The 61,521-nt window shown below is 32.7% G+C and overlaps 1 protein-coding gene, 1 long non-coding RNA gene and 1 pseudogene across 2 annotated transcripts; all 3 read left to right on the top strand.

Annotated features, from left to right (window-relative positions):
• The first annotated feature begins 8,667 nt into the window (after positions 1 to 8,667).
• Positions 8,668 to 9,125, top strand: LOC122140267. Its single transcript, XR_006156940.1, has 3 exons — positions 8,668 to 8,731; positions 8,899 to 8,949; positions 9,057 to 9,125. It is a non-coding gene; the product is annotated as an uncharacterized LOC122140267 (long non-coding RNA).
• Positions 9,126 to 14,046: 4,921 nt separating this feature from the next.
• Positions 14,047 to 40,287, top strand: LOC109052479 (annotated as a pseudogene).
• A 9,732-nt stretch (positions 40,288 to 50,019) lies between these two features.
• LOC109045301 lies at positions 50,020 to 58,678 on the top strand. Its single transcript, XM_042743064.1, is given in 16 exon segments — positions 50,020 to 50,544; positions 50,776 to 50,894; positions 50,977 to 51,080; positions 51,152 to 51,329; positions 51,421 to 51,649; positions 51,651 to 51,700; positions 51,761 to 51,852; positions 51,917 to 51,985; positions 56,633 to 57,207; positions 57,439 to 57,557; positions 57,640 to 57,743; positions 57,815 to 57,992; positions 58,083 to 58,200; positions 58,279 to 58,361; positions 58,422 to 58,516; positions 58,581 to 58,678. Coding segments are annotated over 16 exon segments (2,703 nt in total). The 5' UTR covers positions 50,020 to 50,034; the 3' UTR covers positions 58,661 to 58,678.
• Positions 58,679 to 61,521: the final 2,843 nt, after the last annotated feature.

Here is a 61,521-nt window from a genome sequence, read left to right as displayed (position 1 = left end):
TTTTTTTTTTTTTTTTTTTTTTTTTTTTTTTTTTTTTTTTTTTTTTTTTTTTTTTTTTTTTTTTTTTTTTTTTTTTTTTTTTTTTTTTTTTTTTTTTTTTTTTTTTTTTTTTTTTTTTTTTTTTTTTTTTTTTTTTTTTTTTTTTTTTTTTTTTTTTTTTTTTTTTTTTTTTTTTTTTTTTTTTTTTTTTTTTTTTTTTTTTTTTTTTTTTTTTTTTTTTTTTTTTTTTTTTTTTTTTTTTTTTTTTTTTTTTTTTTTTTTTTTTTTTTTTTTTTTTTTTTTTTTTTTTTTTTTTTTTTTTTTTTTTTTTTTTTTTTTTTTTTTTTTTTTTTTTTTTTTTTTTTTTTTTTTTTTTTTTTTTTTTTTTTTTTTTTTTTTTTTTTTTTTTTTTTTTTTTTTTTTTTTTTTTTTTTTTTTTTTTTTTTTTTTTTTTTTTTTTTTTTTTTTTTTTTTTTTTTTTTTTTTTTTTTTTTTTTTTTTTTTTTTTTTTTTTTTTTTTTTTTTTTTTTTTTTTTTTTTTTTTTTTTTTTTTTTTTTTTTTTTTTTTTTTTTTTTTTTTTTTTTTTTTTTTTTTTTTTTTTTTTTTTTTTTTTTTTTTTTTTTTTTTTTTTTTTTTTTTTTTTTTTTTTTTTTTTTTTTTTTTTTTTTTTTTTTTTTTTTTTTTTTTTTTTTTTTTTTTTTTTTTTTTTTTTTTTTTTTTTTTTTTTTTTTTTTTTTTTTTTTTTTTTTTTTTTTTTTTTTTTTTTTTTTTTTTTTTTTTTTTTTTTTTTTTTTTTTTTTTTTTTTTTTTTTTTTTTTTTTTTTTTTTTTTTTTTTTTTTTTTTTTTTTTTTTTTTTTTTTTTTTTTTTTTTTTTTTTTTTTTTTTTTTTTTTTTTTTTTTTTTTTTTTTTTTTTTTTTTTTTTTTTTTTTTTTTTTTTTTTTTTTTTTTTTTTTTTTTTTTTTTTTTTTTTTTTTTTTTTTTTTTTTTTTTTTTTTTTTTTTTTTTTTTTTTTTTTTTTTTTTTTTTTTTTTTTTTTTTTTTTTTTTTTTTTTTTTTTTTTTTTTTTTTTTTTTTTTTTTTTTTTTTTTTTTTTTTTTTTTTTTTTTTTTTTTTTTTTTTTTTTTTTTTTTTTTTTTTTTTTTTTTTTTTTTTTTTTTTTTTTTTTTTTTTTTTTTTTTTTTTTTTTTTTTTTTTTTTTTTTTTTTTTTTTTTTTTTTTTTTTTTTTTTTTTTTTTTTTTTTTTTTTTTTTTTTTTTTTTTTTTTTTTTTTTTTTTTTTTTTTTTTTTTTTTTTTTTTTTTTTTTTTTTTTTTTTTTTTTTTTTTTTTTTTTTTTTTTTTTTTTTTTTTTTTTTTTTTTTTTTTTTTTTTTTTTTTTTTTTTTTTTTTTTTTTTTTTTTTTTTTTTTTTTTTTTTTTTTTTTTTTTTTTTTTTTTTTTTTTTTTTTTTTTTTTTTTTTTTTTTTTTTTTTTTTTTTTTTTTTTTTTTTTTTTTTTTTTTTTTTTTTTTTTTTTTTTTTTTTTTTTTTTTTTTTTTTTTTTTTTTTTTTTTTTTTTTTTTTTTTTTTTTTTTTTTTTTTTTTTTTTTTTTTTTTTTTTTTTTTTTTTTTTTTTTTTTTTTTTTTTTTTTTTTTTTTTTTTTTTTTTTTTTTTTTTTTTTTTTTTTTTTTTTTTTTTTTTTTTTTTTTTTTTTTTTTTTTTTTTTTTTTTTTTTTTTTTTTTTTTTTTTTTTTTTTTTTTTTTTTTTTTTTTTTTTTTTTTTTTTTTTTTTTTTTTTTTTTTTTTTTTTTTTTTTTTTTTTTTTTTTTTTTTTTTTTTTTTTTTTTTTTTTTTTTTTTTTTTTTTTTTTTTTTTTTTTTTTTTTTTTTTTTTTTTTTTTTTTTTTTTTTTTTTTTTTTTTTTTTTTTTTTTTTTTTTTTTTTTTTTTTTTTTTTTTTTTTTTTTTTTTTTTTTTTTTTTTTTTTTTTTTTTTTTTTTTTTTTTTTTTTTTTTTTTTTTTTTTTTTTTTTTTTTTTTTTTTTTTTTTTTTTTTTTTTTTTTTTTTTTTTTTTTTTTTTTTTTTTTTTTTTTTTTTTTTTTTTTTTTTTTTTTTTTTTTTTTTTTTTTTTTTTTTTTTTTTTTTTTTTTTTTTTTTTTTTTTTTTTTTTTTTTTTTTTTTTTTTTTTTTTTTTTTTTTTTTTTTTTTTTTTTTTTTTTTTTTTTTTTTTTTTTTTTTTTTTTTTTTTTTTTTTTTTTTTTTTTTTTTTTTTTTTTTTTTTTTTTTTTTTTTTTTTTTTTTTTTTTTTTTTTTTTTTTTTTTTTTTTTTTTTTTTTTTTTTTTTTTTTTTTTTTTTTTTTTTTTTTTTTTTTTTTTTTTTTTTTTTTTTTTTTTTTTTTTTTTTTTTTTTTTTTTTTTTTTTTTTTTTTTTTTTTTTTTTTTTTTTTTTTTTTTTTTTTTTTTTTTTTTTTTTTTTTTTTTTTTTTTTTTTTTTTTTTTTTTTTTTTTTTTTTTTTTTTTTTTTTTTTTTTTTTTTTTTTTTTTTTTTTTTTTTTTTTTTTTTTTTTTTTTTTTTTTTTTTTTTTTTTTTTTTTTTTTTTTTTTTTTTTTTTTTTTTTTTTTTTTTTTTTTTTTTTTTTTTTTTTTTTTTTTTTTTTTTTTTTTTTTTTTTTTTTTTTTTTTTTTTTTTTTTTTTTTTTTTTTTTTTTTTTTTTTTTTTTTTTTTTTTTTTTTTTTTTTTTTTTTTTTTTTTTTTTTTTTTTTTTTTTTTTTTTTTTTTTTTTTTTTTTTTTTTTTTTTTTTTTTTTTTTTTTTTTTTTTTTTTTTTTTTTTTTTTTTTTTTTTTTTTTTTTTTTTTTTTTTTTTTTTTTTTTTTTTTTTTTTTTTTTTTTTTTTTTTTTTTTTTTTTTTTTTTTTTTTTTTTTTTTTTTTTTTTTTTTTTTTTTTTTTTTTTTTTTTTTTTTTTTTTTTTTTTTTTTTTTTTTTTTTTTTTTTTTTTTTTTTTTTTTTTTTTTTTTTTTTTTTTTTTTTTTTTTTTTTTTTTTTTTTTTTTTTTTTTTTTTTTTTTTTTTTTTTTTTTTTTTTTTTTTTTTTTTTTTTTTTTTTTTTTTTTTTTTTTTTTTTTTTTTTTTTTTTTTTTTTTTTTTTTTTTTTTTTTTTTTTTTTTTTTTTTTTTTTTTTTTTTTTTTTTTTTTTTTTTTTTTTTTTTTTTTTTTTTTTTTTTTTTTTTTTTTTTTTTTTTTTTTTTTTTTTTTTTTTTTTTTTTTTTTTTTTTTTTTTTTTTTTTTTTTTTTTTTTTTTTTTTTTTTTTTTTTTTTTTTTTTTTTTTTTTTTTTTTTTTTTTTTTTTTTTTTTTTTTTTTTTTTTTTTTTTTTTTTTTTTTTTTTTTTTTTTTTTTTTTTTTTTTTTTTTTTTTTTTTTTTTTTTTTTTTTTTTTTTTTTTTTTTTTTTTTTTTTTTTTTTTTTTTTTTTTTTTTTTTTTTTTTTTTTTTTTTTTTTTTTTTTTTTTTTTTTTTTTTTTTTTTTTTTTTTTTTTTTTTTTTTTTTTTTTTTTTTTTTTTTTTTTTTTTTTTTTTTTTTTTTTTTTTTTTTTTTTTTTTTTTTTTTTTTTTTTTTTTTTTTTTTTTTTTTTTTTTTTTTTTTTTTTTTTTTTTTTTTTTTTTTTTTTTTTTTTTTTTTTTTTTTTTTTTTTTTTTTTTTTTTTTTTTTTTTTTTTTTTTTTTTTTTTTTTTTTTTTTTTTTTTTTTTTTTTTTTTTTTTTTTTTTTTTTTTTTTTTTTTTTTTTTTTTTTTTTTTTTTTTTTTTTTTTTTTTTTTTTTTTTTTTTTTTTTTTTTTTTTTTTTTTTTTTTTTTTTTTTTTTTTTTTTTTTTTTTTTTTTTTTTTTTTTTTTTTTTTTTTTTTTTTTTTTTTTTTTTTTTTTTTTTTTTTTTTTTTTTTTTTTTTTTTTTTTTTTTTTTTTTTTTTTTTTTTTTTTTTTTTTTTTTTTTTTTTTTTTTTTTTTTTTTTTTTTTTTTTTTTTTTTTTTTTTTTTTTTTTTTTTTTTTTTTTTTTTTTTTTTTTTTTTTTTTTTTTTTTTTTTTTTTTTTTTTTTTTTTTTTTTTTTTTTTTTTTTTTTTTTTTTTTTTTTTTTTTTTTTTTTTTTTTTTTTTTTTTTTTTTTTTTTTTTTTTTTTTTTTTTTTTTTTTTTTTTTTTTTTTTTTTTTTTTTTTTTTTTTTTTTTTTTTTTTTTTTTTTTTTTTTTTTTTTTTTTTTTTTTTTTTTTTTTTTTTTTTTTTTTTTTTTTTTTTTTTTTTTTTTTTTTTTTTTTTTTTTTTTTTTTTTTTTTTTTTTTTTTTTTTTTTTTTTTTTTTTTTTTTTTTTTTTTTTTTTTTTTTTTTTTTTTTTTTTTTTTTTTTTTTTTTTTTTTTTTTTTTTTTTTTTTTTTTTTTTTTTTTTTTTTTTTTTTTTTTTTTTTTTTTTTTTTTTTTTTTTTTTTTTTTTTTTTTTTTTTTTTTTTTTTTTTTTTTTTTTTTTTTTTTTTTTTTTTTTTTTTTTTTTTTTTTTTTTTTTTTTTTTTTTTTTTTTTTTTTTTTTTTTTTTTTTTTTTTTTTTTTTTTTTTTTTTTTTTTTTTTTTTTTTTTTTTTTTTTTTTTTTTTTTTTTTTTTTTTTTTTTTTTTTTTTTTTTTTTTTTTTTTTTTTTTTTTTTTTTTTTTTTTTTTTTTTTTTTTTTTTTTTTTTTTTTTTTTTTTTTTTTTTTTTTTTTTTTTTTTTTTTTTTTTTTTTTTTTTTTTTTTTTTTTTTTTTTTTTTTTTTTTTTTTTTTTTTTTTTTTTTTTTTTTTTTTTTTTTTTTTTTTTTTTTTTTTTTTTTTTTTTTTTTTTTTTTTTTTTTTTTTTTTTTTTTTTTTTTTTTTTTTTTTTTTTTTTTTTTTTTTTTTTTTTTTTTTTTTTTTTTTTTTTTTTTTTTTTTTTTTTTTTTTTTTTTTTTTTTTTTTTTTTTTTTTTTTTTTTTTTTTTTTTTTTTTTTTTTTTTTTTTTTTTTTTTTTTTTTTTTTTTTTTTTTTTTTTTTTTTTTTTTTTTTTTTTTTTTTTTTTTTTTTTTTTTTTTTTTTTTTTTTTTTTTAATTTTTTTTTAGCCTGTGCTTGATTGACCCTTGTGTTTGTGACACAATATTGCACGCATGCCGCGATGAGACGAATCCATGATACCAGAAAATGGAAAGGGGAAATGAGAATGCTACATTTGGCGCCCAACAATGGTTGATAAAACCCTCATCAACTACATGTAATACTGATTTTTTTTTTTTTACTTTACAATTTCTTTATTTTTTTTTTTTTACTTTACAATTTCTTTCAATTTACAGTCAAAAAATTTCAAAATCAAAGTTCAGGTCAGTATCTATCTATCTATCTATCTATCTATCTATCTATCTATCCTAATCTAGTATATATCTATCTATCTACTGCCTGTCTGTCTGTCAAGTGTTCCATATAATTATCTATCTATCTATCTGTCCGTCCGTCCGTCCGTCGTAGTCGAAAACGAGGGCGGGCGGCGCCGTCCGTCCGTCACTTCTGTATCATGTCTGTCCTTTCTGGTGTTACAGATAATTATCATCTATCTATCTATCTATCTATCTAGCTCTCTATCTAATCTATGCTAATCTATCTATCTATCTATCTATCTGTCTGGTCTATCCCGTCTATCTGTCTAATCTATCTACTATCCGTCTACTCCTATTCTATCGATCTATCTATCTATCTATCTATCTGTCTACTATCGATCTGTCTGCTGTCTATCCTATCGGCCTGTCTGTTCTGGTCTGTCTGTCGGTATGTCTGTCTGTTGACTTTCTATCTATCTAGTCCGATCTATCTGTCCCTTCTATCTATGTCTTTCTGTCTATCTATCTATCTATCTATCTGTCTGTCCTATCTATCTATCTATCTACGTATCTATCTGTCTGTCTGTCTGCTCTGCTGTCTTCTAATCTATCTGCTTGTTTTGTCTGGCCTGGTTATCTATCTATCTATCTATCTAATAATCATCTATCTATCTATCTATCTATCTATCTATCTATCTATCTATCTATCTACTCGATCTATCTGCTCTGTCCTGTCTGTCTGTCTGGTCGGTGTCTACCCTATCTTATCTAATGCTATCTACTATCCTATCTATCTATCTGTCTGTCCTGTCTGGTCTGTTGTCTGTCTGTTCTGTCTGTCTGTCTGTCCTGTCCTGTTCCTGGCTGTCTGTCTTCCGTTCCGTCTATACCATCCCGTCCATCATGTCATATCTATCTGTCTTGCTGGTCCATCCAATCCATCCGTCTGTATCTTTGTCCATCTGGGTCTGGTGTTCCTACCATTCCATCCATCCTCTATCTATCTGTATTATCTATCTATTCGTCTCCATCTGTCATGGTGTCTCCAATTGAATTATGCTAGCTCTATCTGTCGCCCAATGACCTGGGGTTCTGTGTAACTTTTTTAATGGTCTGTTTCTGGCCAGTTCCCATATGGGGTTAAATCGCATCTATTTCTTAATCTAAATCGAACTTACCTATCCTATCTAAAATTGAGTCCTGAATGTATCTTATGATCTATACTGGTATAGTGATTCTGAGAGTGTTTGGTTAAACGTGACGTGTGCGTGTCTGGTAAAATGCGGGTCTGGTTGGCCCATCTATATGCTGAGTATAAATATAAATAAACCCGCTTAGCTAGCTATCTATCTAATCTATGCATATTATATCTATCTTATCGAAATCTTAAGTCTAATCTATCTATCTATTTTCTATCTGTCTGTCTGTCTGTCTGTTCTGTCCTGTCTGTCTGTCTGTTGTCTGTCTGTCCTTTATGTCTATCTATCTATCTATCTATCTAGCCATCTATTCTATCTATCTATCTATGGTATGCTCCTCTATCTATCTGTCTTTCTGTCTGTCTTAATCTATTTTATCTATCTAAATGATCTATCGCTATCTATCTATGCCATCCTGTCTATCTAATCTAATCTATCTTCCTATCTGGGAGATTTCTATCATCTTTTATCTATCTATCTATCTATCTTATCTATCTATCTATCTATCTATCTATCTGATCCTCATCTGTCTGTCTGTCCTAGTCTGTCTGTCTGCTATCCATGCAATCATCTATCATCTCTCCTCCTCGCATCCGTCCATCCATCTATCTAATCTCTAGCTAATCTATCTAATCTGTCGATCTGTCTGTGTATGTATCTGTCTGGTCTGTATCTGTCTACTAGCTAAATTGGTCTCTCAATCCACATCCTTCTATCCATTCCATCCCTCTTCCTTTCTTCTTTCACTGTCTGTCTGTCCCTGTCTGTCTCTGTCTATCTGTCTGTCTGTTGTCCTGTCTGATCCTATTATCGATCTACATCTGTCTATCTATCTCTGTCTGTTCTGGTTCTAATCTGTCTGTCTGTCTATCCATCGGGATCCATGCCAGGCCATCCAGCATCCATCTCATCCTCCATCCATTCCATCTATCCATCTATCTATTTCTAGCTATCTATCTATCTATCTATCTATCTATCTATCTATCTTCGATCTAGCTGCGGTGCGCGCAAGCGTGGTGATCTGCGGGATGGGGCTCATGCGTTTTTGCGCGGCGTGTGTAGCTGTCGTGGGCCAGTGGTGTGGCGGCAGTGTCGAATGGCAAAGACGTGCACCCACCTGGGCGAACAGTTTGAGGGTTCCTGCTTTACACTGATTACCCTATCAAACAACCTACCAACCAATAATAAAAATTCTGAAAAAATCTACATATCTATACATTTAAAATGCTGAATACATCGGTCTATCTATTGCTGAGTATTAATATAATAAACACGCTTATCTATCTATCTATCTATCTATCTATCTATCTATCTATCTATCTATATATCTATCTATCTATCTATCTATCTATCTATCTATCTGTCTGTCTATCTGTCTGTCTCTGTCTGTCTGTCTTTCTATCATTCTGTCATCTGTCTGTCTAGTCTATCTGTATGTCTAATCTATCTATCTATCTATCTATCTAGCTATCTATCGTCTATCTCATCTGTCTGGGGGTCTTCTAGTGATCATCTCTGTCTGTCTATCTATCGATCTATCTATCTATCTATCATCTATCTATCTATCTATCTGTCTGTCTGTCTGTCTGTCCCTGTCTGTCTGTCTGTCGATCCATCTATCGGTCTATCTATCTATCTAGCTGTCTGTCTATCTATCTCTATCTATATTTATCTGTTATCTATATTATTAATATCTATCTATCTATCTATCTATCTATGCATTTATGGCCCGAGTTATACATTATTTATTTATGCATTTACCTATTTATTTATCTGTTATCTATATTATTAACTGACTGATTGATCAGTTCATTCATTTTTTAATGAATTGTTTTATGTAGTATTTATTTATGCTGATTTATGATTTTATTTTATTAATTTACCAATTCATTTATGCATTGTTTTTTTGCATTGGTTATTTATTTCTGCATTCATGCATGGACATCATGTATTTATTTATGCATTTGTTTGTTTGTGTTTTTTTAATGCATGTGTTAAAAGTGGATTCATTGGTTGGTTGGTGAATGTCCATATTGAGCAGAGCTGGCAATCTACAGACTCAAATATCAATGCACTGACATCTTGTTTGAATCTTTTTAGCAGCAATTTACTCTTGATCACGGAAGTGGTCGGATGAAGAAACAGATTACGTTTAGACATCACGGCAAGCAGAGCAGGTTTAGGGACAGTGATTTTCTTCTCTCGTCCTCCAGGTAAACAATGTCTCGCCAGATTTCTGGATTATCACACACAGATGTCTTATGGTTTATAATAGTTGTAGAAAGCATGCAGATCCAGAACGGTTCTATAAATGCACATCCTATAAAATGATTTTTATAGTGGCATATATAAAAGAAAAGGCTCTTTTCTTCTGTTTCAGGATTTCACCAGAAGGCATGAGGTCTCCCATAATGAGAAAGGTTTCAGCAGAGTGAGTGTCCTGCATATGATGTATGAATATAATCATGCATACAGTCATTTTGTATCTTCATTCATGTGACATTCTCTGGACCTTCTGAACTTGTTCTTTTCTACCAGGGAGGAAGAATTAATGTACCTGGAGTTCATTACAGGCGTAGCGAATGAGATCTTAATGCAAGGCCTTTACTCCTGACAGGTGTGTGAGAACTTTTATTTTGTAGGAAGAGAAGTTGCAATACACTTTTGGTTCGTTTGACTTATCTAATGAAGTATCTGTCTGTTCAGGGTACTGAAAGAGAGTATTTGAGCGTCACATTGATATGAACAGACATCGATTAGGCGAGGGTGAGCATTTCATTAATCTGATGCTTTCATACAATGTGATTTAATTGAGGGGAAAAACAAACAGTTCTTCATTCTCTTATTTTTATGCTCGCGCTTGTGTAACATGGGATATTTGTGCTTACACTCAATATTAGATTTGTTAAGTTGTGTAATTTTTGGATGTACAGTTGTTTTTAAAATAATCGTATTTTAGTGCATTTGATTTATTTATGTTTTGTTTTAAAGGAAATATTTTTTATTGAGCAAGGATGCATTAAATTGATCAAGAGTGCCAGTAAAGACATTTATAATGTTACAAAAGATTTCTATTTGAAATAAATGCTGTACTTTTTGAACTTTCTATTCATCTGTGAATCCTGAAAAATAAGATATATCACAGTTTACACAAAAATATCGTGCAGCACAACTGTTTTCAAGCATTGATAATAATCAGAGATGTTTCTTGAGCAGCAAATCATCATATTAGAATGATTTCTGAAGATCATATGACACTGAAGACTGGAGTAATGATAGCTGAAAATACAGCTGCACATCACAGAAAATAAATTACAGTTTAATATATATTCACATAGAAAACAGATGAAAACATAAAAAAAAATCTTAAAAATTTTTAAACTGCTATTTTTTAAAATACAAAAATCATTTAAAAAAAAATGATATTTCTTTCAGGAACATCTGAATGTCACGTTTAACCATTTTTTAAATTTAATTTACCTGTATTTTTTTTTTTTAACATTTTTTTGCAAGCAACAGACAAATCATAACATTTCATTATATGGCACTCAGTTCCAAGCATCCTTTGAGCATGTGACTTATCCCTCCGTGTATTAAAACTCCTTGGCTTCACTTCCTTTCTCGTTCACTCTCAGAGCGTCCATGTCTCTAATATTCCCAACAGAACAAAATGCGGCACCTTCTAGACAATCTGCAGGAGGATCTCACGAAGTCCCCCTGCTGCCGCCGTCCCGTCGTTCAGTCCTGTCATCTGTCAGGCGCTGCCGCCCGATGATGGTGATGATCTGTGCTTCGTCAAGTGTTCAGCGAGGACTCTCTCCTGCTGGGGGTGTAGGCGTCCACACCTGTAACCACAGTCGAGCCTGTCTGGAGCACTGTTAATGGAAGGCAGCCGAGACCTCCCTGAATGATAAAGGATATCTGCAATCCCAGAAACAACACCTGGACACTAATGAGGTGTCAGAACAGGTTGATGAACTGGGAAAACAGGGGCGGGAGTCTTAGTTGTGTCGAAAACTCCAGCAGCGAGAATGTCTGGACCAGGAGCAGACGAGAGGGACATCAGTGATGTGCAGGAGTTTACTCAGTGCGATTTGCAGAAGCACAATGATTTGCGCTGTGACACTGTTTGTTTGCAGGTGTTCTTGCAAAACGTAAGAATTTCTGTTTGTTTACTTTTTGATGTTATTTACTTTATACATGAACAGCCAGGTGTGTTTCCTGAAGTGATAGCTATATCAGTATTTCAGCGTGTTATGTGCAGTAGTCAACTCCTTCCTGAATTTTTTGTTTTGTATTATTTTTTTTGAAATACAAAACAGTTTGCCTAGTTGAGACTTAGTTGCACTACTTTTAATTGGTTTACTTTTTGACTCAACATGTACAAATGCAGTATTCATATTCAGTGATGCACTTGATGATAGTGGAAACTGATTTAAAGTTTGAAAGACTCACAGTTCATCAAAACCATGTGTCTCTGTCTCAATTTTATTTTTTTTAAGATAGATTGGTTTAGTGATCAGAAGAAAGCTGTTTGTAAAGGTAAACCACGTACTTTACACTGAAATATTAAATTTAATTTACAGTTCTCTTTTAGCAGCTGTTGATTTAATTCTCACTGAGTGTTTGGCTTTAATTACTGAGAAATGAAAACACTTCTTACTTTAGCTTGTGCTATGATACCTATTTTTTATATTTTCAAATGACTTGACTACTTATTTTGTGTTTACTATTTTTAATACTGGATGTAGATAATTAAAATGCTATTGCAATCACATTTGGTTTTATGTTTATTGTACACCTTAATTAGTCCTTGAGAATGGATCATATCAGCAAAGTTAACCGTGCATTAAACTTATATACTCGCTAAAAAGGTAACCAGGCACAAATATGACCAAACTGTTTTTTATTACACACCCGCAAATCTTCAAGAGCTGATAAAGTCTTGATAAACAGCTTTACAGAAAGCCACAGTTTTACTGTGGTAAATAATGTGCTGTTATTCACGTGGCTTTACAGCAAGCTGCTCCCATTCCACGCATTCCACGCGTCTGACGTAATGCGCGGACTTGTATCGAGGCGCAGCACAATTTGTTCAATTTATTAATCTTATCTCATTTTTTCTTGATCCGATATAACTTTGTTATTCTAGTCCAAAAAAGTAAATTAAAATCAAACATTAATTTCTACACGTCCTCCATCAAAATCAGCTCTTGTGACTGTTATGAAACCGAAAAAAAGCGTCAAGGCTTTATGGGTGTGAAGAAAACTAGTGCCGGGATGACATGTTCCCGGTACCTGCTCTGGGGATTCCGAGCGGATGTGACGCTAGCCAGCAGGAGTGTGACACGACGGAACCTAAAAAACGCGCATCCGAAAAACAAACCCACACAAACTCGGCATCATCACAAACCGTAATTCTTTTTTTTTTTTTCACACTCCAGAAACTACTCACGCTATAACATCAGGATAAACAAATAGATAATCCACTCAGTAAAGCGGCGGGAGCTTCTGAAATCGTCTTTCCATGATTTTTACTCAAAGTGCTTAGAGCGCTAGCCAGCGCGCGCGCGAGTAACTCGAAATAAAGCTACAATCGGCATCTTAATATAAAGCCTCAGCTATTTGGGCGTTTAAATTGTGTTTTTTGAAGACTTTGACGTCTCTATTTATGAAGTGTATGAGTCCATCTGGATCCGTGCGGTTTTGTGGGTCACTTGTTGCTCCAAAAGTTAGTCAGACATTTTTGGCGTTTTGTTATTTATATTTCGTAAAAGCAGAAAAACTCATTGGACTTTTAACAACGACAGCGGAAACTTAAGTGCTTCGATTACTTTTACTATAATAAAGAATTATTTTTACAGATTTTGAGGGCCTTAAGCCTAAATCCGGCTTCTTCTGTTATGTTTTGTTTTTGTTGTTTAGTTTAGTCTTGTTTGTTTCAATGCCAATAATAGTCATAATGATAATTATTATATTCGAAATAAATATGTATTTCTTTTTACAATATCTAATTATAAAAAAATGGGACTGTATAATTTGCAGAATGATCGATATCGTTTAACATACTGTTAATAATTTTGACATTGTTTGGTCTCATATATACTATGGTGATTTGATTCATAACGGTATGAATGTGTTTTATTACTTGATCTGTATTTTGAGTTTTTACTCTATGACGTTTGTGCATGTGTGGTCTGTGTGAATTTGTTTCATGTAATGCTTCTAAAAATAGATTTTAGTGAATGCATTACAATCTGATAGTAGCTCTCCATACTGGTTTGCTTCAGGAAATAGTTTTGGAATGCATATTGAGTGAGAATCTAAATTGTTTATCACGCAAAAATGTAGATAAATTAATATTAAATAAAGCCATCCACTTTATATAAAATACTGTGCCAAAGTAAAGTATTATTTTATATATATATATATATATATATATAATATATATATATATATATATATATATATATATATATATATATAATTTAATTTACACTCCCCAGTGTTTGTTCACACAGATATTAGTTTTCTGTTTTTATTGACTATTTATTATTTTAATCTTAATTCTTATTATTTTAATACAATTTAAAATTTATTTAAATCTATTGTATGCACTGTTTTATTTATTTTAATATATTTAATTTTACAGTAAGTGTTTGTTCACTCAGTATATTATTTTCTGTTTTTAGAGTATTTATTTATTTAATCTTAATTCTTATTATTTTAATACAATTTATACACTGTATTTAAATATATTTATGCACTATTTTATTTATTTTAATATAGGTTAATTACGAGTAAGTGTTTGTTCACTCAGTATATTATTTTCTGTTTTTATGAGTATTTTATTTTAATCTAATTCTTATTATTTTAATACAATTTTAAAATTATTTACATATATTTATGCATGTTTTATTTATTTAATATATTTATATATTTTTATTTATTCTTTTGATACATTTTTATTTATTTTTTTTCTGTTGGAAAACCCCCTTCTGTGCTTTAAATTCACATCAATTAAGGTAAACAGCTGTATCGAATATTCTTTGTATGTTGTATGGAACAAAACACTTCAGATGCTAGTATTAGTCATACTAAGTGACAGAAAATATTTGAGTTTAGACTCGACGTCAACCTTAAAAAAGAAAAATAGGGAAAGAGTTTTTTCCTCACTTTTGTAAAATTTGATAAGCATCTTTATTTTGTGGTCCAAATTATGGATGATTACATGGTTAATTGAAATAGTTTTTTGCTTGTTATCTGTGACCCACCAATTGTGATTTTATCAGAAAGAGTAGATAAACGCTGCTATGACTCTTGAGCGTTTAGGCCGTTTGTATCTGTGAATGTCATCGTTGCTAATTATTATTTTTCTGTGGTTTGTCTTTCTCAAGGGGACTCCATGTGTTTGTCTTGCGGAGCCCTGTTTTAATCCAGCAACCCCTCCATGGATTACCCAGCAGAGAAAAAAGCTGAAATTTCCCAGTCATTCTGACTCGAAGAGGGCCGCGGCACCGGTGCAAACATGCCCCTTCCGTTCGGATTAAAGTCAAGAGGACCGAAGATTACACGGTGTACCAGCAAAAGCTGCCTGGTGACCCGCATACAGCTGCTCAACGGCGAATATGTGGAGTTACACGCTTTCGGTGGAGAGCACGGGAAGGAATGTCTGGAGGCAGTCGCGCAGAGGCCTCCGGAGTACGGGAGGTAGGATCGCCGTCGTTTTTGGTTTAATCCACGGTCCGAAATCACCTTAACGCAGCTTGTGGGGGTGTGTTTATTTTAGCTCGACCGGTGCCGTCTGGAGTCATCGGCTTATTCTAGGAAACGCTACCAAAATGCTGTCAAACGCCCAAAATGCATGTGTGCCAAGAATTCGGCCTGGACTCTGTGCTTCATTTGCATGCAGTCAGCTGCTCTCGAGACGTCGGAATCAGATTCTGGTGTTAGTATGTCATCCATTATCTAGTTAGAGATCGCCGTGTCTTTTCGGGACGGGTTGTGTGAGTCTTATTTGTCTGACCAGCCAACTGTGGCTTTAGTTAAGTGTGTTAGTAGCCTAATAGTTGACTATTACAGTGATTTAATCAGCTGAATTATTGTGCATGCTTACAAAATCCTGATGATGATGTTGTGGTCAAGCAAAAGTACATATTGGTAAATAAAAAAAAAGTTTTATATGATATATAGCTGGCAAATATCATAATCCAGTCAGCATCCGGATTTTAGGTTAAATTGATATTAACGCTTAAGTTAAAGATGCTGTAAAGTAATCAACCATTTTCGTTTCAGTTTTTCGCCCCATTTAATGACCATTTATCTATTTTTGCAGATTCGTTAAAGTCCGGTGCTTTTATATGCGTACAAATATGTGTTCATGCATATAGTCTGATTGTAAAGTCATTGTATAAATGTTGATTTAAAGAAGTTTTAGATGACGTTGACACGTATTATATCTGTTTAGCATTAAGATTATTGGTTAAATTTATATGAAGTTGTATAATATAAGGGTAGGGATCGACCGATATGCATTTTCAGGGCCGATGCCGATACCGATTATTACAGATCAAGGAGGACCGATAACGATATTTGAACCGATATGTGTCTTGTGTAAAAATGAAAAACATTAATGTCAAAAACCTTAAGAATTATAAAAAGGCCTCTGACAACAGACTGAGCTCTTAAATTCTTTTAACCACATCTTTAATTCTGAGAAAATTGTTCATAATAACAACAATTAATAGTATAGAATAACAAACAAACATTAAAAAAGTGCTGCGGGGAAGCATCCATACAGCCAGCAATTCTGTCAATACAAAGTAAAACTTAAAAGCAAATTTAACACAGATCAAACCAAGAATGAAGCAAAAAAATGGAAAATAAAATGTAATATCATCTCTCTCAATCTCTACTACTGCTCATCTCTCTTCTTAGATATATATATGGGTGTGTGTGTTATATTTAACTCTTTTATTGAAACCCAGGAAATTTGCATTAAAACTCACACACAACATCCCATATATGTATAATAGTGTTTATTTTTTTGTTTTTTGGATGTGTAAAATCGTTTGTTTGACTGTTAATTAAACGGCGATTACAACTCTAGGGAAGTATACAGGACAGACGTCATCCAGAAACGTGCAACTGGGAGATTATGACAATTTAAGTTATTAGCATAGGTTATTAGCAGGGTGCGATTTGTGAAATAAACAACAGGGGGGGGGACTTGCTTTTGAAATTTATATGAACATGTTTTTAATACGATCGGAAAAGTGTATTTTTGGGTGTCTCAGTTTATTAAAAAACATTGTGTAGCCTACGTTAGGCCTCTTAATTGCAATGATTTAATGTCCACGCGTTATTTCAAACAACAAATTACATTGAGGAACGCGACAGTGAGCCAAAGAACACACAACGGAGCTTTTTGGAAACTCTCGAATCAGTTAAACCCATGCGTCGCAAAAGATTCACGTTTCGATGCGCTTCAATCAGATCTGGACGTCAGACGCGTGGTTTCTGCATGATCGTTTTTATACCCACACAGGGGATAAAAGTTATTCAGCAGAGGCAGGGATGCACTAAACCAGAAGGGCGGGGAAATCCCCCCATACTGGTTATTAGTCAAATGAAGATGAGCGCGGCCGCGGAGATAAAACTAAATCAGAATAGGAAGCTCGAGTCGCCGTCAGGGCGTCAGAGCCTCGCGACCTTGATGCCCTTTCAGCTACTTCAAAATTGCATAATGGTAAATTCTGAATCCTGTATGATAAATTATTTTGCAATCATGTTAGAATTAAAGCAACATTTCTCACAAATATGCGCCAATTTATTTGACTAAGAGCCCTAACGGAGACGGACGATGTTCCAGTGAAGCTATTGTGACAACACACAAAAAAAAAAAAAACAAAAACGCACGCAGAACGTGAGTGAATTCATTCGTGTTGAATAATCTATTCACATATATAATGTTAAGTTTGGCCCGAATGGTGGAGAGAAGTAGGTTTTAGCTTTCACTATCTCAGCACTGATGTGATGACTCCATTAACAGCATATCACTGCAATGAAGGACATTGACGGGAATTCACGAGTTAAAATAAACTGAACGGGGCTGTCAATCATAAATCGATTATATTTGGTTGTTTTGCAACTTTCAGTGTCGTAGGATTATTGCAACTTCAGGAAGTTAATGACTTCTTCGTTACATCGAGAGATAACTTATTGATGTGTGATGATGATCCACTGAAGCAGTCTCCTGTGCTTTTCGGTGTGAGAGCGGAACATTTTCCAGCCGCGCACAGCCGTATTGATTGGCCAGGCTCGTTGACTCCCAACAAATCAGAACGGACGATGGGCGGGGCTTCGTCTAGGGCCACAGAGCGGTGCGCTCTGACTGAGGTAGGCTGGATCAGTGTTTCAGATCGCGCATTTCAAAATAAAATGGTTTTATCGGCAAACTCGGTTTTGAAAATGGCCGATGCTCGATAACAATAAAACTGCTTAATATCGGCGCCGATTTTAAAATTAAAAGTTTTTATATTTTATATTGGCCACGCCGATAACGCGGTCGAACCCGAATTACAGGGTATATTGTTTAGGTTGCGTGTAACTGTTCATCACTAGTTTTAAGGCTTGACCCATTTTTTAATCATTCATTTAGTCTTGCATTTTGGATAGGTTTTTAATGCAACCCAATATTTAATGCCATGTAGTGTGTGACTTAATGTGACATAAAAACAGCTTCTCTAGTGTTGATATAAAGGAATTCGAAAAAATTGTAATTTAAATAGTTTTCATATTAAGTTAGCATGCTTGAAATTTTTGACTTCAGTAGTTGCCCAGTAATCATGGAAACACAAATTTGTAACCATTAAAGTTGGATGGTATTTCCATTTTAGCATTCAAGAATGTAGGTTAAATATATATGAGTAGCACTAAGAGAAGGTACAAATATTTTATGTATGTAGTTTGATCTTGAGTCACAGAAAAAACAGCATGTATATCAAATTATATGGAATTACATAAAACAAATGTTTTAGATAAGTGTGTCAACACGGTTTTGTAGTTGTGTGCTAGGTAAAGTTAAACTAGTAGAAGTGATATTAAACAGCAGGTAGTAATAGTGTTAGTCAGAAGGTACTTGTGTGATAAAATCACTAAAAAGGTTTTCATGGTTTGGCTATTTTTTTGTGTCATTTTTTATTTTATTTTTTTTAAAGTACAAATATTCTATTGCATGCAGTTTAGCGCATAATAATCAAATCACACAAACTGTATTAATAATTTTTATTTAATTTGAGGAAAAAAAAAAGTTGTAAAAATGATTTAGAAGAAACAATGTTTATTCTGTAAACTCAACAGCCCATCAAGTTCTCTCTTCTTTTTTTTAACATCAAGTATTATATGAGAGAATGTGTGATTAAAGTGATGCTGTGGGTGATGATTATTATTATTATTTGTATAATTGTTTTAATCACCGTTTAGCTATTATTGGATCAATCAGGCATCAATAACATCCTGCTGTGTGACATCAAGACATGGAATGTCCAAATATTCCATGGCATGTAGTATCTCAATTAGTCCGAAGCTCATAAAAAACAGCAGGTCCCGTATTATATAAAGAAAATTATTTTAGGATTGTCACAAATATCTCCATTTCTTATAATTTTTGGGAGCTGCAAATCTTTTGCCCAAAGAGTCATCTTAGTCAAAAGGTTGGAGACATCTGTCCCCGTCTTCACCTCCAGAAAAACTGAAATTTGAAGTTAAATGAATGTCCGGTCTCCGGGCCTGTTGTTCTCTCCCGAGTGAAAGAATAATCAGTGAAATTCTGTTCATTCCCCAGATAAAGTATTTCAGCATCTCTGAGTACTAACACACAAACAGAACCAGCAGAGATGGATTGATCTGGGAGAAGCCGCTCGAAAGGAAACAAGAAACAGCTCGACACGCTATGGGCTGGAGCGACCGTTTACTTTGGGGTGGTGTCTCTACGTGTCGTCTGTTACACAGTTACAACAAGAGATAAACCAGGTTAAGGACGAGAATATGTTTCAAATGATCACTGCAGTGCTACTAGGAATACATTTGTAACTCATGTTCCTGTTGTTCCGCACAGAGAGTCAGTATTATTCTTAGCTGCAAGAACCAGATGTCTGGAGGGGAAGGATACCCGTGCTCCATTGAGCAAGCCATGTCATTTGGCCAGCTTGGCTGTGCAAGGTATTTTTTTGGATAATTCATGTTGGGCAATACTCTCTTCAGTGTGGTTCCATTCCACATGGACGATTAAAAGGGATCAGTTCACCCAAAAAAATTAAGTTGAAAATATGCAGGAAAGGCGGTTATCGATGCCCCCTTTTTTGTCCACAACAGTTGATATAGATTCGTCAGGGTCTTAATGAAAATCTGTAACATAGTTTGGTTAAAAAAATTTCTCAATGGTAGTGTAAAACAACACCGTTTTTTACTTCTGCAAAAAAACAAGCAAACCCGTTTTCCTTGCATGTCGCTTTTAATGCAAATGAGCACTCTGCGGACCCCGCCCCTCTCCTCCGAGCTCGATCTCTGAGAGACTGTAACTTTCAGCCTCATTCATCTGTGAAACTTGCTAACAATGCCGGACAAGCTCACTCAGGGCGGCGAGCTGTGATAAAAACCAAAGGACCGACGCCACGCTGTCAATCAACTGTCGTGGGAGGGGCTTTGTGCAGAACTACGTCATTCTGCCAAGAATCTGTGAACGGCTCTTGATATGGAGGAAAGCGGTTTGGATTTATCGAGATTTTAAAAAAAAACAAACACTGGGTGGTTTTTATCATGGTAGGTGGGTTGTGTACACAACACTGCCAACACACATTTCAGTTCAAAACAAACTTGTAAAAGTGAATTTTGCACCTAATGACCCTTTTTAAAAAGAAAAAAAAACAAAGGATCACTTAAACGGGCTGGGTTGAAAAATATTAATTTCTTGATTCTTTTCTTAATTCAGTAAACTGGATATTGATTTAAAAAAAAAAAAAAAAAAATCGATCTTTTAGTTTATGCTTAATTGCAAATCAGTTTTCATCTATGGAAAAACATCAATAAAAAGCTTAAACGATAAAGTTAAAACTCGTTAAGTCAATTAGAAAAAAATAACTGTTAGAGCGGGAGCATTTTGCTAAATTGTGCTATATTTATATTTCTTTTAACTTTCTTAAACCTGTTCTTTAAATCGATGTATGTTGTTGGAATAAATCCGCTATGAACGAAAACTGTCCACGTGTTTAAGTGTCTATAAAAACTGCTGTGCAATGTAAAAGAATATTTAACATAATATTATTAGATAATCGTAAATTAAGTATTGTGTATAAATCAGTTGTTAATTTATGTTTTACACACATTCAATTATTTTATGTTTGAATAAATGTTTTAGTGTCAGCCCACAGTTTAAGTATTCATTTAAAAAATGTGTACACAAATAACTTTAATATTATTGCAATTACCAAACTGAACGAATTTATTATGAATCGATACTGCCTTCAATCATTATTGAATCAATTCGAATCGAATTACGACGCTTGTGCATCAGAAATTTAATCAAATCATGAAAATTGTTGCAATAGCATATTGAAGAGTCATCATTCAATGACAGTTTTTTCCCTCCGCTCCTCAGATCTCTAACATTTAAGGTGGGAAGGTGTTTTTGAGGACGCAGTTATAAGTTGATGTTGCAAGAGAACATTTGCTCTAACATTGTCTTAAGATAACGTTCACGCCCGGTGTCTGGTTCACGGGGTTCAGATACTCCATCATGAATGGTACGGTTTGTGATTTCTACGGGCTTGCAAGTCTAGAAAACTCAAGAGCACTCACAGTTATCAAGCTGTGCCTGCGCCAGGCTGGAGAATCTCATACGCTGCTGGACAAAGATATATCTGGCTCCACCATGCAGTTACTGGATCTGCTGTTAGCATAGCAGCAGGAAAAATGATGTCACTCACTGTCGCAACCAGATCAAAAAAAATACTTCCCGTATTTGCAATGTCAAAAGCATTTGTTTTCTCGTGGTTTGTGGTGTTTCGATGAGGCTGGGACGCTCAGCGGGAGTTATTTTTGTGCACACAGCATTGCTGTGATAAGGAGGCTTTACGCACGTGGTAATGCCTTTCGGATTGTCGGATAGCTGTTTTTTTTTGAACATTTCTAACGGGCTGATTAGACATGCTTTTAATTTTGAGCTACTACAGTTACAAAGGCTAAATCGATTCCCTTCCATAACAAAATGTCTCGCAGTCTTCTAAATTTAGATGTGCGATTCTATATAAATGCGTAGATGATTTTGCAGCAGGAGTTTCATCTCACATTTAACATCCTAAATCACCAACGTCAAAACTCATAAAAATCCAATGTTAGAATAAATGTAAAGGATAAAAAGACTAAAATAATTTTTTAAATAAAAAAATGCATTTAATAAAAAGTTGTAAAATAAAATGAAAATAAATGCCTAAAAGTATATGCAAGACAAAATAAAAAAAATAAATCAACAAGGTTGTAAAAAAATAAATAAATTAGTAAAATAAAAAATAATAAGCTAATTTGTAAAATTTCAATAAAAAAATAATTATGAAATTTGTTACATAAATTAAAAAAAATAATAATTTGCACGATAAAATATGGTATTAGAGATCTTAATATGCATCTTCGGATACATGTGTATATTATATAGTGCATCTAGTCAAAATAAAAATAAAAAATATCACCCCCATGAGTCATCCTTTGAGGAAGAATCAATGTCCACTGTTTTATTTTCGAGGCCGTTTTAACCTCACGCTAAAAACGTAGTTTGTCTGTTGTTTTTTTGAGCTGACATTGGAGACATTCAATCGATATGACTCCCAGGAATTCCTTCAAAAAACTGTGCTTTTTCCAATGGTTAAGTTAATTATTGAACATGTTATTGGTCTATTTTAGGTTTAAGGGCTGCATAAGTCTGTTATTTCAACTCTCTCTTCTGACTTTTCTCAGCCATGGATACCGGACGACGAGAGGGTTGTGGAAGAGGCCACCCAGAAAGAAATTCACCGTCCTCTATCAGAAATACCGGTGAGAGGCTGTAGTCATTGCTGAAAATGTGCTGGTTTTCCCATTTGTGAAAAGCCGGAAAAAGACTCAGCCATTGTTTATGTGAGGTTCAGTGAGGAGGCTTCGTGATTCTAAGATGTGTTCCGATGGTTCCTGTTGAGAGGAATTTCACAGGCAGCTGGCAAACCCGGACGTGAACTATGAACCAGACTTTCAAGGCAACAATAAACGCTCTTGGGCTTTCCTGCAAAAAGTGCTGTTTTAGAAAGTCTTTCAGATGAGGTTTACATTGTTGCTCGGCACAAGTTGAGGCTAGGATTTATATTTTTGAAATATTTGCCACATTTGTTTCCTGATATAAAATCAAAATGATCTAACTCGCAATGTTTTATTGGCCTTTATAATGTATAAAAATATCTATTTTTATATATTATATAAAGCCTAAGCATTATGAAAGAAGGGCTAATTTCAGCTCTATTTTAAACTAGTAACCTTAGTAACAAAAAATGCAGTTAGATTTGAATAGTTGATTAAAAAATGTAGTAATCGGCATTTTCTGCGGCTCTTTTAAAGTCGTATTTCGACCTAGATAAAGATCTTTAATCAGAGGAAAAAGTATTACATTTTTAGTCAGGCATTAATGTTGCATGCACTGCAAAAATTAATATTTAACTCAGTATCTTTGTCTTTATTTCTAATATAATATTCAAACAGCCTTAAATCAATGTCTTGTTTTCTGAAAAACTGACAAGATTAAATGAGATTACGCATAAAAACAAGAGCAAATGTCTGTCAGTGTTGTATGAAAACATGTTTTTCCTTTGAATTACGTTTATTTTTCTTCACATGGCAGATATTTGTTCTTGTTTTAATCATTCAAACTCATTTCATTTTGATCAATTTCTCAGAAAGCAAGACTTCATATCTTATCTTTTTTTCTCTCAGCGTTCTTTTTTTTTAAGAATCTTTAGGCCATTTTGTACTGGAAAATAAGAACAAAAATACAGAGGAAGAACATCAGTTTTTTGAAGCGTGAACAGAAGGTACATAAAAGTTATTTTCCATGTTCTAGTTAAGCTTTTGTTCTTATAATGAATTAAAACAAAATATCTATTACTTTACGTAATAGAGTTATTCATTCTTCATGGCAACGTCATGCAGCTAAAACCACTTTTTAGTGTCTTGGAAGAAATATTTTTTGTTGAGAAATGCCAACGATAAGCATGAGGAAGAATCAAGCACAGATGAGTCTGATACTGACATCAGATGACAAGTGCATCGTTGAATGTGACCTTTGTGCCGTAGTGTCTCAACGTCGGAGCTGTGTGTGTGTGTTTTCTGTTTCCCAGAGGTGCTGTCCGCCACCGGAGGCGGAGTTATCTACATGCAGGAGGTGGAGAAGATGGAGGGCTACGGTGAGGAGAGTGTCCAAGCGAAGGTTAAAGCCAGCAAAAGAAAAGCTGTTCTTTATCTGTAATCAAGTCCTTTCATGGGCGGCGGAAGCTCACCATTGCAAGAGTGCATGCGGACTGCTAGTCGACCGTGTGAAAGTGTGGCAATGCAGGGATTTATTTCTGAGTTACTTTAGTAAGTATTCAAGTTTACCTTATAATAGATTCCTGTGAGCATTTTGCATAAGGTCATCTTCGTCAGATTTGAATAAAATGTAACATTCCATACTTTTCACCAAATGGATGCTCTGCAGTGAATGGGTGCCGTCAGGAAATGAGAGTCCAACCAGCTGATTAAAAACATCACAATAATCCACAGCACTCCAGTCCATCAGTTAACATCTGGAGAAGACAAAGGGAGCTGTGTGTGGTTTGTCGCAACAAATCCAAAGTCCTCTATCCATAATAGTGCTTTTTTACTTTTCTTTATATTGAAAAAAGTCATCTGGCCTGAATCAGAAAGAGAGAGAAATGTGCACCATTTAGCATCCAAAACAGCTCTTTTGAAGTGAGAGACAACAGGCGATGGACTTTTTTCTATGGAGGAAAGTGTTATGATGAATTATTGACTATTTTGGCAGAAACAGTGGTTTAAAAGTTGTTGGACTTTTCATTCTGGTGGCAATGGCGACCATTCACTGCAGAGAGGGTAGTTCATTACTTAATTATTAATTATTTTAAGACACTGAGAGCCTTTTAAATAATATAATATTTCACGACTTACATATATTTTAAGATTTTTCTTCCTTGTGTCTAAACAGGATGATCAGAGCACAGACGTGATCATCGGCTCTTGTCTGGACGGGAATTTGTGTCAAGCACAAAAAATTGGGGAAAAAGCGCCATCTCATTTTTAGGTTATGTGTGCATTCACCTTTTTGTGTGTTTTTTCGCGTTCATTCATTAAGGGCTGGTGAGCTATTATATAAAGTAAATTGACACATTTATGATGTTTAGCAATCCTAAGTTGTTGTTTTTTTTTTTTTGCGCTGATATTCATTCGGCTATTAACACTTCCTAAGACATATGCATCAGTCAGCAACGTTTTAGGGAGGCTCTGCATGGCATATTACAGTGTTTTAATAAAATATAATCACAATGTTGCAGCATTTGAATTAATATGATTCATTCTTGTGTTAATATAGTGAAACAAAGTGTGCAAAAACATGCATTAAAATTTAGTTTCTCCTATTGGGCAAAAATTCACCCTTCCTCAGAGCAAGAAAGAATTCCAATATAGATATTGTCCTAAAAGACAAAGGCTGTTTATCGTCCAGTGTATCGTGTTTTTAGGTTGTGTTTTGTCGTCACGTGTCTGACTCGAGCTCTTAATTGTTTCTGCTACAGATGGAATGACATTAAATAATATGGACTCATAATAAGTCTTTCTTTGCTCTGGAGCTCGCCAACAAAGAAGATACAATCCAGTTCCAGATCGTGCTGTGAGATAGATCTTTTTAAAGCTGCCCAGATGCTTTTCTTTCCTTTAAAATAGCCAAAAGAAATGACTTAAGTTGTATGTCCATTCTTATAAGTGAATAGATTTGTAGCTGGCCTCTAAAGAAAACGCCACTCATTTAGGCCCCCTGTGCCTGTAAACACACAAGGTCTCTGCCCTGATTTGATTCAGTAAAAAAGCGTTCCGGCTGTTTGTTTCAGGGAGGGACATGGAGACGTCTAAATACGTATGCAGAATGTGGCTGGCGCGGCACAAAGTTTTTACAAAATTAACAACAGCAGTCTGTAAGTTTATGTGTGTGTGTGTGTGTGGTGTTTGTTAGAGATGCATCATTTTGGTCAATACAATATGAACAAATCTATAGCTCCTTACAGATGCTGGTCATTTGTCTTTTATTTCCCCTAAAAAAAAACATTTTTAAGCTGCTGTGACTAAACGTTCAGTCATTAGTGGATTTGGATCTTGTGGTTAGATGTGTAACAGGAATACATTATATGTACAGTAAAAAAATTTTCATGAAAAATGTTCATAATTTTTCAAATAAATGCTAATAAAAGTTTGGGATCTGTATGATTATAAGTGTTTTTCTCTTCTCACCAAGGCTGGATTTATTTGATCAAAAATACAGTAAAAACATTAAATATTAAAATTTCAAATAACTATTTTCTATATGAATATATTTCATTTTTTAAATGTATTTCTGTGATCAAAGCTGTATTTTCAGTGTCTCAGGATCCTTTAGAAATCATTCTAAAATATTTCCTATCATTGTTAAAAACTGTTATTTTAATTCATACTTTTGTGGAAAAACGTCTCTTATGAATAGATTTTATTTATTTGTTTTGCAAATATATATCTGTTACTTTTGATCAATTTAATAAATCCTTGCTGAAAAAAGTACGTAAAAACAAAACAAAATTGCTGATTATGTTAGTTTAATCAGAAATTGGCTGATTAAAATCATTGGCTGCTTCATCAGTGCGTCTGTAGTTTTGTGTCTCCTCCTTCATCGCTATCCATTTACTGTCTCCAGAGAGCTGTCTGATGGCCCAAACTCTGAGGGCTCCCAGAGGTCCATAATTTCTCTTTATTTTCCTCGTTTTCCAAACCTCTCTCGTCCCTCTGTTCCTGCTGACAAGGGGTGAGCCTGACTGCACGAGGGCATCGATGCTTTACTGCTCAGAGCTTCTCATGGGCTACAGAGTGACAGAAAACTCCTGATAGCTCTTTAAGGAATGGCATGACAACATGCTCGGGTCATATTTCACTGCAAATTTAAAAAAATATATATATATTTTTTTTTCCTAAATAAAATGCAGCCCTTTTTGGATCATACTATTTTTATTTATTTTATTTTATTTTTATTTTTTTATTATTTTATTTTATTTTTTATTTTATTTTGTTTTATTTATTTTAGAGATCACAAGATAAAGTTATAGACCATAAATCAAAATACTACTGTTTTCAAATAAATATTTACCTTTACCAATAATTCCCCATTACAGCATCATAGATTAGTTAAATATTAAGTTAAATGTTGGGGTAAAATGTGGGTAAAAATGCACCCTATTTTCATAATGTCAGAGCATCAATGCAAATATTTTTGTGAAAGAAGTCTCTTCTGCTCACCAAGGCTGCATTTTTTTGATCAAAATAAAAGTACAAATTGTTATATTGTGAAATATTACAATTTAAAATAACTTTTCTTTGTTTATTTTAGGATCATTAAGTATTTTTATTTTTATTTTTAGTTGGGACTAACTGTAGTCAACTGCAAATCAACATGCTATAATCTTTTATATATATCCTATATAATATGTATGTGTGTGTCTGTAAGTTGTCATGAAAATTTAAATGCAGTGCAAAATGCAAACCACTGACTTTGTACTGTTATTATCACAGTGCATGTGACAAATAAAACATTGACTTCATTACTTTCTGGTTTATTTCACAGTTGTGTTTTGTTTTATGTTTTATTACAGACAAACGCAGCCAGATCCTGTAAAACACAGTGAGGCGACGGTCCTCGACGAGAAGTGTCTCTGGTCAGCATATACCAGTTATTCAATGACTATACAACAGTTTTGCTATGGAGCTTGTTCTGTGGGACGTTTCTGGAGTTTGTCGGCTCTGCGTGATCTCATTTGTTTTTGATGTGATTACTGTAGCTTGCTCTCTGCCAAACTAGGCAGCTCCCTTTAAGGCAGCATCCCCTTACTAAAATGGAATCATATAAATGTCATGATAAGCATAAAAAAACATAAAACTAAAAAGTTTTAATTAGACTTTTAATGCTTTCTATCTTTGAACCAATGTTTATGTTGTGTGTGCACTTGAATAACTTCAGATACAAAGTCTAGAAGGGCAGCTCTCCAGGTTTGGGACAGAGTTAATATGTCTAGCTGAATAATGCTGCTTTTGTTTCGGCTTTATGATGCAGCCAAAACCGCAACCCTACATGATGCCCCCTCAGATGCATTTTAACGGCCATTACACTGAACCGTACACATCTTCACAAGGTAGGACATCTCCCATCTGCAACGGGCCAAATGTTTTTTGTCCATTCTTATTGCAAAAAAATGTTCTTAAGTATTTTGCATCTAAACATTCTTAAATCAAGATAAAACAAAATGACAGAATTTAGTGAGAAAAAAAAATCTTTCAGTGTGGTTAGAGAAATTTACTTCAGACCTTTTTAGAACTTTAGAAATATAATATCTAAACATTCTCAAATCAACAAAATAACTTAAGATATTAAGTTTTCTCAATGTAATGTATCTTGATTTAAGAGTTATTATATATTTGTACTTGAAAACAAGACAAAATACAAAAAAAGTCATTGTTTATTATTTATTAATTTTAATAAATAATTTTAATTTTAAATCAAGATAAGTTATAGACTTATAAATTATTTAATCTTGATTTAAAAAATAAGTTTAATGAAATTGTACTGGAAAAGAAGACAAATATGAGAAAATCATTCTTGTATTTTATTTTATTTTGTAATTATTATTATTATTATTATTATTATTATTAATAAAGGTAAATTATAATAAAAAACTACCTAGTAAATCAAATACTGCAATCTTTTATAAATATTTAAGTTAAAATATAGACAGTGTGAGTGAAAAATAAAATAATTTTTTTTGGTAAAAATAAACCTATGGAATTTTTATTATATTTTCTATTTAAATTTAAGATACATTTTAGTCAGTAAATCAAAAGCCATATAAATATTACACTTTACAATATTTTTTGCATCATAATGATTAGTGGTCGACCGATATTGGGCGTTTTTTTGACACAGCCGATGCCGATATCTTGGCCGATGTAAAGCCGTTATAATTGTATTTATTTTAATTGATATTTAAGAAATTTAAAATCATTTGAAAATTGATACACAAAAAATAAAATTTGTATACAGGGGGGAAACATACTTTAGATGATAAAATATTTTTCAACAAATAAATAAATATTTAATAAAAATAAGTATTAAAAAGGAATTAAACTGTAACCAACAGAGCACTCAGTATTCTGGGAGGTTTGTGTGTATCAGGAATCATATTAAAGTCACGCAGAGAACACACGATCATACAGGTCACATGCACACTTCACAAGATCTCACAACTAGATTTGACTAAGTTTACAAGGTTGTGAAAATAAAATTGTTCATTAGCCATTCAAAGATTAGTTTAAATTATATAAATGCATATTTGCTGAATGCTGACAGCAAAACAAGAAAGTTATTATATGTTCGCCTTTCTATAAATAATATAAACGCAAATCGTTATAATACTTTTTGTAACATACATTGTTAACCCGTTGTCGGATTATTAGATGAGCACTGTTAATACGATCGACGAAAAAGAGGGAGACAGTGAGCAACTGCAGGAGCTCTCAGCGCCGTCAAAGTCAAGGTCCCGCCTCGAACACTTCGGCCCCAACAGAAAAACTTATCGGCCGATACCGATATTTAAAAAATGGCAAATATCGGCCGATATATCGGCCTTTCTGATGTTTCAGTCGACCACTAATAATGATTTTGACTTGTAACGACTGTGATTTTGCTTCTCAAGTTAGTGTATCTTGATTTAAAGAAAGTTTAGATATTTGTACTGGAAAAAGAAAGTGTAGATAATATAAACGACAAAAATAATAAACAAGAACTGACGCAGCTCTCTTGAATTCCCTACAGATAATCTTTACATCAACAACCAGAATGGTTTCTACTACCATTCCCAGACCAGTCTGGACCGCTCTCCGCACGAGTACAACGGCCGGATCCGTAACGGCAGCGTTTACAGCGCCCAGAGCACCAGCTTCCCTCAACAACCCCGCAGCACTACCTGCAGCCCTCGCCCATGTCGTCCAACCCCAGCATCACAGGAAGTGACCTCATGCGGCCCGACTACGTGCCTTTCCCACCGGCACAGCGCCTGATCCCCCGCCGTCCTACCGCGCCACGCCCTGATTACGAGACCGTCATGAGGCAGAAGAACCTCGGGATGATCCCGCCGGCGGAGCGCCAGAGCCACACTCCCATGAGGAACCTCAAAAAACATCGGCAACTCGTACGCCTACAGCCGACCCCGACCCGCTCGTGTACAGCCAGCCGGAGATCCGCGAGCACAGTACCCAGGGCCCAGTACCCCTTCCACCTCAACTACAGCTTCCACAGCCCCCCCCCGTACCCCTATCCCACCGAGATGACGACCCGTCGTGGGCGCCGTCAGCGTCCCCGAGCTCACCAATGTCCAGCTCCAGCAGGCGCAGGAATATCCTCCGCAGCCCACATCATCAGGAATCAGGTTTATTGGCCGCCCCCCGCCGTATCCCTACCCTCACCCTCGACCCGCCAACAGCACCACCGGACCTGTCCCGCCATCTCTAAACGTCAGCAGCAGCAACCCGGATCTGATCACGCGCCGCGTCCATCACTCGGTGCAGACCTTCCAGGAGGACAGCCTGCCCGTGGCGCACTCGCTGCAGGAAGTGAGCGAACCGCTCGTCATGACCCGGCGGCCTCACATGCACAAGCGCAACTCCATCGAGATCGCCGGCCTGGCGTACGGCCTGGAGAACATGAGGCTGAAGGAGAGGAAGGTGAGTCGTTTCGGGATGTTGATGTGTCCTTCGGTGTAGGGTAGGGATGTAACGATTAACCGTGAGCCGGGAGAAAATCGATTCAAATCGGTTGAGATGCCAAACAAATCAGGATTCAATTGATCCTTTTTTACTCAAAGATTCAGTCTAATAAAAGTGCATTTAGAATGATCACAAAATTCTAGATATGTGTACATTTATATCATTGCATGTAGTTAATCAATTGCACACAAAGAGCGCTGTTCTCCAAAAATAACCATGATCACAATTGTAATATTTATTTTTTACAACAGTTCAATAAGCAAGAAGATAATTAAGAGACGTTACGTTTTAGACAACATATTGCCTGTTTTTGCGCTATTTCTAAAATAATATCTAATATATATAAATAAGAATGCTTATAATTAAGTAATTATGTATTATAAACAATTTTTAAGAACGTTTATTGATTTAATTTTTTATTTATTGACATTTCTGCATCAACTAAACCAGGCATCGCATCTTCGGCTGAAACCCCGTCCCCTGTTGCCCAGGGCGATGCCGCTTACAGCATCCGGCTCCGACATTAACGTCGGTTCTTGGATGGAGGTTTACGAAACCCCGAGGATGCTGTCATCAAGGAGGATGTCATCAAGTTCGATCATCTACTCCCACAAAAAATCCCTGTCTGACGCCACGATGCTGGTGCATAGCAGCGGAGAGGAGGAGGAGTTCGAAGACGACAGCGGCCGACACACACCTCAGTCTCAGGATGCAGTGGGCGGCCCCGAGCATCACATGACGCCGATGGGACGGCCCCTCGTAGATCTGCCCGCTTATCCCTTCAGCCACAGTATGGAGACGGTCCTGACGGGCCCTCTGGCGTACCAGCCCCATCCCATCATCCGCAAACCAGAGGACATGGGGCAGCTGCCGCCTCTGCGAGAGCCTGGACACATGGTGCCCTCGGTGTCAGAGGGCGATCTGAGCGGGACAGGGGCGCTTGAGACAGAAGAAAGACGTCTTTAAGAGACCCCGTCTCTGACGTGCCACCTGCCAGAAGGAACATCGATGGTCTTCCACCAGCGGTAAGTTCACCTGAAAATCAGAACCGAATCAGAATCAGTTAGATGTGCATTTTGGAATGCAAACATACAATAGGTTTAGGTGTATTTGCACATTCACATAATGTTAAAAGCTTCAGAGTTTGAACGTTTTAAAAATATAAAGACAGAAATATTATTGTAAGTGTAAAATTACATTAATATAAATACTTTTTTTATTAAATAAAAATATAATTATAAAATTATTTTATATTAGACTGTAGAATTGTAATTTGCAAAAGTAATACAGTATGTATTCAGCATTTTCATAAATATTTAAAATAATAATTATTATTATTTTGAAACTTTGACTCCACTTTTAAGTCCAGCTACAAAGTCAAAATAAAGCTAATTTAAAATATTAATACGTTCTCTTAAAGATCAGAATTGAATCAGAACCATGAAAAATACTGAAAAATTATAAGACAAAATGTTAGACATGAATATTGTGATCGGTAGTGTAAAATAAATTATTCTAATAAATATTTTATTAAATAAATTCTAAAATTATTTATTTAACAGTAGAATTGTAACAAAAGTAATATATATATTCAGCATTTTTATAATAAAAAAAAAGTTTAAATGTTTTATCTAGATACATGTATGTCATGTGACCATTAACCAGCTTCAGAAGGGGGTGGGGGGGGGGTGTAATTGGATATGTGACACATAGCAATGTTGGAAATATTTCTGTTTTTAAACCATAATAAGCCAATGGATATCACACACGAGCAACATGCAAACTTTGCGCAAGAGTTATGATGGTGAGCGTCTTAATCTCCGTCAGTTCACTGCAGAAAGTGAAACTAAAAACAGAATGACGGAGCTTTCGGCATCTGATGCCACATTTTCTCAGAGACAACAAGAGACGGATTTACTTCAACACATGCTGATAACTGTATATAGCTAACTGTTTCCATTTTTTTTTCCTTAATATACTTAATTTTTCTTATGCCCTGTAGACCTACATAGTGGGGGGGATGGGGGGTGAGAAGAAACGTATTTTAGGACTTATCGTTGTTAAACAGGTTGTTTTTGAAAGTCAGTGCTTGAAATAAAGCTTTTTTATTTCATTGATTTTTTTTTTATTGATGACTGCAGTGTTAATATTTTAATTATAGGCATATAATTCAGTTCTCTTTCACATCGTATCACACATGAACTGAAAAACACACAAAACATACAAAAAAATTCATCAATTCATACAATATTAAATCCACACAATCATAATTAAATTGACATCATCCATGCAATCAATATTAAAGTTACATCAGCCATTAATATTAATTATTGTCCGAGTCATTGATTTGAATCAAGCAACAAAAGAAAGACAGAAAATCTCACACCTGCTCTTGACTGAAAAACTGTAGTAGCCCTACAGATTAATCTATATATTAATTTATTTATAGAAATAAATATTGTCTGGCTTGAAAGCATTAAGAATGTGGTAAACAAGTTGCTATAAAGAATGCATAATTAGCCTTGGTAGTTCATTAGTTGTGTGTCACCGCAGTTAAATCAGTGTCTATCATGATAAAACCTAACTTAACATTAAAGGCATGTTGTGTGTCACCGCAGTTAAATCAGTGTCTATCATGATAAAACCTTAATATCAAACCTATATAATGAGATTTGAAATTTTTAGAGAAATGCTTAATAAATGCACTGTAACTAAACCCATTATATTTTAGCCGACTACATTTACTGTAGATATAGTCGACTAAAGTCTTATGACCTTTAGTCGACTCAAACTAGACTAAACATTGCTGTTAGTTCGTTTGAGCTGCTTTGTTGAGAACGTTATATTTTACACACTTTAAGCTCTTTTATTTTCCAAATGTAATAGGATTAGTCCAACAAATCATTTGGTTTGTAATGCGTACCGAACTGAAAGCCTCGTTCCGAATGGTTCAATATGAATACGTGTATCGTTACACCCCTAATATATACAAATATATCTAAACATATGACAAGAACACAAAAATATACTAACTTTAAAATGAAAATATTAATTATAGTATTATTAAATATCAATAATTATGCTATTATTTAAATAACACTGATTCCTGTCACCTGTCCGGTCTGTAGTAATTTGAGTTTTGGTATTAATGCATTAAATCAAAGTTTGTTTTCCCCAGTTATTTATATTAATATGTAATGCACTGTGTTCTCACGCACTTAGTTCTTTATTTAAAATAACCTCAAAATAAGATTTCAGTAATTTACTTGTGGAGCATAAAAAAAGATGTTTAGCAGAATGTCCATGCTGCTCTTGTATTAATAAGTTTCTATAATAACTCATTCACAGATATAGAAAGGAACAGTTCGGCTCGGTTGTTAAAAGGAAATGCAAACTGATTCTTGTTTGCTCATCATCTAGCTGGTGTGGCTTTTATTTTTGTTTCGTCTGCACGTCGAGGAGGTTTTCGTACGCTTGGGTGAGGCTGAACACTTGACTGTATCTGTGTGATGTGAAGAATGCTGCTCAACAGGCCGTCAGACCCGAACGGCTGCATTCTGCTGCTCTTCTCCACTGAGTCTCTCAGACGCCGATCCTCAGACTCTGTTTCTCTCTCTGTCTCTCGCTCTCTCTCGCTCACTTGCTCTGGGGATGAAGGGTATGAAGAAAGGACGCTCGAGGTCAAGAAGGTGGGCCCCTTGAAGATGGCGGCTCTCAATGGTCTGACCCTGTCCAGAATGCCTCTGCCCGATGAAGGGAAGGACGACCCGGAGAACACGTCTAATGATGAGCGGGTGAGTACTGCTTTCACTTTGACTACTGGTTGGTGAAATGGTAGTTAGTGGTCGACTGAGTTTTTAAAAAAAAAAAAAAAAATATATATATATATATATATATATATATATATATATATTTATTTTATTATATATTTATATATTTATTTATTTATTTATTTATTTATTTTATTTATTTATTTATTTATTTAAATGGTTGATGGTGGTTGAGCTTGAATCTGCAAAAGTTTGATTATTAATAATCTTCTCATTTTTAATACACTTTTTAAGGTATTAGTCATTTTAATAAATAGATATTTATATATTGTTATTTTTTTAAATGTGTTAATGTATTTAATAATAAAACCTTTATAGTGAAGTCAGCAAAAATACACACGCGTATATATATATTTATATATATATATATGTGTGTGTGTGTGTGTGTGTGTGTGTGTGTGTGTGTGTGTGTGTACACATTAATGAAAACATTTAAATGTTTAATAATGTTTAAAACATTATTCTGATTATTATCGTTAGTTCACTAGAGAAATCAAGTCTAGAGAAGAGCATTTCCCGAAATATTAGACTATATATTCTTTATATTTTATGTATGTTTAAATAAATCTGTTATGAAACATGTTATGACAGCCACTGTGTAACTGAATATATTTGAACAAATAGAAAAATCTTACCATTTATAAGTTAATTTAAAAACTGCATTTTGTGCAATTTACATGTTTGCATACTTTTATCTCTTTTTTTTTTTTGTTGAGTTGAGTTGGGTTGGGTTTATTATTATATTTAAAAATAAATAGTAATTCGATTTAAGTTTGGGTTAAGTTTTTAATTGTAACCTAACAATGTAGGGCTCCATATAGTTTAAAGCATAAGCTGAGATAGATTTTTATCACTAAGAATATTTCACCCTGCTTTACCGAAACCATAACGTTAAAACTGAGGTATGTGCCGAACCGTCATATTTGTGTACCGTTACACCCCTAATGTATAAGAGTTTTTATTATTAATCAATCAAATCTATCAAAACTATGAAATGTAAACATCTAGTTTTAATTGATCATCATCAAGCAGCAGCTCTGTTGAGGGCAGATTGTTCATTAATGAGGTGCAGCAACTACAATACTTATTGACACTTTAGGTGGAGAATATTGAGACAAGTGAATTTTCTCAAACACATCTGCACTCACTGTTAGCGTGCTGTAGGTGGTTCTGTATGAGCAGAGCCTCACGTCCTGTGTGTCTCCTGCAGTGTAAGATACTGGAGCAGCGCATGGAGCAGGGGATGGTGTTCACCGAGTACGAGCAGGTGCCCAAGAAGCGGCCCAACTGTGAGTGCAGCATCGCTCTGATGCCCGAGAACAGCGACAGGAACCGCTTCCAGGACGTCCTGCCCTACGACGACACGCGTGTGGAGCTGGTGCCCACCAAAGAGAACAACACGGGCTACATCAACGCCTCACACATCAGGGTGAGCTGTAGATACCTTACAATATCCATTGATGCTTCAGATCTTTGTATTAATATTTAGGATTAAGGCTCAAAGTGCTGAAACCCTGCTGTTTATATAAGACTTTTAATAATCAGGAAAATATTTATGTATGTATTTATTTAACATTATTATTATTATTATTAATAAGAATATTATTAATATTCTGCCCCAAAACTCACCGTGCAGATAAATCCGTAATCTTAGAAACAAGTAATCTTGTAAGTTTTATAATAATAATAATAATAATAATCATGATTTATAATTATTAATAACGTTTATAATAATAATAATTATTATTATAATTTATATTATTATTATGCCCTAAAACGTAGTATAATGTAGTTATATAGTAGTTTTATAGTTTTATAATTTTTTATAATTTTTAACCGTTAAACTAGAATATAAAAAATAATATATAATGTAATGTAATGTAATGTAATGTAATGTAATATAATATAATTATTTAATTTATTTGGGAGAAATAAAATGAGATAATCTATTAAAATTATTATTATTATTATTATTATTATTATTATTATTATTAAAATACATTGAACTAGAACATAAAAAGCAAAAGTAAAATAATGATACTAATATAATATAATAATATAATATAAATATATAAAATAATAAATTATTTAAAAGTTAAAAATATTTATCATAGAGATCTGACAAAAAATTTGCATAACTTTCAAAGACTTCTAATTAAAACTGTTGAATTTCACGTAATTAGGTAAGCACATGTGCCTTAGGATCCTAAAGAAGCATGCAAAATATTATGGAAATCAGGCATATAATAGTCATAGAAGTAAATATGTAGTAAATATAAATATATAGTATATATTTGTTTTTGTTTTTCTGATTTAGGTTCATTCAGGCTTGCTCAATTGCACATAATTGATCTTTTTATGCATGAACTTCAAAGTCTTAAAGTGCTTGAACACCAAAAATGGCTGATTGCAGCTATGTTTGTGCTGTTTTCAGTCAGATTAAACATCTTTCATATTGTGTTTTCTGCTGCTCTGTTGATCAGGTTACGGTCAGAGGTAAAGAGTGGAGTTACATCGCGTCTCAGGGTCCGCTCTCCAGCACCTGCCAAGACTTCTGGCAGATGGTTTGGGAACAAGGAGTCTCCATCATCGCAATGGTTACAGCGGAGGAGGTGAAAATCAACACATCTGAGATCTGGGTGTTATATACAGTGGCTCTCTTTAATCTGATGTATAAGTCTTTGCATCATCGAACCGGCTTGTGTTGTGTCCCGTCCTACAGGAAGGGGGTCGTGAGAAGAGTTTCCGCTATTGGCCTCGTCTGGGCTCTCGTCACAACACTGTTACATACGGGAGATTTAAGATCACCACGCGCTTCCGCACGGACTCTGGGTGCTACGCCACAACGGGCCTGAAGATCAAACACCTCCTGACGGGACAGGAGCGAACCGTCTGGCACCTGCAGTACACAGACTGGCCCGACCACGGCTGCCCGGAGGACTTTAAAGGCTTTCTCTGTAAGTACAGCACAGATACAGGCCTTTCATACTGCTTATGGCTCTTCAGACATCACAGATGGCGTTAAGATCTGTTTGTGAAAAAATACAGACATAAGTGTCTGGACAAACTCTACTGGTTTTGTAACCCAGAAAGAAAAGTGAAAGTATTCTCTCTTTAACATGTTACTGTAAGAGTGATTTTGCATTAGTATATGCAATCATATTTAATTAGCATATTATAAATTATTTTTTTAATGCAAAATTATTATATTAAAGAAAAATTCATCCTAATACATGCATATATAGTACTGTTTTTTTTTCTTAAATCAAATTGTATATAGTTGTTTAAATATACATATTTATGCACGATGTAGTTAACTTATATAAACTTTAGCATTTTTTAATATGTATATGTTTGTATATAATGTATTTTATATATGCAGTTTGTAATTACAGCTAAATATGTGTATACACAAAATAACTTTTGGTCTGTTCTGTACTGTGTGTAATATATATATATATATATATATATATATATATATATATATATATATATATATATATATATAATATATATATATATATATATATATATATATATATATATATATATATATACAGTACAGAACAGACCAAAAGTTTGTAAACATTACTATTTTTAATGTTTTTGAAAGAAGTTTCTTCTGCTCATCAAGCCTGCATTTATTTGATCAAAAATACAGAAAAAAAAATGTAATATTGTGATATATTATTACAATTTAAAATAATTGTTTTTAAATTTATTATACTTTAAATGATCATTTATTTCTGTGATGCAAAGCTGAATTTTTTAGGATCATTATCACATGATCCTTTAGAAATCATTCTAATATGATGATTCATTATCAAAGTTGGAAACAGTTCTGCTGCTTAATATTTTTTCAGAACATGTGATACTTTTTTAGGATACTTTGATGAATAAAAAGGAAAAAAGAAAAAAGATATGTTTTTAAAATATAAATATTTTGTAATAACAATATACACTACTGGTCAGTAATTTGGGGTCAGTAATTTTTTTTCTTTCTTTTTTTTAAATAGAATCAATACTTTTATTCAGCAAGGATGTGTTAAATTGATAAAAAGTGATAGTAAAGAAAATATATTATTAGAATATATATTATTAGAATTTTTTTTTTTAAATTTTGAATAAATGCAGTTCTTTTTAACCTTTTATTCATCAAATATATTAGACAGCAGAACTGTCTCCAACACTCATAATAAATCAGAATATTAGAATGATTTCTAAATGATCATGTGATAGACTGGATGTTACATGTGACACTTAAGGCTGAAGTAATGATGCTGAAAATTCAGCTTTGCATCACAGGAATAAATTATTTTTTTTAAAGTATATTCAAATAGAAAACCATTATTTTAAGTTGTAATAATATTTCACAATATTACAGTTTTTCTGTATTTTTGATCAAATAAATGCAGGCTTGATGAGCAGAAGAGACTTCTTTCAAAAACATTAAAAATAGTAATGTTTCCAAACTTTTAGTCTGTACTGTGTGTATATATATATATATATGTATATATATATATATATATATATATATATATATATATATATATATATATATATATATATATGCACAATTCAAAATAAAAAATTGTGTATAGTTTTCTTAAAAAAGTTTATTTCTATATGCAAAAATTATTTAAACATGCAGTATGTAATTACAGCTATATATCTGTGTGTATTCAGAAAATAAATGCATAACACTTAACATTTTTAAATAAGCAGTATGTAGTTACAGCTCTTTCTTGACACAGTGCCTACAAGTCATGTCATAATCTTATTGCATTATTTTTTTTTTTTTTGTCCTTCTGATTTTGGAGTAAAGCATGACTGGTTAACTTTGCTATTCAGCACCATTATGATAATTCAAGAAACAATATTTAGATGATTTTCATATCATGCATGACTCTAAGCTTCTAGAAGAGTATTCTTGCGGCGTGTCCCTCAGCTGGCCTCTTTCTGTTGTGCAGCTTTGTGTTTTCTCGCCTGGCGTGGCTCTCTAAAGCGCTCTATTTCTGTGTCTCAGCGTACTTGGAGGAGATCCAGTCTGTGAGGCGACACACCAACAGCTCCAGCGACCCAAAGAACACAAACCTGCCCGTCCTGGTGCACTGCAGCGCAGGGGTGGGGCGCACTGGTGTGGTCATCCTGTCTGAGATCATGATAGCTTGTCTGGAACATAATGAGGTACATGTGTCCTGTGCTTACAGTGGCATGAACGCATCAGAGATTTAGTGCATTTCACCAGCTTTTCTCAGGGCGGGATGTGACGGTTACCGGGGTAAACAACATACACTTCTTACCACTGGCAGAAAGAAATGTTACACTTCGTTACACTTCTGCTAAGCGTACAAACACATGGTTGCTGGGAACAGAGGTGATTACGTTCTCTGAAAATGTCGTTACACAATTTTCCGAACATCGATTGCAAGAATATGATGTAACCTAGGAATCTTAAGACAGACACATTGAACAGACTGTACTTTAATGCCATGTTTAAATCAAAATGATACATAGGGTTGCGTCATAATTTTAATGTCAGTGGCTTTCACTGGAAATACAATAGAAAAATGATTTATTTAAAAATAATAAAAATAAACTATTGAATGAACTGAAAATCACAAATCAAATAAAACTAAAATGTAAAAATGATTTACTATTAAGTATTTAAATATTTAAATGATTTAATTTATTAATGTATAATTATTATTATTATTATTATTATTTAACAATTTATTAAAAAATATTCAAATAAAGCTTAATTTTAAATTTGGACAAAGCAAAAAATCAAATGATTATTGAATGACTAAATATCTGATATCAGTACAAAAAAAAAGTCATATAATGAAACACTTTAAAGATTTAATTATATTTTTTCTATTATTTTTGTGTACCATTTTTATATACAATTTTTTAAATAAAAATGGTTTGTATCGAATGAATCCGTCTGATATTTGTAAAAACAGCTTCATATGAAATATGAAACACTTGAGTTCACACTTAAAGACTCAAAATTATATATCTACTTATGTTTTAATTATACTATAATGTTTTAAATATAATTAATACTATTAATTATTCTATTAATTGTTTTACTTATTAACCTTTTTATATTCAATTCTTGAAATCATTTTATGTGAAGCACGTTGAATTATTTTTGCATTTGAATTTTGCTCTACAAATAAACTTGCGTTGCATTGCTTATTTATTTAATATTATAAAACACATAATTCAGACTCTAAATTCGGATTGGCTGTATTCAAAAGTGCTGTGAAATACTGACGTGTCGATGTTTCCTGACAGATGCTGGACGTCCCGACTGTTCTGAACTTGCTGCGGCAGCAACGCATGATGATGGTACAGACGCTTTCACAGTACACCTTCATTTACAAAGTCCTCATTCAGTTCCTGAGAAACTCCAGACTGATCTGAGACCTGCGCTGGCACAGAGGAGCCTCTCACAACCCCTCGGCCCCCGCTGGAGCTTCCTCACAGTGTTAGTGACGGGGCGAGACACGAGCCGGGGCAAGTATGAAGGACGCTGCGCCGCTCTGCTTAACCAGTATTATTCACAGATTTCACTGTGGGCTTGTACACGGATGTCAGTCCCAGCACTTTTATTTTGCTGTACATAGACACGAAGGACGCAGCTCTCTTATTTAATACGATACGCTGAACTGCAGTGGTTCTTTTATACCAGGTGGGATTTTATTCGTTTACAGTGTTGAATTAAAAGACGTGCGACAAGGTCAACTTCAATAATGGATGAATCTCACGAAAAGCCTACATTTGGTGTCGAAAATGTGCTTGCAATTATGCTGCCATGCAAAAAAAGGCTTGCTTTTCTGTATGCAAAATATCTGAATGCTCATATCTTTTCATGAGATTCACCCACTTGCATCATGGGATTGTCCAGTGTTACACGGCATGTTAAAGTGAAGCTGTTACTTGAGATTTTACCTTTTAACCCTACGAACGGGTTTCACCGATCTAAAGTTCGCGTCTCAAGTTTGCATGCAGCCAAAGACAGGAGGGTTTATTTTCTGATCGCAGACACAACCTATAAATAATTTACAGTATGTATTAAAATTGCATATGAAAACTGTATTCTACATATAATAATCAGTAAGGCTTTCTCATTGCATTAGGGATGATTTTGTATTTTTCCAGCTCTTGCCACATTTCCACCAGCATTCAATAACCCGGCACACCAAAGAGTGTCACAAACCCGACTTCTGCGTTAGTGTGGGTTTATTGTGAACGGTTTGTGACCTCATTATGTTAAACACACCAGCTATGATGGTTTACCAAAGAGTTTTCACCATATCGAGTTCTTTGAGTCTTAAAACACTGTGAAACTGCGTTATCCATTCTGTTTTCGGAGGATTTGAAGGAGCAGAATGTGCCATAGCAAATCATTAGGCCCTTTGCGTTTGAATTTGCAGTTTGAATTGCAGTCAGGTTGTTCTTTGTGATAAAGCAGTGCAGACTGATGCTACATTCCACCATAATGGTGCTGTTGCATGCTCTTAAAGCAATAGTTCACCCAAAAATGTACATTTGCCTAAAATGTACTGAATTTGGCGAAGTCCATCAGTGTCTCAGCAATGGATGCTCTGCAGTGAATGGGTGCCGTCAGAATGAGAGTCCAAACATCTGATAAAAACATCACAGTAATCCACAGCACTCCAGTCCATCAGTGAACATCTGGAGAAGACAAAAACTACGTGTTTGTAAGAAACAAATCCGTCATCACGACATTATAAACTGTCACCTCTGGCCAAAATCCATAATAACACTTCCTCCAGTGAAAAAGTGCATCTGCTGTTGTCTATCACATCAAAATCTAGCCACATATTTGTTTAGAGTTGTTTAAACGCTGCTTGATCTGTGCAGATTTCTCTCCTGATTCAGGTAAGTCTTTTTTTTTTTTTTTTTTTTTTTTTACTAGAAAAAGCGTTATTATGGATTTAAAGATGGATTTGTTTCTTACAAACACGCAGCTTCTGTCTTCTCCAGATGTTAACTGGTGGACTGGAGTGGAGTTGATTATTGTGATGTTTTTATCAGCTGTTTGGACTCTCATTCTGACGGCACCCATTCACTGCAGAGCATTTTTTATCTTCACTGCAGATAAAAATCTTCATTTTTAGTGAACTATTGCTTTCAACCCAAACGTGTCCCGTTCAAACAAAAACTTGGTGCGATTTATTTTAGATTTATATGAATTATTGTGACCGAAATTTGCAATTTATTTTAATTATCCCATTTTTGTGGAGCCAAATTTTGCCATGGGTGAATTTCACAGCACTTTCGAGAAACTTCCAGGTCATATTTCACTACAGAACTCAAAAGAAAAAAGCAGTACAGTTTAAGTAATAAAATACATTTGCAAAGTGCAATGGAAAGTATTTGTTGTACTGAATTTAATTTATTGTTTGCAGAAAGGACGGTGTATTACTGAATTTCAGTAATGAGGATGAGCTTTCTTTCACCTGACAGTAATTAGAATTTGAGGGCAAATAGTTGCTTAATTGTTATGGGGAAAAAGGCAGAAAGTTTAATTGTCCAAGAATGGGCTACAATATAAAATGAATTCTATTTTTTCTTGATTTTGGGTTGAAATATGATCAGAAATGTTTTTGGTAAGAGTCACTCACTTTATTCAGTTCTGACTGGTGCCTAAAACAATAGCAGTGTGTCCTTGTTGGGCTTTGGTTAAACTGTAAAATAAAAATATTTTTTTGTTGTGAAGGACAATCACTTTTCCACATTATCCTGTGCATCGGAATATTATGGAACATTAATTCAAAAACTGACTAAAACAGAACATATCCACAGTTTGAGTTCCTTCACCACAGCGTTTATCCATCAATACTATGAATGAGGTAAAAGTCATTGAAGTGTTTTGGAGGAGATGGTTGTAAAAGCACCATGTCTGTCTCAAACTTTTTCATAATTCATGTGGAGTTTTGTTGGTTTTAGATTCAGACGAACTGCTGCAGTGTTTGAGGTTTGCTCATGAGGAATGATCAGTGTTCATCTGAACTGGAAACCTGAACTTCAAGACAATAATGAACAAAGCTGAAAACTGGACTGTAAAAGCCCTTCCCAGAGCTGCTTTTTGGAATACATGTATATTAATTGCAGAAATTGTTTATATTGCTGATTTTAAGTGTTATTTACTTTTAACCACATTGCATTTGAAGCTAGTAAAACTGCTGTTTACCCCGGATGATTCTCATGTGTTTCAGCATCATGAGTGCGTGTTCTGATGATGTACAGCTGTCAGAAGAGCTAAATTATATCCCATTGTAAACAACTATATTTTTCTTTCAGAAAATAAATATTTTAAATTGTTAAAATAATGCCTTGTGTCTCTGTCTTTTGCATTGTTTAAATGCATGATTATTATTTATATATATATAAATATACAAATATTGACAAATTTCCTTTACAGTAAAGCAATGCTATTTTAGCATTATATGTAATGCAATTAAATTATATATATTAGTAATTTGTAATTAGCTTTGATTTTTATATATTCAGTTATCTTAATAGAACTTTTAATATTATTTGATTGGCATTTTTATGCATTTTTTAATATATTTTCATTGTTTTTTTTTAAACATTTATTTTAGTGATTCTAATACTATATATATATATATATATATATATATATATAAAAATTTTTGACAATTCTTGTATTAATAAAAAATGTGACCATATACATACAAATACAAAAAAATTATACTGATTCTGCAAATCAAGTCATTTTATTGGTTAAATGTATAATTTAAGTAAATGTTTCACTTAATTTATATCTCCAATGTATCCCAGCAGCCACTAGAGGACGGCATGTTTCATGTGATGTTTAGTAGCACATCAAAATGCATTGTTGGAATACTTTTAAAGAGCTTAACCCTTTGATGCACAGCATGGGTCTAAAGTGACCAGACTGAGTTTATTTTTTATATATCTTTGCCTGAAATTAATTTCATCATTCAGAATTCCTCAATTAACTTGTTTTTGATAATCATAAATCCTTATTTTTCTTTTTTCTTTCTTTTTGAATAAAAATCACTTTTGTGTCACTGCCTTTCTAATGCACAACATATGTCTGAAATTATTAATATTTTCCGTTCTAATCATTAATATGAGTATAATTCACTGTTGCATCAAATTGTATTTATGTAAATGGCATTACCTTACCATTAAACTACAGTGATTATGCTAAACTAAAACCTCTTAAAAAGAGATTATTAATGAATAATATTTATGAACTAGGATGCTTTTTAGATGGCATTAACTTTCTTTAATGGATAAACTGCCAGAGTTTCTTAATTGTAAAATTGTGAGCTAATAAAGATTAAAATCTCAGATCCATATGAAGCTTTCTATTGATTTGTGATCTTGAACATTCTCAGTTGGTGATACGTAAGGTCTACAGGTCCAGAGGAGAATCAAAGTTAATCAATTAAGCTGAAAGGGGAGGAGCCACCTTAATTTAAAGCTGTACTTTGGGGAAGTTTGACATACGGTCAAGGCCAAAAACTCTTAAGGTGCTCATCTTGGAGTATGAAATGCAGGACTGCAACAGTGTGTTGATGGGAATAGTTTAAATCTTACTGGATTATTTGTACAGCAATAAAAGTAAAGATTCTCTGGTGTCAACTATTCCTTGAACCTTTAATTTCCATGGGCCCTTTCCATTCCTTTATAATGGAAGACTTAATTTAAGTACTGATCGTGGAAAGGTTCCTTGAGGAACCAAAAGTGGTTCCAAGGCATGGGTGTTAAAACATCTTTTGGACCTTTTTTTTTTTAAGTGTAGAGGAGGACACTTTTTAACAACTTAATGCTTATAGATGACCAATGGTGAGCTTGTCTACACCTTTGCTCTTACCTACACTTCTGAGGTGTTTGCTGGCACTCCGATTACCCGTTCAGATGGTGCAGTTATTGGTGTTCAATGCCATTATCAAAGGTAAGTGACCTTATGTGATGGTATTGTGAAGCAAAATACTGTGTGTTTGTAAGACAAATTAACATGGAATCCATAATATTGCTTCCTCCATTGAAAAAGTGGACTCATCTGAATCAGGGTAGAAGCATGTACAGATCAAGCACTGTTTACAAACCAGAGTGATTATGGATCTTTTGGCCAGAAGCAACCATTTAAAGTTTAAAACATTTTGATGGATTGGTTTCTTACAATAACGACTGTCCCAATATTAGATTTTGCACTGCTATTGTGTCCAAAAGACTTCACAATATCAATATATTGCGATATCTATTGAAACCTTAGAATCAGCCAAATTAATTACTCTAGTTTTCCTTTTTACCCAATGAACATAAGGATACTGATAAACACATGGCACATGCATTTTCGCTACTACGTAATAAATTTGAAAATTTATTCAAATAGAAAGATGTTGTTTTAAATAGTAAAGATATTTCACAATATTACTGCTTTTGCTGTATTTTTTGGATCAAATAAATGCAGGCTTGGTGAGCAGAAGAGACTTAAAAAAAAAAAAAACATTAAAAATCTTACTGTTCAAAAACTTTTGACTGGTATGTCCATTAATGAAATATGGTTTATATGCTGGTAATTGTTTGATTGAAGTTCAGCTGTGAAATATAAAAGATGAATCATGAATAAAGCTGTTGGTTTGAAGCAATAACTTGTGTTATTGAGTATATAACAAAATAAAGATCAAATAAATAACAGTATAATTCTGTACTTCATTTTATAGTATGCTTAAAACTACTGTACTTAGTTTTACAGCAATTTTACAGTGGTTTGAAACACAGCAACTTCTGGATGATTGTTGCCAATAAGTTACTTTTAATTTGTCAAACATTTTACGGTTATATGCTCTTTTGAAATCAAACTGTGTTGCATTATCATAGGCTATTTTGCAACAAAAATAGCTCCTAGCACATAATTACATTTCTTAGCTGAATAGTGTCGCCTTTAAACTTGTTCATATTACTTTTAGAAGTAACTATCCCTTTAAGTGACAGTTTTGTCATTCAGGCAGAAGTACTGGCAGGGCTTAATTATAACCACGCATGCCTTGTAATGCTCTTGTAAATGTTGAGTAGTTTCAAATAAATGCCTTTTGGGTTTTTTTTTTTTTTTAAAGGTATGAAGCTGAGGAGTCTGCACATGGCCAGGAATAATACCATTTTATCCTGATCTATTCAAGTGTGTGTGTGTTTGTTTTTTTTTTGTTTTTTTTGTTTTTGTTTTGTTTTCTCCGTTTTACCCAATAAAAATGTGATTTAGAGAGTGAGTTGAAGTCATTTTCTTCAGTTTAAATATTTTATCATGTAGTTTAAATGTATTAAGCACCACATAATATGGGGTTTACCCCCCAAAAAAACAAAAAAGCTTGTAACACAAGAGTTTGAAAGGTTATTTTGCATATTAGCACATTAAGTTTATCCAGATGAATTAATAAAGAAATCTAAATGGGGCCCAGTTCTTACCCACTGTGGTCCGGCAATAAACCCATATGGGGCCATTTGTGGGTCCAGTGTGATGACCCATTTGGGCCCCATGAGAGTTATGTATGTGGCCCACTTTGGCCCTGTTTATAAGAACCCATGTGGGCCATATAATGAAAATCTAGATAGGCCCCACTTAGAGCCTATTATGGACCCATTATGTGCTCATATGGGCTAACACCCATGCAGGACCCAAGAGACAGCCCATCAAAAACCCACATGGAAATGTTGGTAAAAAAGTCAATCCAAAAACAAAGTAATTTAAGGTAAAACTAATGCCTGCCTCGACTGGTAGGAATCCAAATGTTTCTATTTTCACAATGTATCTGGATGCTAAAATATTATTTAGCCTATTATGTAATAGGCTTTGTACTTCACTCGGATCGACATCATCCTTCACATCAGCTATATCAACACTGTGGTCATGCTGAACGCAACAGATTGTACAATGGAGCAGTGCAACTTTTTATGTTTCTTTAACTGTATTTTATTTTAATAATAAACAGGCTGCAATGTCGCAAAATATGTTGTGTCTGTGTGTGCATGAGGCGGCGGTGAGATATTGTCATAGCAACGCTGGTTGGTTATACAGATAGAAGCAAAACGCTTTCAAAACTGTCAAGTTTTGCAAAATAAATAAAACTAAAATAAGGCAAGGCAAGTTTATTTATATAGCACATTTCATACACAATGGTAATTCATAGTTCTTTACATAAAAGGAAGTAAAATAATCATTTAAAAAATCAAAACAATAAAACAGGGAACTTAAAAACTTTTTAAATGATTTAGAAATTGATTTAAAATTAATTTAAAACAGTTAACAATATAAAGTTATTATACATAAAATACAGTGTAATCAGTTTGGACGTAGCACAGTGCTCATTTTATGAATGCACGGCTAAACAGATGAGATTTGAGTCTGCATTTAAATGTGGCTAATGTTTAGGACATCTGATCTCTTCTGGAAGCTGATTCCAACTGCGGCATAATAGCTAAAAGTGGACTCCCATTGTTTTGTGTGGACCCTTGGTATTTCTAACTAACTCGATCCTAATGATCTGAGTGGTCTGTTAGGTTTATTTTCAGAGAGAATATGTGCAATGTATTTAGGTCCTGTGCCATTAAGTGATTTATAAACAAGTAAAAGTACTTTTAAATCAATCCTAAATATAACTGGAAGTGAGTGTAAAGACCTGAGGACTGGTGTGATATGCTCAGATATTCTGGTTCTTGTCAGAATTCTGGCTGCAGCGTTCTGGATGATCTGCAGCTGTTTGTTCAGCTCTTTTCCTCGATTTATCAAAGGCTTATGACAGTTGGTCATAGCATCCTATTAAAAAGACTTGCCACTGTTGGTCTTTCTGATTCTGCTATAAATTGGTTTGCTGACTATCTATCAGGTAGAACACAGTCTGTGGTCTTGAAATACTGTATGGCATCTGTCCTGTCAGTTTCAAAGGGTGTCCCTCAGGGATCAGTTTTGGGACCCATTTTATTTTTGTTATACATAAATAATATTTGTGATAACATCCCAAACATTAAATATCATCTTTATGCAGATGATTCTGTTATTTATTGTTTCGCGTCATCAGCTTCGCAAGCACTTCAATGTTTACAGTCAGCATTTAATACTGTTCAGTCTTGCCTTTGTCAACTTAAGCTGGTTTTAAATACAGATTAATGATGTTTTTGACCTCTAAAGTTGAACCAAAAAATTTTCCTGATATTTTATCATTGCAAGGCACTAAAATTGAATGTGTTATGTGTTATAAATATCTGGGCATTGTATTGGATAGTCAGTTAAGTGTTAAAGTGCATATTGACAAATTAATTTCCAAACTTAAGCTAAAACTTGGTTTTTATTACAGAAACAGAACGTTATTTTCATTTAATGCTAAAAACTTGATGTAGTTTTCCATAGTGCCTTAAGTTTTATTACTGGGTGTAGCTATCAAACACATCACTGCATTGTATATGAGAAGGCAGAGTTACCATCCTTGCATACCCGAAGAAGTTTTAATTGGTATTGTTTTATTTATAAGTCGGTAAATCTGGGTGTCATCTGCATAGCTGTGATAGGCAATTTGGTTCTTTCTCATTATTTGACTTAGAAGGAGCATATACAAGCTAAACAAGAGCGGTGCAAGAATTGAGCCTCGTGGGACTTCCACTTAGACTTATGCTCCCCTATACTCACAAAACAACAAATAAATAAAACTGTAAAGCTTTTGCAAAATAAAGAAAACTGTTTTCTGCTGTCTCGTTTTCCTTTCCTTGAACTTTGGATCGCATCACAATAAACCGAAACTAAGCATTTTTCGTTTTGTTAATCTGTCATTGATTTAAGTGCAAAACATTTAGTGTAGGCCAATATAGGTTATTCCTTTTTATGTAAGCCTATAGTTTTATTCTGTTTTCTCCATTCACAAGCGCTGCAGGAGCGTGTGATCTGTTGAATCCATCTTACACTATCCTCAGATAAACTCTATGCATTGCCATTGCGACTTAAGTTACCTATGATGAATTTACAGCAGAGCGCGGGCATTTCACACTTTGGATGCGTCACCATTACATTTGCATATCTGAATTCCTGTGTGGTTGACACCAAATTTCAAATATTAAATGGAACGGTAAAATAATTTTATTAAGCAGTTAATAGCCATTTCAAATTTTCTATTTTGTTTGGAACTATAAAATTTGATTTCATTTCTGGTTCTGTTCCTGTCAAAATTCCATTCATTTCTGGTTTTCCTTTTTATTCCTTGAACCGGTTCAGAGCCCTGGCTAATATTAATCTGTTTAATTTTTTATTCCGAGGTCACCGTAACCACCCAGATCCAGTCCCATGTCCAGACCAGATAGTGGATCAGCTCCTAGAGATATACATGGTAGGGCATCCATATAAATAAACCATTCTAAATATTGACGTTTATTGCAAAGTCCAACTAAATTAGTTGAATTTTCTTCACAAAACTGGCATCTGTCCGTTGACAATAATGCAGGTGGAAATTCCCTGGAGCAGGATGTGATGTCACGCAAACTGTGATAAAGGCCTATATGGTCTGGAATTAAGATGATGGTTGGAGGTTTGTCAAAAAACCATTTAAAAAAGAAACAAATGTCACTTGTGCAACATCTCGAGCATTTTGTTTCTTGCACAGTTTCACTATTAATATCATTACTTTGAGATTAGGGCGATTCACTTTGATTCTTATGTGTTTTGTGATCATTTTAATGCTTCAAGACAGTCAAGGACTGCTTTCCATTTAAAACTCAAGACCAGCAATTTATGAGCGTTGTATTGTTAATAAAACAAAATCCACAAATAATCCACATGACTCCAGTCCACCAATAAATATCTTGTGAAGCAAAAAGCTATGTTTGTAAGAAACAAATTAATTTAAGGAATTTAACTTAAATTATGGAGTCCATAATCCATATTACATCCAGTGAAAAAGTGTTGTCATCTGAATCAGGAAAGAAATATGCACAGATCAAGCACTACTTATTATTTAAATAGTATTTATTAAATTATGGATATTTTGGCCAGAAGAAACATTTTGAAGTTAAAAACTTCTTGTGGATTATTGTGATATTTATATCAGCTCTTGGGACTTTCATTCTGATGCCACCCATTTACTGCAGAGGATCCATTGGGGTGCAAGTGATGTAATGCTACATTTTTCCAAATCTTTTCCAATGAGAAACTAAAAACTCCATAAAAAAAGAGAGATTTTTATGAATATTCTCTATTATTTGAGTGATATAAGGTGCTTTATAAATGACATGAATTGTCTATCACAGACAAACTGTCAAATGTTAATTGTAAAATTGTGAATAAGTGTAGATGAAACTCTCACATTCTTATCAAGCCTTCCATTGGCTAGTGACATTCCAGAAAGTTCTCATTTGTTAATGCATAAACTCTACAGGTCCAGAGGAGAATCAAAGGTAATCAATCAAGCTGAAAGGGGGGAGCCACCTAAATTCAAAGCTGTACTTATTTGCAACGACGAGCACTGTTTGGTATCGTGTTAAAGTTTGTCAGGATGGGTCTTTTGCAATGTGTGTTAGTGCTGGTTGTGCTTGTGGTGTTTGATCTGAGGACTGCTTTTGGAAGTTTGAGATCCAGTCAAAGTCCAAAAAGCAAGAAGCTTCTATCATATCCAGCTATCAGAGTGCCTGCTGTTTCTTCTGAAGGGCTCTGGAAGACGTTGCAGAAGGCTTCTCCGTTCCAAGAGCCTCTTGGTGTTCAGGAGAAACAGGTGTTGCAGGGTCCAGTGAAGCCTTTAGACTGGAGGTTTCCCATTGTTCCAGAGGTGCCGAGCAAGATGGCAGTGGACTTCCATTTGAGGCAACCTGTGACTCCCAGTAGTGTAGCTATTCAATGCGGTGAGAACCGGATTCATGTGGAGGTACAACAGGACTTGTTCAGCAATGGTCAACTGATCCAGCCATCTGGTCTGACTTTGGGAAGATGTCCTGTTGTCGGTTTGGTCCCAGGCTCTAAGGTGCTCTTCTTTGAGAATGAACTGCAGGACTGCAACAGTGTGTTGATGGTAAGAGCTGTTAAGCGTTACTGGATTTATTGTACACTACTAAAAATGGATCCTTGTTTTGGTATCAATGGTGCCCTGAACCTATAACATCCATGGGATGGTTCTTTTATAGTGTGAAACACTTGATAACTAATCACTCAGGTAACCAAGTGTTATGGCATGACTTGCTAAGACCCCTTTTGGAATGGGTTCTTTTTTGAGAACCCTCTTGGTAACATCATTCTCCTATAGATGACCCAGGATGAGCTTGTCTACACCTTTGCTCTTACCTACACTCCTGAGGCATTTGCTGGCACTCCGATTATCCGTTCAGATGGTGCAGTCATTGGTGTTCAATGCCATTATCAAAGGTAAGTGACCTTTGTCACCATTGAAATTGCTTGCTACTGTGGAACTGGAAGCCCATTTAATTGGTAACGTCTTGAATGGCAGGTTTCATAATGTCAGCAGTAATGCCTTGAAGCCAACTTGGGTCCCTTATGCCTCAACAGCGGTTGGTGAAGAAGTCTTGCTGTTCTCCCTGAAGCTCATGATGGGTTTGTGCAATTTCTCTAGACGTTCTGCCTTATGAACGAGGCTGTGCCTAAATTGTTCTTCCCTCTTGCAGATGACTGGTCCTATGAGAGGCCTTCAAACTCTTACTTCCTGGGTGACATTATTAATATTGAGGCATCTGTGAAGGTGTACAACCACGTCCCTCTGCGTGTGTTTGTGGACCGCTGTGTGGCCACCCAAGTACCTGATGTGAACGCCCTTCCGAGATATTTGTTCATTGAGAATCATGGGTGTGTTCATGTCCCCAGATGCTGCAGAGTTGATTTCGAGTAACCACTTTGTCCCTGAGAACTGTATTTTTATTTTTTCTTCTCTTTTTAGATGTCTTGTGGATGCCAAGGTCACTGCTTCCAGCTCACGCTTCATGCCTCGATCCCAGGAAGACAAAATCTGGTTCCAGCTGGAGGCCTTCATGTTCCACGGGGGATCCAGTCCTTCTGTATGTATTGAGTGTTTGGAAAATGATCGCTCCCATTTGCTCTGGTTTGTGACTCCTTACCAGTGGTGTCTCTTGCAGATCTACATAACGTGTGTCCTGAAGGCCACTCTTTGCTTCTGCACCTAGTGATGTGCTCCACAAATCCTGTTCCTTTGCCAATGGGTAAGTTCATACCACTTAAGAATATATTAAAGTTGCCATGTCTGACTTTTCGCATTGCAGGTGGCTTGCTGCTGATGGGAACCACCAGGTTTGCGGTTGCTGTGACTCCACATGTGGTCTTGATGGTGGAATTGCTGCTTCTCCTTCTGGAGGTAGGAAGGTGCTTTTAAGCTTGGTTTGACACTTCAAGCACTTAACTCTGTCTGCTCTTTCTAGGTGTTCAGTGGGAAGGGAAGGCCTCACTCGGTCCTGTAGTGGTTCAAGAGCACAAGAAGACTTTAGCTGGTTCTCAATAAATGTGGGGGGCAAACTTATTGTTTCTGGTTTTTCTTGTCTAGTTTAACCAATTGACTTGAGTGCTGTAAGAGTGGGGAAGCGGGTAGTCCTACTGTACCTGTTCTCTTGCCAGAAAGAAAGGCTCCCTTTTCTCGTTAGGGAAGTTAATATTAACCCTTTTAAAGAGACCTGTTGAGCTCCCTCTGTAGAGTACCGTAAAGGTGGAATACATTGCCCATGATGCTGTAAAGGGAATTCTGTTAATTGGAATTTGTGCTAAGAGTTCTGCGTGAACATCCACTGCAGATATTTTGCATGCATCTTATGCAGTGAACTTGTGTTGGTAGCTTCAAATGAGCAGTCTAATTTCTCCTTGCATCCCCAAATAGATTTGATCAGTTAAATTTGTTTCCCAATCTTCCTTTATCTCGCCTGTTTCTAAATCAGTGTTCAATAAAAATCGCACTCCCAGTTTTCAACCTGCAAGTATTAACGGTGGCACAACATTTTCCACTTATGGAATTTTCCACCTTCAGATGGGTTATTTATAGGTTTTACATTTTGTTAGGAAAATGGCATGCATCTTGAGTTTAATATCTGGTGTGCCAAACTTGCAGAACCTCCTACTGATATAAAGGTTTTCATGCAGTAGCAGTTATAATTCTGAAACATCATTGACGAAATAACTCAAATTGAACTAATGTTGTCTGGAATCTGTGCATGACCATTTTGAAAACTGTTGGTTTGTCACTTGTGCAACATCTTGGGCTATTTGTTTCTAGCACAGTTTCCATATTAAAGGGATACTCCACCCCAAAATGAAAATTGCCATCACTTACCCTCATGTCGTTCCAAACCCGTAAGAGCTTTGTTTGTCTTCGGAACACAATTTAATATATTTTGGATGAAAACCAGGAGGCTTGTGTGTGTGTGTGAAGTTAAATACACTGTCAAGGTCCAGAAAAGTGTTTTCTACGTAAATTTACGCTTTGATTTGGAAGAAAACCGTGCATCCTTGTCATGGCTGGCAATAGTGTATGCAGAAGTGTTAATTTCGTTAACAAAGACGACGATGAAATATTTGTTAAACACTTTTTCTGTGACTAAGATGAGACATTGACGAGCTAAAAATAATATCTGATGACAAAATTATGACGATTTATGCTACGTCTTTAACTAGACGAGACTGGACTATAATGTTATTTGAGGACTACCGGACATTCAAAATGCATCCTATAGGCTATTGTCCTTCAAAATGTGCATCCCTGTCATTGGATTGTGATCGGATAAGGGCCGTTTGCATATCTAGTCAGTATAGCATCCCCAGTGGATGGATAGGCTAATAAAACACAAACTAGCGATCTGAAACAATGGCCTCAGGACCCGAAGGGGTAGGGATAAGGTAACCAGACGTCCCGTTTTTCCAGGGAGTCACAATTCGTTGTCGATTAACTTAAAGTTAGTGAAGGTGGGATAGGCGGAATCATGCTAATAGAAGTGTTATCTCTCTCGCACGTTCCACTTCCTCAGTTCTCATATGGAGCGTGCGATTAGTTCTCAGCACTCAAACACACAACAGTCCAAATGTTTATCGTGTAGAGTATCTCACGTAAATACAGTAGATTAAGTGAACGTGAACAGGTGGGTGAAAACTGAACATGTCAGTACTTCATGCATGCCTTCTGTCTTAAAAGGACAGCATTCCAAATTAAATAGCTATCTGTCATTAATGTTAACCAACCAAAGATGTTAAATATATACATGTTAAGTAAACCTACTGTATCTGAAAAATGAGTTTAATTTGTATCTCTATTGTATTTGTCTTATTGTGCTTTTAAAAAATATATAAATATATATATATATATATATATATAATATATATATATATATTTTACATTTTATTTATATATATATATATATATATATATATATATATATATATATAATATATATATATATATATAAATAAATAAAAAAGTGTTTTTATAAGTTGCTCCTTTTTCACTTAAATTATGACAGTTTTCATTTTTGCGTGAACTATCCCTTTATTCAAGTTTTTCCAAATTCAGTCCTTGGTTCAAATTTCTCATAAGCTTAATTGATTTGGTCTAAAGAGAGAAGAATTAATGATTATTTTAGTTTAAAGACTACATATAAAAATAGCTACCAACATAAATTTTGGTGACTACAGTTTGGCTAAAACTATTGACTAAACGTAATGACTAAAAGTTGACAAAAATGCAATGACTTTTCATTGACTAAAACTCAAATGACTAAAACGTGACTTAGACTATTAAGCATTTTCGTCTCAAGATGAAGACTAAGACTAAATCAAAAATGCCTGCCAAAATTAACACTGGTACACAGTTTGCCTTCAGCAGGTGTTTTCCAAAATGGTGTGACGGTGATGTGGGGAGAGACAGAGGAGACCACTTGTTGAATAAAGTTATTTTTGTTTTATTCATGTACAAAGTGTTCTCGTCGCTTCATAACATTACGGTTGATCCACTGACGGCAGATGGATTATTCTGATGATACTTTTCTGGACCTTGACGGTGTGTTTTACTTGGCAGTATATGAGACAGTCACAAGCCTCCCGGTTTTCATCCAAAATATGTTAAATTGTGTTCCGAAGGCGAACAAAGCTGCGGCATAATAGCTAAAAGCGGACTCTGTTTGTTTTGTGTGAAGCCTTGGTATTTCTAACTGACTCGATCCTAATGATCTGAGTGGTCTGTTAGCTTTATATTCAGTGAGCATAGGGATGGGCAGTATTTCAAATACATGTATTTGAAATACAAAATTGTATTTGTGCTTTGACATGACTTCTGAAACTAATGTCTGTCTCCAGAATCACACCAAGATTCTTGACTTGATTTTTAGTTGTTTGAACCCTAGAGTCAAGGTATGCATTCACCTTGAGAACTTCATCTTTGTTTCCAAATGCAATGACTAGTTTTCTCTTTGTTTAACTGAAGAAAATTCTGGCACATCCAACTATTAATTTCATCAGTGCATTGGCAGAGGGAGTCAATGGGGCTGAAGTCATTTGGAAATAAGTCTAGGTAAATCTGGGTGTCATCTGCATAGCTGTGATTGGCAATTTCATTATTTGACTTAGAGGGAGCATATACAGGCTAAACAAGAGCGGTGCAAGAATGAGCCTCGTGGGACTTCCACTTAGACTTATGCTCCCCTATACTCACAAAACAACAAAAAATTAAAACTGTTTTGCAAAATAAAGAAACTATTTTCTGCTGTCTCGTTTTCCTTTCCTTTAACTTTGGATCGCATCACAATAAACCGAAACTCTGCACTTTTTTTTTCCATTTGATTATCTGTAAATGATTTAAGTGAAAAACATTTAGTGTAGGCCAATATAGGCAATTCCTTTTTATGTAAGCCTGTAGTTTTATTCTGTTTTCTCAATTCACAAGCGCTGCAGGTACGCGTGATCTGTTGAATCCATCTTACACTATCCTCCGTTAATCTCAAATGCATTGCCATTGCGACTTAAGTTACCTATGATGAATTTACAGCTGAGCACGGACATTTCATGCTTTGGATGCATCAGCGTTACATTTGCATATCTGAATTCCTGTGTGGTTGACACCAAATTTCAAATATTAAATGGAAAGATAAAATAGTTTTATTAAGCAGTTAATGGCCATTTCAAATTTTAAATTCTGTATGGAACTATAAAATTTAATTTGATGTTTTCGTTTTCATTCCTTGAACCGGTTCAGAGCCCTGGCTAATATTAATCTGTTTAATTTTTTAATCCGAGGTCACCGTAACCACCCAGATCCAGTCCCATGTCCAGACCAGATAGTGGATCAGCTCCTAGAGATATACATGGTAGGGCATCCATATAGATAAACCATTCTAAATATTGATGTTTATTGCAAAGTCCAACTAAATTAGTTGAATTTTCTTCACAAAACTGGCATCTGTCCGTTGACAATAATGCAGGTGGAAATTCCCTGGAGCAGGATGTGATGTCACGCGAACTGTGATAAAGGCCTATATGGTCTGGTTTGTCAAAAAGCTTTGTTTGTAAGAAACAAATTAATTTAAGGAATTTAACTTAAATTATGGAGTCCATAATCCATATTACATCCAGTGAAAAAGTGTTGTCATCTGAATCAGGAAAGAAATATGCACAGATCAAGCACTACTTATTATTTAAATAGTATTTATTAAATTATGGATATTTTGGCCAGAAGAAACATTTTGAAGTTAAAAACTTCTTGTGGATTATTGTGATATTTATATCAGCTCTTGGGACTTTCATTCTGATGCCACCCATTTACTGCAGAGGATCCATTGGGGTGCAAGTGATGTAATGCTACATTTTTCCAAATCTTTTCCAATGAGAAACTAAAAACTCCATAAAAAAGAGAGATTTTTATGAATATTCTCTATTATTTGAGTGATATAAGGTGCTTTATAAATGACATGAATTGTCTATCACAGACAAACTGTCAAACGTTAATTGTAAAATTGTGAATAAGTGTAGATGAAACTCTCACATTCTTATCAAGCCTTCCATTGGCTAGTGACATTCCAGAAAGTGCTCATTTGTTAATGCATAAACTCTACAGGTCCAGAGGAGAATCAAAGGTAATCAATCAAGCTGAAAGGGGGGTGCCACCTAAATTCAAAGCTGTACTTATTTGCAACGACGAGCACTGTTTGGTATCGTGTTAAAGTTTGTCAGGATGGGTCTTTTGCAATGTGTGTTAGTGCTGGTTGTGCTTGTGGTGTTTGATCTGAAGACTGCTTTTGGAAGTTTGAGATCCAGTCAAAGTCCAAAAAGCAAGAAGCTTCTATCATATCCAGCTATCAGAGTGCCTGCTGTTTCTTCTGAAGGGCTCTGGAAGACGTTGCAGAAGGCTTCTCCGTTCCAAGAGCCTCTTGGTGTTCAGGAGAAACAGGTGTTGCAGGGTCCAGTGAAGCCTTTAGACTGGAGGTTTCCCATTGTTCCAGAGGTGCCGAGCAAGATGGCAGTGGACTTCCATTTGAGGCAACCTGTGACTCCCAGTAGTGTAGCTATTCAATGCGGTGAGAACCGGATTCATGTGGAGGTACAACAGGACTTGTTCAGCAATGGTCAACTGATCCAGCCATCTGGTCTGACTTTGGGAAGATGTCCTGTTGTCGGTTTGGTCCCAGGCTCTAAGGTGCTCTTCTTTGAGAATGAACTGCAGGACTGCAACAGTGTGTTGATGGTAAGAGCTGTTAAGCGTTACTGGATTTATTGTACACTAATAAAAATGGATCCTTGTTTTGGTATCAATGGTGCCCTGAACCTATAACATCCATGGGATGGTTCTTTTATAGTGTGAAACACTTGATAACTAATCACTCAGGTAACCAAGTGTTATGGCATGACTTGCTAAGACCCCTTTTGGAATGGGTTCTTTTTTGAGAACCCTCTTGGTAACATCATTCTCCTATAGATGACCCAGGATGAGCTTGTCTACACCTTTGCTCTTACCTACACTCCTGAGGCATTTGCTGGCACTCCGATTATCCGTTCAGATGGTGCAGTCATTGGTGTTCAATGCCATTATCAAAGGTAAGTGACCTTTGTGACTTGTGGCATTGCTTGTGGTGGTGGAACTGGAAGCCCATTTAATTGGTAACGTCTTGAATGGCAGGTTTCATAATGTCAGCAGTAATGCCTTGAAGCCAACTTGGGTCCCTTATGCCTCAACAGCGGTTGGTGAAGAAGTCTTGCTGTTCTCCCTGAAGCTCATGATGGGTTTGTGCAATTTCTCTAGACGTTCTGCCTTATGAACGAGGCTGTGCCTAAATTGTTCTTCCCTCTTGCAGATGACTGGTCCTATGAGAGGCCTTCAAACTCTTACTTCCTGGGTGACATTATTAATATTGAGGCATCTGTGAAGGTATACAACCACGTCCCTCTGCGTGTGTTTGTGGACCGCTGTGTGGCCACCCAAGTACCTGATGTGAACGCCCTTCCGAGATATTTGTTCATTGAGAATCATGGGTGTGTTCATGTCACCAGATGCTGCAGAGTTGATTTCGAGTAACCACTTTGTCCCTGAGAACTGTATTTTTTATTTTTTATTTTTTTTAGATGTCTTGTGGATGCCAAGGTCACTGCTTCCAGCTCACGCTTCATGCCTCGATCCCAGGAAGACAAAATCCGGTTCCAGCTGGAGGCCTTCATGTTCCAGGGGGGATCCAGTCCTTCTGTATGTATTGAGTGTTTGGAAAATGATCGCTCCCATTTGCTCTGGTTTGTGACTCCTTACCAGTGGTGTCTCTTGCAGATCTACATAACGTGTGTCCTGAAGGCCACTCTTGCTTCTGCACCTAGTGATGTGCTCCACAAATCCTGTTCCTTTGCCAATGGGTAAGTTCATACCACTTAAGAATATATTAAAGTTGCCATGTCTGACTTTTCGCATTGCAGGTGGCTTGCTGCTGATGGGAACCACCACCAGGTTTTCGGTTGCTGTGACTCCACATGTGGTCTTGATGGTGGAATTGCTGCTTCTCCTTCTGGAGGTAGGAAGGTGCTTTTAAGCTTGGTTTGACACTTCAAGCACTTAACTCTGTCTGCTCTTTCTAGGTGTTCAGTGGGAAGGGAAGGCCTCACTCGGTCCTGTAGTGGTTCAAGAGCACAAGAAGACTTTAGCTGGTTCTCAATAAATGTGGGGGGCAAACTTATTGTTTCTGGTTTTTCTTGTCTAGTTTAACCAATTGACTTGAGTGCTGTGGAAGTGGGTAGTCCTACTGTACCTGTTCTCTTGCCAGAAGGAAAGGCTCCCTTTTCTCATTAGGGAAGTTGATATTAAATCTTTTAAAGAGACCTGTTGTGAGCTCCCTCTGTGGAGTACTGTAAAGGTTCAATACTTTGTCCACGATGCTGTAAATGGAATTGTTAATTGGAATTTGTGCCAAGAGCTCTGCGTGAACGTCCACTGCAGATATTTTGCATGCATCTTATGCAGTGAACTTCTGTTGGTAGATTCAAATGAGCAGTTTAATTTCTCCTTGCATCCCAAATAGATTTGATCAGTTAAATTTGTTTCCCAGTGTTCCTTGTCCTCTCACATGCTTCTAAATCAGTGTACGATACAAGCGCACTCCCAGTTTTCAACCTGCAAGTATCAACATTGGCACAACATTTTCCACTTCTGGAATTTTCCACCTTCAAATGGGTTATTTATAGGTTTTACATTTTTGTTAGGAAAATGGCATGCATCTTGAGTTTAATATCTGGTGTGCCAAACTTGCAGAACCTCTACTGATGTAAAGGTTTTTGTGCAATAGCAGATCCATTGTAATTCTGAAGTCATTTACATAACACTTAAATTAAACTAATGTTGTCTGGAATCTCAGTGGATGACAGTTTTGAAAACTGGTTTGTCACTTGTGCAACATCTTGGGCAGTTTGTTTCTATTTCAATTGAAGTTTATTTGTATAGCGCTTTTTACGATGCAAAGCAACTTTACAGAAAATTAAGTTTCTACAATATTTAGTAGTAGCTTATCAGTGATGACTGTCAGTTTATGTGCATATGGCAGAAATGTTCAGAAAAATCAAGACGTAAACAGACAATTAACACTATTATCAGCAATTATGCAATCAAACTTATAGCAGAATGTGGTAGTTCTGTATGTTTCAGGGTTAGAATCATCTGAGGGGTTGGCATCATCTCTTCACAGGTGTTATGGATCCAGACTGGAGCTTGTGTAAATCCAAATAGAGACATAATTACCATAGCTTCTGGTAGAAGACTAGTTAGGTACGCAGGAGCTAAGCCATTAAGGGCCTTATAAGTCAGTAATAATATTTTGTAACTGATACAGAACTTAATAGGTAGCCAGTTTACTTTAATATTAATAAAGCCTTGCATTTGGATCCCCAACTCTGTTGTCACGCTCTCCAGGTTGCAAGTACATTATGGAAGTGTACTAAGTGTACTTAATATATTTTACTGAGTTTTTATTTTATTATTTTTTTATTTTTATTTTTATTTTTTTTCGCCTGGGAGCACAATTACCATACATTTGAAATGAATTATTTAATCTATTAAAATATGTGGGCAATACATTTATAATATATTCATGATATATTCTTATATTTTAAATAAGTGTATTTTCTATGTATGAAAAGTATATTTAAAAGTGCATGAAAGATGGTTTCAATTGCACTACAAGTGGTAACTAAATAAAAATAATAATAATAATACAGAGAAAGTATGTTAAATGCACATTTTAGTTAATATGCATGGCTTCCCAAAAAAGCACATTTGAGTACACTTAGATGTTCTTAAGATTATCTTAAGAAATACTAAAGAATAATTTTTTGTATATTATGTGCAAAAATAGTGCGTGAAAATGGAGCACTTTAAGTACATTATGGACTGTTTACAGCAGAAGTTACAAAAAAACTGTTTATATCATTTTAAATATGGATTTTTTTTATTATTATTATTATTTTTTTTTTTTTTTTACAAAAATTTATCAGTTCACTACAGGAGGACTTTGTTTACCCCCCAGAGCCGTGTGAGGAACGTTTTAATATGGACTGATGCACTTTGACTTCTTTTGGACCATTGAACACATTTTTTTTAATATAACTCCGACTGGATTTGTCTGATGTTCATTTTTGGGTGAACTAACCCTTTAACGTGGGTGTTCAGGGACTTTGTTTTTTCATTCCCTCTCTTCCCCTCTAGGTGTTCAGTGGAAAGGCAAGGCTTCACTTGGTCCCATAATGGTTCAAGAGCGACGGAAGACTTTAACTGGTTTTCAGTGAATTTGTGAAACCTACCCTTGTTTCTGGTTTGTTTTTCCTTGTGTAGATTGTCAACCAGTTTTGACCTGAAAACATGCTTTCAGTTTGGGGAAACTGGTATTTGTACAGTAGCCTTTCAGGGTCTGGAAGGGGAAAAATTTAATGGGGGGGCTAACGTAACACTAAAGATAGACCTCTTACAAACTCTGGTTTTTAAAGAATTGTTTCAAAGTGGAGTTCCTTATGGATTACTACACTACCCATGATGCTGTAAATTTGCCCAATCTGAGTGTTGCCAAATAAAATCTCTAGAGGGAACACTTAGACGCATTGCATATACTTGTCTGCATATTCTGCAATAAACAAGATTTTTTCAGCTTTAAATGAATAGTCTAGACCAAACTCCACTGGGAAAAGTGGGTCGGTACCAATGCACTCTTGAGTTATTGGACTTTTAGTGGTTTGGTGGTGATATTTTGTGCTACTGGCAAATTCCAACAGAATTTAAGGCCATTGTATTAAGTGTGTTTCCGATATGCTTTTTTATCTTCTGTCTTTCTTTCTTTTTTTTTCTTCCCCTGGACCAGGGTGGGGACTGCTGGTACATGCATGATTTTGAGTTGAATAGGAATGCTAAATGAAGTGCACTTCCAGTTTTAAACCTGTAAGCATCAACTTTGGCACATTTCCCACTTTTGTAGGTCTTGTGCATTTAATATAGAAAGATGGCATGCATCCTAAGTTCAGTTTAATATTTAGGGTGCCA

This window comes from Cyprinus carpio, chromosome B17, assembly GCF_018340385.1.
Source record: "Cyprinus carpio isolate SPL01 chromosome B17, ASM1834038v1, whole genome shotgun sequence".
NCBI lineage: Eukaryota > Metazoa > Chordata > Actinopteri > Cypriniformes > Cyprinidae > Cyprinus > Cyprinus carpio.
This window is presented reverse-complemented; position numbering and strand designations above follow the sequence as displayed.